Source organism: Bombina bombina, chromosome 3, assembly GCF_027579735.1.
Source record: "Bombina bombina isolate aBomBom1 chromosome 3, aBomBom1.pri, whole genome shotgun sequence".
In the NCBI taxonomy this organism is placed as follows: Eukaryota; Metazoa; Chordata; class Amphibia; order Anura; family Bombinatoridae; genus Bombina; species Bombina bombina.
In genome coordinates this window covers 586,351,882-586,423,970 of record NC_069501.1, presented here as the reverse complement: position 1 = coordinate 586,423,970, position 72,089 = coordinate 586,351,882, and positions in this window count along the sequence as shown.

The window sequence follows — 72,089 nt, the reverse complement described above, 5'->3', positions numbered from 1 at the left end:
GCTCCTGTTAGTGTAATGAGTCTTTTCATATGCAGAGGAAGGGATGGGCGGTGTCTGCTTTTTCCCACTTGCAGGGGGTATTCCAGCTACCTTTTTAACAGAGCTGAACTGGAAGCTTCTGACTAAGTTTTTAAACAGTTTTATACTGGATTTTTAGATCAGTATCTGTGCATATTATTCTTTATAGTAGTGTCTATTACATGCAGTTATATGAAAATTGGTGTATACTGTCCCTTTAATACCATCAATAATGTAACATTGTAGCCCATCTAATCTAACTATGTGTGAAATTCTCTGAAATGTCTTTCAACTGAAAGAATTGAATTAATGTGCACCATGATACTTTTAGCCTGTCACATTCCTTTCACAATGTAAATATGGTAGTAACACAATATAACAGATGACTTCTATTGATTTATTGTTTTAAGAAACTGTTATCAAATAAGCTTGCATTTATGTGGATAGACAAATGACCCCAGTTGAATCATGTATGCAAGATTTACTGTCCCTAAAGCAAGCTGATCCTTTTAATTTTATGATTCTAAAGGGACATGCACGTGTAAAATAAAACCCTCTATGCCATTAGAGTTTATTTATTTTCCATATATTTAGGTTATTTTCCTATATGGTTACATTTACCATACAAACAGTTTTTTTTTTACATTACTATTTCTGATGAATTTAAAAAATATTTTATTGGAGTGGCACATTTCTTGCTAACACATAATTTTTTTGTCTTTGATGGGAATTTCTATCTACAAATGAGAGACACGACAATGGGGGCGAAATTTGCCCTCTCCTATGCCAACCTGTTTATGGGGTGCTGGGAGTTGACCATGGTCTTTGTGGAGGGAAACCCCTTCAAAGACAAAATTTGTCTTCATAGGAGATTTACCGATGACCTCCTTTTTGTGTGGAATGGCCAGAAAAGAGATGCTAAAGGTTTCTTAAAATATTTGAACAGCTTTGAATGGCAGAATAAATTCACCCACGATTGGCATGAAAAGAAAATGTTATTTTTAGACCTCCTAAATTATATAAAAAATTATATAAAAAACCCATTTCTGGCAATTACTCAAACAGTAGTCATCCTAAGCATGTTTTTAGAGGGATAGCAAAGGGACAGTTCTTGCGTATTAAACATAACTGTTCAGAACAGCAAGTCTTTGTGAAGTCATGAATCTTGATAGAACTAACCTTTTAAAAACTGATCAAAAGAAAAGTAATAGGAAGGGTATCCAATTCATCACTAAATATTCTAATCAATATTTTCAAATATGTAAAATTATCAAGAAATACCTATACTTTATTGGGATAAAAGCTAAACAATGTCCTGGATCTAGGCTGTAGATTTGTGTATCCAAAAATCTAACATTTGGCAATTTACTGGCTCCAAGTGCGTCGCCAACAAGGCAACTATCAAGTTTTGGTTAAGTTTTTCAGGAACATATTGATTCAGTAGTCAATGCTTTAAAGCATGTGACTACATTAGGCAAGGACCTAGTTTTTTTCCTATAATACTAATGATACCTCTGAAACCAAGAGGTGTGAAAATTGCTCTACACATTTTGTAATTTTCTTGATAGAGTGTGCTCAGTGCAGAAAACAATCCGTAGGTCTCACTACAAAGGAGGTCCATACACGTATTAGGGAACAGAATGAGGATTCCTGTTCAACACTGGTATATCATTTAATCAATACACATCATGGTATGGTAGATGTCTTTAAATGGAATGATATCAAAGCCATCCATTTACCTATAAGAGGTGGTAACAAATTAACTCTTTTGGAACGACAGGAAGTGTATCAGATATACAAACTAACCACCTTGGTACCGAATGGCTTCAATTCGCAGTTATCTTGTTACTGACAATAATCTCAATAAATCACAATTTCTTTATTAACTTACTAGTGTAGTACAGCGGTCCCACCCCTTGCTCTCTCTCTATCCCCCTTCTCTTTTGCTCTCTCTTCCCCCTCTCTTTTGCACTCTCTCTCCCCCCTCTCTTTTGCTTTCTCTCTCCCCCTCTCTTTTGCTCTCTCTCCCCCTCTTTTGCTGTCTCCCTTCCTCTCTTTTGCTCTCTCTCTCTCCCCATATTTTGCTGTCTCTCTCCCTCTCTTTTGCTCTCTCTCTCCCCCCCCCTCACGTTTGCTCTCTCTCCTCTCATTTGCTCTCTCTTCTCTCTTTTGCTGTCTCTCTCCCTTTCTTTTCCTCTCTCTCCCCCTCTCTTTTGTGCTCTTTCCCCCTCTCTTTTGCACTCTCTCCCCCTCTCTTTTGCACTCTCTGCCCCCCTCTCTTTTGTGCTCTTTCCCCCTCTCTTTTGTGCTCTTTCCCCCTCTCTTTTGCGCTCTCTCCCCCCTCTATTTTGCGCTCTCTCCCCCCTCTCTTTTGTGCACTCTCCCCCCTCTCTTTTGTGCACTCTCCCCCCTCTTGTTTGTGCACTCTCCCCCCACTCTTTTGTGCTCTCTCCACCCTCTCTTTTGTGCTCTCTCTCCCCCTCTCTTTTGCTGTCTCTCTCCCCCCTCTCTTTTGCTGTCTCTCTCCCCCTCTCTTTTGTTGTCTCTCTCTCCTACTCTCTTTTGCTGTGTCTCTCCCCCACTCTTTTGCTTTCTCACTCCCCTTGATCTTTTGCTGTCTCTCTCCCTCCTTTTTTTTGCTGTCTCTATCCCTCCTCTCTTTTGCTGTCTCTCTCCCCCTCTCATTTGCTGTCTCTCCCCCCCTCTCTTTTGCTCTCTCTCTCCCCCCTCTTTTGCTGTCTCTCTCCCCCCTCTCTTTTGCTGTCTCTCTCCCCCCTCTCTTTTGCTGTCTCTCTCCCCCCTCACTTTTGTGCCATCTCCCCCCTCTGAATTAATGTGCACCATGATACTTTTAGCCTGTCACATTCCTTTCACAATGTAAATATGGTAGTAACACAATATAACTGATGACTTCTATTGATTTATTGTTTTAAGAAACTGTTATCAAATAAGCTTGCATTTATGTGGATAGACAAATGACCCCAGTTGAATCATGTATGCAAGATTTACTGTCCCTAAAGCAAGCTGATCCTTTTAATTTTATGATTCTAAAGGGACATGCACGTGTAAAATAAAACCCTCTATGCCATTAGAGTTTATTTATTTTCCATATATTTAGGTTATTTTCCTATATGGTTACATTTACCATACAAACAGTTTTTTTTTTACATTACTATTTCTGATGAATTTAAAAAATATTTTATTGGAGTGGCACATTTCTTGCTAACACATAATTTTTTTGTCTTTGATGGGAATTTCTATCTACAAATGAGAGACACGACAATGGGGGCGAAATTTGCCCTCTCCTATGCCAACCTGTTTATGGGGTGCTGGGAGTTGACCATGCTCTTTGTGGAGGGAAACCCCTTCAAAGACAAAATTTGTCTTCATAGGAGATTTACAGATGACCTCCTTTTTGTGTGGAATGGCCAGAAAAGAGATGCTAAAGGTTTCTTAAAATATTTGAACTGCTTTGAATAGCAGAATAAATTCACCCACAATTGGCATGAAAAGAAAATGTTATTTTTAGACCTCCTAAATTATATAAAAAATTATATAAAAAAACAATTTCTGGCAATTACTCAAACAGTAGTCATCCTAAGCATGTTTTTAGAGGGATAGCAAAGGGACAGTTCTTGCGTATTAAACATAACTGTTCAGAACAGCAAGTCTTTGTGAAGTCATGAATCTTGATAGAACTAACCTTTTAAAAACTGATCAAAAGAAAAGTAATAGGAAGGGTATCCAATTCATCACTAAATATTCTAATCAATATTTTCAAATATGTAAAATTATCAAGAAATACCTATACTTTATAGGGATAAAAAGCTAAACAATGTCCTGGATCTAGGCTGTAGATTTGTGTATCCAAAAATCTAACATTGGGCAATTTACTGGCTCCAAGTGCGTCGCCAACAAGGCAACTATCAAGTTTTGGTTAAGTTTTTCAGGAACATATTGATTCAGTAGTCAATGCTTTAAAGCATGTGACTACATTAGGCAAGGACCTAGTTTTTTTCCTATAATACTAATGATACCTCTGAAACCAAGAGGTGTGAAAATTGCTCTACACATTTTGTAATTTTCTTGATAGAGTGTGCTCAGTGCAGAAAACAATCCGTAGGTCTCACTACAAAGGAGGTCCATACACGTATTAGGGAACAGAATGAGGATTCCTGTTCAACACTGGTATATCATTTAATCAATACACATCATGGTATGGTAGATGTCTTTAAATGGAATGATATCAAAGCCATCCATTTACCTATAAGAGGTGGTAACAAATTAACTCTTTTGGAACGACAGGAAGTGTATCAGATATACAAGCTAACCACCTTGGTACCGAATGGCTTCAATTCGCAGTTATCTTGTTACTGACAATAATCTCAATAAATCACAATTTCTTTATTAACTTACTAGTGCAGTACAGCAGTCCCACCCCTTGCTCTCTCTCTATCCCCCCTCTCTTTTGCTCTTTCTTTCACCCCTCTCTTTTGCTCTCTCTTTCTCCCCTCTTTTGCTCTCTCCCCTCTCTTTTACTCTCTCTCTCCCCCCTCTCTTTTACTCTCTCTCTCCCCCTCTCTTTTGCTCTCTCTCTCCCCCTCTCTTTTGCTCTCTCTCTGCTCCTCTCTTTTGCTCTCTCCCTCCTCCCCTCTTTTGCTCTCTCTTCCCCCTCTCTTTTGCACTCTCTCTCCCCCCTCTCTTTTGCTTTCTCTCTCCCCCTCTCTTTTGCTCTCTCTCCCCCTCTTTTGCTGTCTCTCTTCCTCTCTTTTGCTCTATCTCTCTCCCCATATTTTGCTGTCTCTCTCCCTCTCTTTTGCTCTCTCTCTCCCCCCCCTCACGTTTGCTCTCTCTCCTCTCATTTGCTCTCTCTTCTCTCTTTTGCTGTCTCTCTCCTTTTCTTTTCCTCTCTCTCCCCCTCTCTTTTGCGCTCTCTCCCCCTCTCTTTTGTGCTCTCTCCCCCTCTCTTTTGCACTCTCTCCCCCTCTCTTTTGCACTCTCTGCCCCCCTCTCTTTTGTGCTCTTTCCCCCTCTCTTTTGTGCTCTTTCCCCCTCTCTTTTGCGCTCTCTCCCCCCTCTATTTTGCGCTCTCTCCCCCCTCTCTTTTTTGCACTCTCCCCCCCTCTCTTTTGTGCACTCTCCCCCCTCTTGTTTGTGCACTCTCCCCCCACTCTTTTGTGCTCTCTCCACCCTCTCTTTTGTGCTCTCTCTCCCCCTCTCTTTTGCTGTCTCTCTCCCCCCTCTCTTTTGCTGTCTCTCTCCCCCTCTCTTTTGTTGTCTCTCTCTCCTACTCTCTTTTGCTGTCTCTCTCCCCCACTCTTTTGCTTTCTCACTCCCCTTGATCTTTTGCTGTCTCTCTCCCTCCTTTTTTTTGCTGTCTCTATCCCTCCTCTCTTTTGCTGTCTCTCTCCCCCTCTGTTTTGCTGTCTCTCCCCCCCCTCTCTTTTGCTGTCTCTCTCCCCCCTCTCTTTTGCTGTCTCTCTCCCCCCCTCTCTTTTGTGCCATCTCCCCCCTCTCTTTTGCTGTCTCTCTCCCCCTCTCTTTTGCTGTCTCTCTCCCCCCTCTCTTTTGCCGTCTCTCTGCCTCCTCTCTTTTTCTGTCTCTCTCCCACTCTCTTTTGCTGTCTCTCTCCCCCCTCTCTTTTGCTGTCTCTCTCACCTCTCTCTTTTGCTGTCTCTCTCACCTCTCTCTTTTGCTGTCTCTCTCCCCCCTCTCTTTTGCTGTCTCTCTCCCCCTCTCTTTTGCTGTCTCTCTCCCCCTCTCTCTTTTGCTGTCTCTCTCTCCCTCTCGCTATCCCCCCTCTTCTGCTCTCTCTATCCCACCTCTTTAGAGCTCTCTGACTCTTAGCAGACGACTCCGTCATCTGTCCCAGCCCGGCCCCACCCATGCCACGCCCGATCACGTCCACATTGCATCCGCCTGGCCACGCCCCACACCGCGCCCGCCGGCCACGCCCACTCCACCACACAACGCCAGGTTAGTTGGAAGGCCAGGTGTTTTTGTCTATACTGCGCATGACAGCTTCGGACAAACACACTTGGCCTTTTATTATATAGGATATTAGGGTGACAGCAAACTATAGATGTATCATTAACAACTGTGTCGCTTGTACCCATACTATGCTGTTACTTTATGTTGTAAAGTATCAATAATCATCCAAGCCTTAGTTTCCATATACATTGTGGTGTTAAATATCTATTTCCGTGTACAACTATTTTTATTTAGAGTACAATGTTTTTTTTTTATTATTAAAACACACCCTCTTGTGCTAGATAATAGGATCTATGATTAAGGCCTTTGTAGCCAAACCGCGTTAGATTGTGTTTCTCCCGGCAACTCCACCTATGGCTAACTTGCTTTACTTTTACAAGATAGAATAAAGTGAACATTTCTTTTAATTTATTTGAACTGTAGATCTTTTTTGTTTCTTTTTTTCTAAACACTACAAGCCACTATATTGTAAAAAGTCTCCATGCAGAAAAAAAATGCATTTAAAACTGTAATTGTAGTAGCAAAATCTGCATAGTTTTGTAGTCCAGGGACTTATTCCTTGAAACTAATAAGTTTTTTTTTAAATTATTATTATTTTGCATTCTATTTATAGGCTTTTGGTATACACTGTTTTATTTTCTAGAAGTGCTTGATTTTCTTAAATGATCCTTAAATTAAACATTTGAAGAATGCATAAAATGTTTTATTATTAAAAGTGAAACATTATTGCAATATACATTCGTTATTTATTTTGCTCCCTTTTGCTGCAAAATGTATCTGAAATTTGTACTTGTTCCACTTTCTTCCAGGGAGGCTTGTGTTAATAGTTTTAGCTAATTTACCTCTGAGCTTTTGTTTATCCCCCTCCTAACTCACCTTATCTGTAGTCATTTGATAATTTAAGGTGGATTATCAGTTTTGCAGCAACAATCATGATAGGAAAAGCATTATATGTAATAGTAGTGGTCATACTAGGTTGCTTAGGTGTGAAAATTGTGTATAAATAAATATATATTTATATTTAGCTATTATATGGAGAGTAGAAAGGAATATATCTTTAATTGTCTAAATATTTGCTAAATAAAGTTTTACTGAGTAACTAAGCCGAATCTGTGCTTAACCACTTTAAGGGAAGAAAAGCAGGAAGGCTATCCCAGTCTTTTCCTTTAACTACACAATTGCAAACAGAATTCATGCTATATCTGAATATTAGTTTATTATTGCAAACCTGTAAATTGAAGGGAACTGTACAAAATAATAATATTGGAAAATGTATTCAGAGGTGCAGACCCTAAAAGGCTCAATTCAATTGTAGATAAAGAAAGAAAATACAAGGATCAATAGTCATTATATATAAAAAGATAGGGATTTCAGCACACTCAAACAACCAATAAATATCCAAATGGAAGAATCTATTTATATTTATAATGTTGCACGTGTAAAACTCAAAAGAGGCAGTGAATAATACTTACAGACCACCATGTATATAAACAAAATAAATGTATTAAATACAAAAATAAGAAGGAAAAAAATTAATAGCGAAACAATTATTAAATCAATATTTATTTTCTATGAGAGACGTCTCTTAAAGGGACACTGAACCCAATTTTTTTTCTTTTGTGATTTAGATAGAGCATGCAATTTTAAGCAACTTTGTCATTTACTCCTATTTTCAAATTTTCCTCATTATCTTGGTATCTTTATTTGAAATGCAAGAATATAAGCTTAGATGCCGGCCCATTTTTGGTGAACAACCTGGGTTGTTCTTGCTGATTGGTGGATAAATTCATCCACCAATGAACAAGTGCTTTCCAGTGTTCTGAACCAAACAAATAGCTTAGATGCCTTCTTTTTCAAATAACGATAGCAATAAAACAAAGAAAAATTGATAATAGGAGTAAATTAGAAAGTTGCTTAAAATTGCTTGCTCTATCTGAATCACAAAAGAAAAAAATTGCGTTCAGTGTCCCTTTAACAAGTAGAAGAGCTAGCTAGTATATTAGTTTAGAAAAGAGGAAACCTACAACACCTCCATCAGAGGGCAACCCCAAAGGCTAAAATGAGGGATATGTTGCCATGAAATACAAATGAGGATCTATGTAGTAACCGCAAAATCGAAACATATATAGTTAAAGTGAATGTAAATGCAACAGTATTGCTTATCACCATATTAGTAATCGCTACAAATTAGGGGGACTTTAATTCATCGTTTTGTTTTTGTGTACCTGCAAAATACAAAAATATACCTTTTTATCTAATTTTCTGACACGCGATTCCTCCGCCCGCCATGTTGTACCTCTTTTTGCCAATAATTGACAACAGCGATTGCCAATCCGGTTTTCCACCCTGTGGCGTTCAACCCCTTTTATGTAACGTCATGCGCTTCTTCTGCACATGCATTAGCATAAAATACCCAGCTTCAGAAGGGATGCGCGTCCATGAGACGCGCATGCTCTATTAGACTCATATACAAATTCTAAGAATGAACACTTGCAAGTATCGATGCCGACGTAACACGCACTTTGAAATTTGCTAATATTCTAATCGCCTTATATTTATATCGATCGCATCTACAGAGAGGTTATTTTTTTATTAACTATACGATGTTGCGCCTTGAGGATATCGGATATTAGCGCATGTGCACTGTAAGTATATCCTATTTTCACGCTTGCGCACAGTATTTTGGTTAGTAAACGCATGCGCAGATAAAGTACCAACGGCATGCGCATAGTAAGGGCTCCACGGGTGCGCGCTTTAGAGATACGTATAGAGCGGGTGGGACTGCTCTATACGTCACACTCTGAAAAACACAGAAGTGCCGGATGGGAGGAGTTCGACCTGAAAACGGAGCAAAGTTAGTATTTAAAATAAATTAAAAATTATTTATATTTTTTAAAAAAAGTTTGGCGGTTTGACTAAGGATGTATTATAGAAGTATTAGGAGCCTTGAGTAATTGTAAAATTTACATTCACTTTAATTCATAACAATTTAAAACACGTGTAAAGATGCAAGACTTAGGCCTAGATTTAGAGTTGGGCGGTAGCCGTGAAAACCAGCGTTAGAGGCTCCTAACGCTGGTTTTGGGCTACCGCCGGTATTTAGAGTCAGTCAGGAAAGGGTCTAACGCTCACTTTCCAGCCACGACTTTTCCATACCGCAGATCCCCTTACGTCAATTGCGTATCCTATCTTTTCAATGGGATCTTTCTAACGCCGGTATTTAGAGTCGTGGCTGAAGTGAGCGTTAGAAATCTAACGACAAAACTCCAGCCGCAGAAAAAAGTCAGTAGTTAAGAGCTTTCTGGGCTAACGCCGGTTCATAAAGCTCTTAACTACTGTGCTCTAAAGTACACTAACACCCATAAACTACCTATGTACCCCTAAACCGAGGTCCCCCCACATCGCCGCCACTATATTTAAATTTTTTAACCCCTAATCTTCCGCTCCGTACACTGCCGCCAACTACGTTATCCCTATATACCCCTAATCTGCTGCCCCTAACACCGCCGACCCCTATATTATATTTATTAACCCCTAATCTGCCGCCCCCGCTATCGCTGACCCCTGCATATTATTATTAACCCCTAATCTGCCGCTCCGTACACCACCGCCACCTACATTATAGCTATGTACCCCTAATCTGCTGCCCCTAACACCGCCGACCCCTATATTTATTAACCCCTAATCTGCCCCCCTCAACGTCGCCTCCACCTGCCTACACTTATTAACCCCTAATCTGCCGAGCGGACCACACCGCTACTATAATAAAGTTATTAACCCCTAATCCGCCTCACTCCCGCCTCAATAACCCTATAATAAATAGTATTAACCCCTAATCTGCCCTCCCTAACATCGCCGACACCTAACTTCAATTATTAACCCCTAATCTGCCGACCGAATCTCGCCGCTACTGTAATAAATGGATTAACCCCTAAAGCTAAGTCTAACCCTAACACTAACACCCCCCTAAGTTAAATATAATTTAAATCTAACGAAATAAATTAACTCTTATTAAATAAATTATTCCTATTTAAAGCTAAATACTTACCTATAAAATAAACCCTAATATAGCTACAATATAAATTATAATTATATTGTAGCTATTTTAGGATTTATATTTATTTTACAGGTAACTTTGTATTTATTTTAACCAGGTACAATAGCTATTAAATAGTTAATAACTATTTAATAGCTAAAATAGTTAAAATAATTACAAAATTACCTGTAAAATAAATCCTAACCTAAGTTAAAATTAAACCTAACACTACACTATCAATAAATTAATTAAATACAATTCCTACAAATAAATACAATTAAATAAACTAACTAAAGTACAAAAAATAAAAAAGAACTAAGTTACAAAAAATAAAAAAATATTTACAAACATTAGAAAAAAATTACAACAATTTTAAACTAATTACACCTACTCTAAGCCCCCTAATAAAATAACAAAGACCCCCAAAATAAAAAAAATGCCCTACCCTATTCTAAATTACAAAAGTTCAAAGCTCTTTTACCTTACCAGCCCTTAAAAGGACCTTTTGTGGGGCATGCCCCAAAGAATTCAGCTCTTTTGCCTGTAAAAAAAAACATACAATACCCCCCCCAACATTACAACCCACCACCCACATACCCCTAATCTAACCCAAACCCCCCTTAAATAAACCTAACACTAAGCCCCTGAAGATCTTCCTACCTTGTCTTCACCATGCCAGGTATCACCAATCGTTCCAGGCTCTGGAATCTTCATCCAAGCCCAAGCGGGGGCTAGACATCCATCATCCGGCGGCTGAAGAGGTCCAGAAGAGGCTCCAAAGTCTTTATCCTATCCGGTAAGAAGAGGCGATCCGGACCGGCAACCATCTTGATCCAAGGTTTTTGTTAGGTTTTTTTTCAGCTCAAACAGCCCTATTGTTTTCTATGGGGGAATCGTGCACGAACACGTTTTTGAAGCTGGCCGCGTCCGTAAGCACCGCTGGTATTGAGAGTTGCAGTGGCGGTAAATATGCTATACGCTCCTTTTTTGGAGCCTAATGCAGCCATTCTGTGAACTCTAAATACCAGCGGTATTTAAAAGGTGCGGTCAGAAAAAAGCATGCGTAGCTAACGCACCGCTTTGGCCGCAGAACTCTAAATCTAGGCGTATGTTTCTAAAGAGGAAACTTACAACACCTCCATCAGAGGACAACCCCACAAATTCATATCAAGGATATATTGCCATGATATTTAAATGAGGATCCATGTAATGACCTCTGAAGCTAAGTGGTATTTAGTAATAATTCATACATATCTAAAACACATGTGAGAATAAATTGCACATTCACAGATTTATTATTGAGATAACTAAACACAACACCTTAATCAGAGGACAACCCCAACATAAAGGGTATAGTTGTCATGATATAAACACAAAAGAATCTATATGGTAGTTATAAATATGTCATTAAAGAGAAAGACCAGAGCTATAATTGAGGAATGGAAACAACCCAGAAACAATGTTTCTAAAATTGAAATCCCTATCTTTTTGTATATAAGGACTATTGATCCTTGTATTTTCTTTCTTTATCTAAAATTGAATTAGTTTATGATTGGTTAGCAAGGTTTTTTTTTGTTCTGGGGACATGAAATCCAAATTTTTTATTTAGCGATTCAGAAAGTGCATGCAATTTTAAACAACTCTCCAATTTACTTAAATGATCTAATTTGCTTTATTCTTTTGAAATCCTTTGTTGAAGAGCATATCTAAATAGGCGCAGTAGTTGCTGATTGGTAGCTACACATAGATGCCCCTTGTGATTGGCTCACACATGTGCATTGCTATTTCTTCAACAAAAGATACCTAAAGAATGAAGCAAATTAGGTAATAGAAGTAAATGGGAATGCTGTTTAAAATGTATTCCCTATTTGAATCATAAAAGAAAAATTTTGTGTTTCATGTCCCTTTAATTATTCTCACATCCTGTGACATTCACAGATCAGTAATTGTGCAGCTTTTCCAGCTTTTTTAAAAAAAATTTGGTTTAAATTACCTCTTAATAGAAATGTAAACTCTATGCCCCTCTATGCACTGCATGCAATCTCTAGGATAATGGCTTTTTTTTTTTTGTTTCGTTAAAGGAGCATCAGTGCACTACTGGATGTGGATGTATACCTCTTGTCATTGGTTCACCAGATACCCAGAGAATGACGCACATTTTATTATAGCATTAAACCGGAAAGTTGTTTAAAATTATATGTTCTATCTGAATCATTAAAAGAATAATTGGGCTTCATGTCCCTTTAAATTGTTTGATAAGGTTTGGAAAGGAGTTTTGTGATGCTAGTATCTTTGTTCTGTGTGTCAAGAAGTGAAAAGTTACAAGATAGATAGGGCTCCATTGATTAGAATGGAGCTGAACTTGCAAATCACTAATTAATAACTTTATTAATTCTGCAATATTGCAGACTTGCAGTCAAAATCTGTTTCTATAAATCAAGTGCCATTACTGGTTAATAAAAACTATTATTTATCAGCTACTGTTAAGTGGTTGGTTACACAATTAGGAGGGTGTTGAATACCCTTGCAGAGAAAAGGTCAGTACGGAAACTGCAATTTCATAAATAGATTAGTATATTTATATAGACTTTCATATATTCATTGTCTCCATTGCTGTTTTTATATTTCAGACTCAATCACTGCTGCTTAAATCAAAACGTTAAACAAAGAGTATCTTTGGAATTATTACAAATTAAAAATGAGTTTGTTTATGAATGTTTGTATGGTAAATGTATTGATGTGTTTCTCACTTAGGCCACTAGATGTCACTAAATCACTGTTCATTTAGGAATATAAACATTTAAACCTAATAAGCTGGGCAATAACTGTTCTTTTGTGTAAAAAAGTATTTGCCTATTCGAGTTTCTATTAATTTTTCATTAAACAAATAACATAGTCATACAAATATTTCTCCAGCTAAATTTTTGAGCAGTATAACCTACTTGAGCTATCTAATACCCCTGTTTTATTTGATGGCGTTTATCTGGACAATCAGGTAACAGACTCTTACTCTATAGTGAAGTACTAACCAAGTATATTTTAAGTTAACAAGAATATTTTGACAGTTTGAGTGGAAAAATGTAAAGATTTGTGTTTCAGTTTTTCATCAAACAAGCAGTGAAACCAATAATTTTTCTGAAACATCTGTGAACTGTATCCACAACTTCCTGAATGCTGAACTAGCCAGAAAACAAGTAGGAGATCTGCACTCTGGTAGTGAGAAAAATTAATCTCGCTACTAGAGTGCAATCTCTTCCTTGTTTTGTTACAATAATGTTCCTGCTTTTTTGTACTTCATTGAGAACATTAACTCTGGCATTAACAATAGCATTGAAGCAAGTTTTCTTTTATACCAGATATGTTAAATGATTTTTTTTAAGGGACGCTAAAGTCAAAATTAAACTTTCATGACTCAGGTAGAACATTCAATTTTAAGAGACATTACAATATACTTTCTTTATTAAATTTTGCATAGTATTTTTAAATGTACACTTTATGACACACCAGCTCTACTGAGCATGTGCAAGGGTTCACAGTGTATATGTACTATATATAAGTCTGTGATTGGCTCATGACTTTCACATGATACAGGGGCTGCCAAATTGAAGTTAGTTCATTTTTAAATTTGTCCAAAAAAAATCTAGTGCTGATTTAAAATTCAGAGCATTGTCTTTTTATTATGTATTTTTGATTATGCAAATCTACTGTATGTATTAGTCATTAATTTCAGTGTAATGCACATCAATAAAATTGTTAAGAATATTTCAAGCTAGAACTTACTCTATATGTCAGGCACTCTAATGCTTACACTACTACTGTTAGAATGTGTTGGCAAATTTAGAGCATTCCCGTATGAGTTCTGACACATAAATAATAAATAAGAAAGAAAATAAAAATATTAAAGGGACATTACAGCCAAAATTGGAATGCACACAGGTAAATTTCACTTTTAAATATAATTGCTTTTGTAATATACATTAATTACCAAAACTCCTTCTAATAAACGCTATAGCTGTTTCAAGAGTGTATTTAAGTATGCACCGAGCATCAACATTTTAAACAAAGCACTTGCTTAGAGAGACTAAGGTGCTTGTACCCTCTGTTAATTGCTGACATGATACAAGCCCCACTGGCACTCTGAACGGCTGCAGTATTTAAAAAGCTGGTGCATTGAGCATATCTAGCTATGCTTCACATGTGCATGCAGAGAAAAAATGTTAACACTAAAACAAAGATAACTTCTACTAGAAGCAGTTTTGCCAATATATAATATAATTTATAGCGCTGCGGAAACTGTTGGCGCTCTACAAATAACCGATAATAAAAATAATAATCATATATGAAATTATTAAAAGATGTAATTCATTTATTACATTTTGACTGGAATGTCCCTTTAATGGTCATGAAACACAAAATTATTTTTTTCATGATTCAGATCAAGCACATGAGTTTAAAAACATTTCCAGTTTACTGGAGCATGCACGCATCAAGAGCACAATTTGGCAGCAGTTTTGCAAGAAAATGTTTAACTATGTTCTATATTTGGTTGAGCACTAGATGGCAGCAGTGTTGCCATGTAGTCCTCCAGACACACGCATGCTCCCCACCTAGGTATGCTCTTCAACAAAGAACACCATGAAAAATCAGCAAATTTGATAATAGAATTAAATTAAATTACTTTCAGACTAGGACTACATTATTGCCCATTCCAACAAACAACAATTTACTAAACACATGATGCTATTAGAAAATGCATGCTCCAGCCAATATTCTACACGTGGAATATTATCACTTTGCTATGAATTACTATCTAGTACTTGGTAGCCACAAAGACCCTTGTATGTTGGCAAATGGAAATTGCATCTAAATATCTCTCTTCCTGGTACCACCATAAAAAGTTTATATCTATGTATAAAACCTCTAAATTGGTAGTTGTAAACAACAATAAACTTTTTATGGTGTAATATCTAACTCCACAGTGCCTGCATCACAATTTTCCCTCATGCACCAATAGGTGCTGAAGAGAATGTGTGGAAAATGGAACTATTTTACATATCTGGTGGGAGTGCCCTTTGCTGCAACCATTTTAAGAAGCTGTCATTACCCCTAAATTCCTGGTGGTCTAGTGGACCTGCATCACCGGGAGAATCCAGGAATGCCGGTGATATCTCCATGCCCATGCGTAGTGACATCAAAAAACCCTAAAAGCTATAAATGGAAGGCAGATGCATACGACTTAAGGAACCAGGATGGGCATACATATTTAAACCTCTCAATCTCAGCTCTTATAAATTGTAGAAACCCCCAAGACTCACCATTTAAAAAAAAAAATCTCCTGTATCTTTGAGGGTATAATGTTAAAGCACAGATTTATAAAAAAAAAATCCCCACTCTTCCCTGCACTGCTCATATAACCCTTTCTTTTTAACATTAAGAAGCCCCTCTTTAAATAATGCCCCTATATATGTTTTATAGTTCAATTATCACTCTGGTAATAATGATAACATGCTGTGAATAAATGTGCATTTATTCAAGTAAATGCTCATTGGAGCCCTGATGTGCACATCAAAGTTATATGACTATACCCAAAGGCCCTAATTTATATGAGGATAACCCCTTCCTGTTTTTACAGAGTTTAGAGGAAAAAACACACACACACAATTTGTTACAACCTTGTTTATTAAAGTTTTAGTATAAATATATATTTTTTTGTTCTCACTTTTCATGATATATACATAAAAAATGGTATAGTGTGAATCTGCTGGGTCTGATAAAAAATCGATATATTGAGTTTATAATTCTATATATGGAAATCAATTAGGATGTAATACAATTACACCTGGTAGACAGGTAATGCCAGAATAAGTATGAGGAACATGGATTTGATTGGATAATGGACATTTTAAATAAGACTCCAGGTGAGGGGGACCTTATGCCTGATGTATTGGCGCAGAGACGCAGAGAAACGCTCTTTATTTGTTCACCTCGTAAAAAACATATACTGCAATTTTTGCTGTTTTTAAATATCAGTTTTTATTATTATATGTTGTATACTTTTATTTTAAAAAATTTGGCTTATTTTTTGGAATCGACTTTGGAGTCAATTATATCTGTCAAATCCTGCAGGAAGGATGTTGCCAGAGTTTAGTGAACTGGGGCACTAAAACATCGCAATATGCGATTTTAGCACATTTTTGTGCACACAAGTCTGTGAGTATAATTTATTCACTTTGTACATCACGAGAAAGACTGTACAAGTTGGCTGCACTAGGAAGCGCCCTTTGTTTTGTTTGTGTTAGAATTCGATTGGAGTTGGATATATGGAAGGAGCTGCTTAATACCACCGGAGTGCAGTTAGCTGGGACACTGCAATATCTCAGCTGGTGGATTTAGATGTTATTTATGCCAAGTTATATTGTGAGTATAACATCTTTGTCTATATTGTCACAAGTCAGTACTTGTGTCAGTAGGAGGCACCCTTCTTTTTTTTCTGTATTTTCATAAATGTAAAAAGCTATCCCTACACAATACAATCCAGCAGGTAAAATGGTCTATTGGCAACACATTAGAGAGAAAAAAAGATCAGAGTACACTGTCCCTTTAACATTATGAAAATAAAGGCATCACATTAATTTCATTACAAAAAATAGTAATTCATGTAAACAAGTTTTACTTTTAAGATCCTACCTAAATTGTTAGAGATTTCCATTTGTTTATATAACAAGTGCACACTCACTGATCAGTAGTTTTATCCACTTTTTTACAGTTGTGTAATGTGCTTCAGGTTAGGGTGCATGATACAAAGCAGGAACTTTACATATTTGCTGTGGCTGCATTGCTCTATATTATTCATGAGTTTTTATTTTTTAAATCTATTTTGTGCAACTGTAAAACTGTGTACAAAATGCAAACATGTAAAGCTTGTGCTTTGTGTCATGCTCTCTAATCTATAGCACATTATAAAAAATAGGAAATATTATTGATCTGTGAGTGTCCAGAGCTTCTGTCACAGGCTGTGAGAATACCTGAGCTCCAAGATGGCTGCCCCAGAACAAAGAGGCGGAGCTTCAGTATCTGGGACCTTTAAGCTATTATTACAGGAAAACTGATTTGAATAAACTGCAGGAACAGGATATAATGCAATAACACAGTGAGTAGTAACCCTTCTAAGGTAGTTGTGCCAAGAAGTTTAATGTCCCTTTAACATATATGACTTAACACACACATGCACTCTAATAGACAGTCAATCCCTTCCCAGTCATATACCTTATCGATTTAGCCCTTCCCCAAAACCTTTTTATTTTTTATTTTTAACCTTTTGTTTCACATTTATTATACTTAGTATAGGGCACTATATAAAGGTATCAGGTGCATTAAAATGTTTATGTTAAACATTTCAACCAACAAGTTAACAACTTGATATACCTGTGTTTTTGTTTGTGTGAGGCTGAACTGAGTAATCTAGGTCATAGTGTTTTCTTTTGTAAGACACTTCTGTATTTTCTTTCAGTACCAAGGAGAGCTCTTAAAAAATACCTCTGCTGTTTTCCTAGCATATTTGTAACACTTTGAATGTGCAGAGTATTTTATTTCAAAATAACAGCATTGTATATGTTGTTTTATAATCTTAGACTTATTTTGGACATCACTAGGAGTAGGAATTTAGGATGGAAAAGCTGTATTTGCAGAAAATTATATGTCCTAAACCAGTGATGAATCACTCATGAAGTTATTAATCATTTTTTGTTTAAATATTATTTACAAATAAATATATACTGTTCCTATAAATGAACAATTCTTTAGTAAGATATCCAGTATTTATTTGCTTCATACAAGACACATTTTCAGTATGGTCATGATATATATATATATATAACAAAATAGAGCAGTAAGTCCAGCACTTTCTTAGGTAACCCTTCACTGGGTATAGCTTATTATAGGTTTACCTTTGCAGTGCACGTTTGCCTGGGAGGCCTGCCATACTCCCATATATAATTCCAAAAGTAGACAATGGCAACAGCACTTTTCTTTAAAACACTTCTTCTTATTTAAGCAACATTAGGATAAAAACATAGTGACGTTTCGAGCCTCTTGGACCCTTCCTCATGCTATAGATTAAGAACAAACATCTCCCTTATATACACCTGTGTGTAGGGTGTGGCTTGATTAATTGCAAGATTTTACCTGAGCATAGCTCATGTTGGTATCCCCAACCGGTAAGGTTCTAACTAAACTTTTCAACTTTATTTTTTAACATTTATTTCTCAATACTTACATGTATATTTGTGTAGTTTGGCATATATGTTTTTTTACATTATATTTCAAATAGACACATGTCCACAGTTATTATACACAGGAATTTAAAAACAATTATAACAACAAATGCAGATCATAATCCTTGTTTAATCCATTCGGATACAGAGTTTTCAGATTTTTTATCCACCATAGTTCTTTCTTTTTAAGTAGCAACTCTCTTTTGCCTCCTCTCCTTGGTTTAGGAATATGGTCTATGACCTGAAACCTTAACTGGCTAACAGTATGCCCTATTAAACAAGGATTATGATCTGCATTTGTTTTTATAATTTTTTTTATGCATACACAAACACATACATACCCACCCACACACACATACACACACACACACACAGTTTCCTTAAGGGATTAAATGCCATATCCTCCTCTGTGGGAAGAATTATCATAACTTAACTATTTACATCCTCAAGTTTAATGTAAACTTTTAACTTCATTTCTAACATAGAAATAAACACACATACAACTTCTTGGTTATAAAACCCGTAGGTCACGTTTATTGTGGCAACACAGGAACCAAACGACCAGCACGAATAAACAGGGACCAGGGGGCGGCAATCAGGTACTAGCTAATGCGTAGTAACCCATGCTAACAAGATGGGCAGTACCAGGGCGCAGGAGAGGAAGCAGAGTGTAGCTCAATACTGGAAAGGCTTAGGGAGTTCTCGGCTTCGAATCACATGGGCAGGGAACACCCCAGACATGCGTCTGAGGACTTCACCCCTGGCTGGAAGTAGCCGTCACTCTACCTCGATCACATCCTGCCCCCGCACACTGTCCACCCACCACGAGATCGCCCACATATTCAGGGCCACTCTTGCCGCCACCCAAAACTCACACAAATAGTAGTAGGGACTGTCTTAGGTCTTCAATAAACAGGTCCATGCCATGGTCCAAAAGATGTACCCTGTCGCCTTGGTAGAGGCTCCGGTCAGCTGCCATAATGGTTTTGTGCTCCACAACAAAGCCCCTAAGCTCAAACATCATTTTCCTCACATCCCTGTTGAGCTTTTTTCTGACCTGAAAAGCGGCCCTATGGCTGGCCATATGATGCCATGTCAACCTGGGAATAATATTTGACCATCCCATTCTTACACCAGGCATCCAAGCTTTGAAGGTGTGTAGGTCCAACTGGATCACCAAACTCAAATCCCGTCCGGGAATTGAGCCAAGATCATTTCCACCTAAGTGGAGGATCAAAATGTGGAGTTTCTCCCAACGTTTCATGGCATCTTGCAGCAATCCAGGCAGATCTGCCCAGCAAAGGCCTCTTTTTCCTAACCACCTAACAACCACCCTAGATGACGAGAACCCCAGTTGTTGTCCTCCAGGTCGAGTAAATGCTCGGATGGCTGCCCAGTGCATGAACGAGTGCCCCACAATCCAGACATGGAGCGGACCACTGCTAGGCCCTGCAAAAGAAACAAGTGTTAAGTCCATACCACAACAGTGAAAACATTACAACAGAAACACACCATAATACTTAGTGGGATAAAAGGGGTCTCACATAATTGATATCTCCTAGATTTCCACCTCCCCAATGCCATGAGACAGTCAGCAGACCAACCTAACGCCGCCGCTGTCATAGCAGCTCCAACCCTAAATAAGTGAGGAGCTATGGTATTGGGATTTAACCCTGCCTTTTCTGCAGCCCATTCCAGGACCCTCCGGAATTGGAATCTTGTAAGAGGGGTACCGTCCTGGTGAATTAAAAACCTATGCAAACCCACTGGATGCACATCCGAGAAGGCCTTCAACAGGATGTAAGGGCAACTGGCAGAACCCCAATTCACAGGGAGCGACAGGCAAGTACCCCTACTCTCCTTATCCACTTTGGATCTGGGAATAAATAGCAATACCCCATTGTCGGCGAATCGAACATGTTCGGATAACACACCTCCCACTTTTGCCATCTTAGACTGTGGTACCAATTCCCCAACTCGAAGGGCACCATGAAATGCCATGGCGAACGCAGCGGAAAAAAGTTGAAGCTCATATTCCTAGGAACAGACGTCAGGTAGAACCTGAAGCAAAAGGAGTAACCGATCAGCAGTTATGGGTTCCCGAATGTCAGGTCGCCGCACTTGCGACCTCCCCCAGCCCTGAAGAATTTGGCAAACCAAAAACGTCTTGAAAGAGTCTGTCAGAGCGAACAATTTGCAGAAAAAGGATACCGCTGCTAACCGCGCTGTCACCGCCCCCTTTTTCACCTGCTTAGTTCTAAGCTCCGCAAACCATCGCAGCAACCCTTCTTGCTCACCTGGGCAGGAAGGAAATCCCTGAACAATGCAGAAGAAAACACATTCTTTCCAATACCTCACATAAGACTTCCAAGTGGAAGGTGCCAGGGACACCTTCAGTAGAGGAATAAGAGACTGCCCTCCAGTGCCACCTGCCAAAGGAAAGGAGGACAGGGAACACCATGAGTTGCAGCGTTATGAGCAAACTTCCTAAAATGTTCTCACTGGAACGGGAAAGCTCATCAGCTATAATATTAGCAACCCCAAGGACATGCCTAGCCTGAAACTCAATGTTCCGCTTAAGGCACCCCAAGACCAGAATCCTAAGATATCTAACCACTGCTGGGGATGAAGATGAGAGTCCATTGATGGCAAAGACCACACTCATATTGTCCGTCCAAACAAACACGGAACTGTTTTTAAGTTCATCTCCCCAGATCTCCAACGCCACCAGAATGGGGAAGAGCTCCAGGAGGCACATGTTCCTGGTAAGACCCTTAACAGTCCATTCGACCGACCACGGCTCAGCGCTCCACTTACCATCTAGGTAAGCTCCGTAGCCGAAGGACCCCGCAGCATCCGTAAAAAGGTGGATGGACTGCACGGACACCAAATGCAAACCCCATTGAATTCCCTAAGGAACTGATCCCAAACCTGGAGATCATCCTTCATGTCTTTGCTAACCTTAATTCTAGCTGTAGGGGAGGTCACCCCTGGCAACAATCGCTCCATTCTTTTTAAAAAATTCTCCCCATAGGGATGACTGCGAAGTTGAGCAGACACAACAGGGATTGCTGCTCTTTTAACATGCAAAAAACCTCTGAAGCCATTCTTCTCACTTCCTCAAGTATCTTCCAGACTTTATCTGCCGGGAGTCTGCATTCCTCGGCTACAGAGTCAATTTCTATCCCTAAGAATGTAAGACATGTACAAGGGCCCTCAGGTTTGTTCTCTGCCAAGGGAACACCAAAATTAGTCATTAACAGTCTCATGGTGTGCAGAAGTAACTCACATTCTCTGGAGCCCTGTCTGCCCACCAATAAAAAAACATCCAGATAGTGAGCAATTCTATCCTCCCCCGCCACTTCGGCGACAGCCCAATGTAAGAAGGAGCTGAAAACCTCAAAATAGGCGCAGGAAATTGAACACCCCATGGGTAAACAACGGTCAACAAAGTACAAAAAAACAGCCCATGAGATAAAAAGAAGATGGGTGAATCAGCAACAGCCGGAAGGCAAACTCTATATCAAGTTTTGCCAGCAAGGCACCTTGACCCGACCTCCGAACCACCTTTAGGGGATCATCAAAGGAATGATAATGAACCGTGCTCAATTCCTGTGGGATGGCGTCATTGACTGACTTGCCTTTTGGGTAGGAAAGGTGTTGAATCATCCTGAACTTCCCTGGGTCTTTCTTTGGCATGACCCCTAAAGGAGAAATAACCAATCCCGGTATCGGCTTTACCTTAAATGGTCCGCCGAACCGTCTTAGTTTTAAGATGTTCATGCAGATCATAAGATGACCAGGATCGTGTATCGCCGTGGAGTGTCACCTTGCAGTTAGCAGGTCCACGCGCCTCACTGACTCTGGATCTGGGTTGGGATGCCCTATCAGACTTCTCAGAGGTAACAGGTTCTGAAGATCTTTGCAACCCCTTCCTAGCAGCCTTTCTTTCCTCAGTCAACCACCTAAGCATTTTGTACATTCGCTTATGACCGTTAGCATTTAAACATAACTCCTTGTCATTCTCTGACCCAGAATCATCCGAGGATGATGTGAAATGCCTGAAACCCACTGAAACTGAGGACTCACCGGTTTGCAACCCCATCCTAGGGGGTATCGCCTCCGTGCCCGAAGTCGATGGACGCTCAATCCTCCGACACCATGGAATCTGCACCGCTCTCTGTTCCTCTCTCCATGCCAAATCCGGAATCGCCAGTAGTTGCCATGTCGATATCCTGAGAAACAGAATGCAAGAGAGGAGTACCAGGCAGGGGAAGTTCAGCTCTCCCCTTCCCCCTGCTTGCATACTGCTTTTCCCCCCCTCAGGCACTCTGGGACCACATGGGCACTTACCATGCCCCTCTCCAACATTCACACTATGCTCTTCCTCAGAAAAATCCTCAATATCCTCACTAAAGTGTACTGTCTTAGGGGCCTGGCCAGGGGCCTTCTTGCGACTTCTAGTTGGCGCTAATTCCATATCTAGACTATGAAATTGTGATGAGGTACCCTGCCTAGCAGCCGACCTAGTAAATATTTTCCTAGTAGTGGGCGGCACCACGGCTGCGCATTGAGGCCTACTATGTCTATCATCACATTCCACCCCATCCATGCTGCCATCATCCGTGGCAATCGCCACGCCCGTGGAATCAGAATCCACATTATCACCTTCCATGCTACTCATACTGGGCCTCATAGGTGTCACAGCACCTTTATTTTTGCCCGCTGAGGCCTTAGCCCCTGACCACAAGCTAGCGGTTTTATTAGCCCCCTTATCCTGATCACCTAAACCAAGTTCGGTTCCATATTGCCTCTTATAACTTGCATATTGCCCCTCTGCCACTCCATTGCCCCCTTTTGCAACTGCCTTAAGCCCCCGAGCACTCTGAGCACCTTTAGCCCCTATCACCCCTGTAGGCCTAACCCCTGGATCCAAAGTTCCCCCCCGTGGCACTCCTTTCTTACCTGCAGAGCCGCGTGGGAAACTCGATGCACTCCTCTTCATGGCCGGGCGTCGAATGGAGGAACCAGAAATTACGTCACCAGAAGTACCGCCGCTGGAGGACCCGAGACCGGAAGTCAACGCAGGGAAGGACGAAGCCACCGGAGGAGCCTGCGCAACACCGATCGCTGGACTATGGACCACATGGGATTCACCCAGACCCCCAGACATCGCCGACGCCAGCATTTGGAAGAGGGACACTGCCGCCACAATGGATTCTTGGAACAAGGCCGCAGAAGGCCCAGGTAAGGCCACAGCACTCCCACTATACCCACCAACTATAGAAGAGACAGGGCCACAAGGGACTGGGATTGACCTGGGGAGGGCCAGGAAAAACCACAGACGGACCGGGGGACAAATTAGAAGGGCCGGCCACCGCATCGCCAAGAGAAAGTCTGACATAGACCGCATGGCCCACAGGAACAGATGCCACATCTGAGGGGCCTACATTGATTCCCCATCCACCCTCCTGGTTAATGGCCTCTAACAGGGCCTGATCAGAGATCTCAGGCACAGTCGTAGTACTACCACCCTCACTGGGCTCACCCTGGGGAGAGACATGGGAAGGAGAAAACAAAGGGGTTCGACCCAGCATTAAGGGGATGGTGCGAGACATTCCTCAGCTTCATCACTCTCCTCTATGACATCTCTCTGTAGGTTCCTCCCTAGCCTCCATGATTCGCTTTGGAGGTACTTTAGATCTCCTTGAATGCTTCATGTGAAAACTTTGAAGAAACCAGCAGAAAGAGGACTTGTACTTCCTGTACAGGGCTTAAAAAGGTAAGCTAGAACCCCTCCTCTCTATCTGCAACATTGTTTCACAAACACAAAACAGAACACTCCCTCTCCTCCGTCTTGGCCTTAACCCTTTTGTGCATTACAGGCAATTTGCCTTACATTTCCTTTAATTTTTTAACATCTTAGATATTTATTTGTGTTTCTTGCTTAACCTTTTTTGCATTCAGGGGTTTCACCGACAGAAGCGAGACTATGCATTACTTCTGCATACCTCAGGCAACCATTACAGAGCTGAAACCCTTTGATTCATACAGGGTATGTTGCTGTTGTTAAGGGGTTAACATTCTCACCCTCATAAGCACAAAGAGTGACACTGTTTTTTTAAGGTCAATGTGTTATAAGAAATTGGTTCAGTTTGGAGCTCTAAGTAGGGATATATCTGGACCATAATACTGAGTTTGGGAAAAGTTGATTGCAAAAAAAGTTGACCAGAACACTAAATATGAAAGGTGTGTGAGGAGGTACAGATGATGGAGATTTTCTGTTACCTATTCCTACCTTTATAGTTTAACCCCTTTCACCCTGCTTCCCCTCTCTCCTTGCACTAAGTAGAGCACTATAATGACAGTAGATTTAGCACATCTGGCACATTCGAGGGTACCACAGTAATGAATGGGGGTGCAATATACATTTTAGAACCACCACTAGATGTAATGGGTCAGAAAAAAAGCTACATGGTGGTCCCTGAACCTGGTGAAAACTATATTACTTTAAAGGATATATCTAATTCATTTGTAAACAAATCAGTGTGGCTTGGAGTTTCTTCTTGATTCACCTATATTGTCCTTTTATACCTGATTTAGGGCTAGATTACAAGTGGAGCGCTATTTAGCACTCCCACTCAAGTGTAAACAGCGATATACTGTAAAATATTCTAAATAATCTGTAGAATATATCTATATTTTTTACAGTTTGTTTAATAGTTTTTAATATATATATATATATATATATATATATATATATATATATTTTCTATGTAACCTTTCAATGATGTGCCTTAAGATTACTAGGTTTTCATGTGCGCTAACCCGACCACGTTAAAATCTTAGGGTCAGATTACAAGTGGAACACTATTTAGGGCTAATGCTAGAGTGCTAATTGCGCTTGAAGTTACATTTTTTGTGCTGGTATTGCAAGTTGAAAGGAAAAAGTTTGCCCTCTTGCACTAACCCAACGTGCAAAAAGCTTACTTTGAGCGCAATTAGACTATCGCTCAAACAATAACCTCTTCCCCCATAGAAGTCGAAACCTACTCGCGTGCAAACCAAATTGCATGTTCTCATATGCGCATACCCAATTACATTATTCACACATACCCGACATGAAATATAAATATTTCACATTCCAATGTTCTTCACATAGCAGAATATGTTCTATTTATTCATAAACACATTTCTACATATATCTGATAGTATTTTTGTACAATATATATCTATACCTATATATGTAGATGATTATATATAGGTATAGATATATACAGATATATATAGGAATGTCTCTTTAAAAATACAAAGAACATATCCTGCTATGTGCAGAACACTAGAATGCATAATATTTACAGTACATACACACTATAATACTTTATTAAATACTAGTCCTAAAGCCCGTTCACATGGGCCATTTTTTGCAGTACAGTGGTCCCACCCCTTGCTCTCTCTTTCCCCCTCTGTTTTGTGCTCTCTCCCCCTCTCTTTTGTGCTCTCTCCCACTCTCTTTTGCGCTCTCTCCCCCTCTCTTTTGCACCCTCTCCCCCTCTCTTTTGCACCCTCTCCCCCTCTCTTTTGTGCTCTCTCCCACTCTTTTGCGCTCTCTCCCCCTCTCTTTTGCGTTCTCTCTCTCTTTTGTGCTCTCTCTCCCCCCTCTTTTGCGCGCTCTCTCTCCCCCTCTCTTTTGCGCTCTCTCTCTTCCCCTCTCTTTTGGGTTCTCTCCCCTTCTCTTTTGCACTCTCTCCCCTCTCTTTTGCACCCTCTCCCTCCCCTCTCTTTTGAGCTCTCTATCTCCCCCTCTCTTTTGCTCTCTCTCCCCCCTCTCTTTTGCTCTCTCTCCCCCTCTCTTTTGCGCTCTCTCCACCTCTCTTTTGCGCTCTCTCCACCTCTCTTTTGCGTTCTCTCTCTCCCCCTCTATTTTGCGTTCTCTCTCTCCCCCTCTCTTTTGCGCTCTCTATCTCCCCCTCTCTTTTGCGCTTTCTCTCTCCCCCCTCTCTTTTGCTCTCTCTCTCCCCCCTCTCTTTTGCTCTCTCTCCCCCTCTCTTTTGCGCTCTCTCACCCTCTCTTTTGCCCTCCCTTGCCCTCTCTTTTGCACTCTCTCTCAATCCACCTTTCTTTTGCTCTCTCTCTCCCCCTCTCTTTTGCTCCCTCTCTTTTGCTTTCTCTCCCCCCTTTCTTTTGCTCTCTCTCCCCCTCTCTTTTATGCTCTCTCTCTCCCCCCTCTCTTTTGCTCTCTCTCTCCCCCCTCTTTTGCGTTCTCTCTCTCCCCCCTCTTTTGCGCTCTCTCTATCTCCCCCTCTCTTTTGCGCTCTCTCTCTCCCCCCTCTCTTTTGCGCTCTCTCTCCCCCTCTCTTTTGAGCTCTCTACCCCCTCTCTTTTGCTCTGTCTCTCTCTCCTTTTTTTGCTCTCTCTCTTCCCCCCTCTCTTTTGCTCTGTCTCTCTCTCTCCCCCCTCTCTCTCCCCCTCTCTTTTGCTCTCTCTCCCCCTCTCTTTTACTCTCTCTCCCCCTCTCTTTTTCTCTCTTCCCTCTTCTCTTTTGCTCTCTCTCTCCTCCCTCTCTTTTGCTCTCTCTCCCCCTCTCTTTTTCTCTCTTTCCCCCTCTCTATTGCTCTCTCCCCCTTCTCTTTTGCTCTCTCTCCCCCCTCTCTTTTTCTCTCTCTTCCCTCTATTTTCCTCTTTCCCCTCTCTTTTGTTCTTTCCCCTCTATTTTGCTCTCTCTCCCCCTCTCTTCTGCACTTTCCCCTCTCTTCTGCTCTTCCCCCTCTCTTTAGCTCTTTCCTATCTCTTGTCTCTCTGTCTCTCCCCTTCTCTTTCTATTTCTCTCCCCTCTCTTGTGCCGACCACACCCGGCCACGCCCCTGCCAAGTCCGGCCACGCCCCGACCAAACAAGGCCACGCCCATCCACACCCACTTTCGGAGTTTCGCCGCAAACAGCATGTCAGGTAAGGTCAGGTGTGTTTGTCCTCGTGCTGTCTCTACTGCGCATGACAGCTTCGGACAAAAACACTTGGCCTTTTATATTATAGGATGAATATCGCATAAATATGCTTCTTCATGTTTTCACCTGCTTAACTGCAAAGGACTACAATGCACTTCTATATATATATACAGTTACCTATAGACATGTTTGTGTATGTATCAAAATGTTAAAGCCTTTTTTTTTCTAACGCCTGAGACCTCATATCTATGAGCCCTTACAACTCATAGATCGCGAAAACCTGAGCTCAAACCTTTGCACTCCATTTGTAAACCTGATGTGCAATAACCATATTTTCCATTCCTATATTTCTAAATATTCAATACTATTCATGTAAAATACATAAGAATATATATATAAGTATAGGTGTATATATATATATATATATATATATATATATATATATATACAGTATATATATATATATATATATATAGACATATGTATTTAAGAATAAAAAGGACATTATCCAGTAAGTGAAGAGCATTGAAATGTAAAATATGTATAGTAAATATACAGTGAAACACATAAATACATATTTACATCTGTACACACATATAAACATATCTATCTGTCATACATACAGTATGTATATATATATATATATATATATATATATATATATATATATATATATATACAGTGGATATAAAAAGTCTACACACCCCTGTTAAAATGGCAGGTTTCTGTGATGTAAAAAAATGAGAAAAAGATAAATCATTTCAGAACTTTTTTCACCTTTAATGTGACCTATAAACTGTACAACTCGATTGATAAACAAACTGAAATCTTTTAGGTGAAGGGAAGTAAAAATAAAAAAATAAAAATGATATGGTCGCATAAGTGTGCACATCCTTAAACTTTGTTAAAGCACCTTTTGATTTTATTACAGCACTCAGTCTTTTGGGTTATGAGTCTATCAGCATGGCACATCTTGACTTGGCAAGATTTGCCCACTCTTCTTTGTAAAAACACTGCAAATCTGTCAGATTGCGAGGGCATCTCCTGTGTACAGCCCTCTTCAGATCACCCCACAGATTTTCAATTGGATTCAGGTATGGGCTCTGGCTGGGCCATTCCAAAACTTTAATCTTCTTCTGGTGAAGCCATTCCTTTGTTGATTTGGATGTATGCTTTGGGTCGTTGTCATGCTGAAAGATGAAGTTCCTCTTCAAGTTCAGCTTTCTAGCAGAAGCCTGAAGGTTTTGTGCCAGTATTGACTGGTATTTGGAACTGTTTATAATTCCCTCTACCTTGAATAAGGCCCCAGTTCCAGCTGAAGAAAAACAGCTCCAAAGCATGATGCTGCCGCCACCATGCTTCACTGTGGGTATGGTGTTCTTTTGGTGATATGCAGTGTTGTTTTTGCGCCAAACATATCTTTTGGAATTATTGCCAAAAAGTTCAACCTTGGTTTCATCAGACCATAACACCTTTTCTCACATGCTTTTGGGAGACTTCAAATGTGTTTTTGCTCAATTTAGCTGGGCTTGGATGTTTTTCTTCGTAAGAAAAGGCTTCCGTCTTGCCATCTACCCCAAAGCCCAAACATATCAAGAATACCGGAGATTGTTGTCACATGTACCACATAGCCAGTACTTACCAGATATTCCTGCAGCTCCTTTAATGTTGCTGTAGGCCTCTTGGTAGCCTCCCAGACCAGTGTTCTTCTCGTCTTTTCATCAATTTTGGAGGGACATCCAGTTCTTGGTAATGTCATTGTTGTGCCATATGTTCTCCACTTGATGATGACTGTCTTCACTATGTTCCATGGTTTATCTAATGCCTTGGAAATTCTTTTGTACCCTTCTCCTGACTGATACCTTTTAACAATGAGATCCCTCTGATGCTTTGGAAGCTCTCTGCGGACCATGGCTTTTGTGTAGGACGCGACTAAGAAAATGTCTGGAAAGAGCTACTAGAACAGCTTAACTTTATTCAGGGTTAATCAGAGGCACTTTAAATTATGGCAGGTGTGTGATGACTCTTATTTAACATGGTTTTGAATGTGATTGCTTAATTCTGAACACAGCTACATCCCCAGTTATAAGATATAATTTAGAAGTGTGAATGTTTGTATGTATCTCTGCATGCCTTTTTTTCTAACATCTGAGACCTTATACCTTTGAGCCCTTATTACTTTTAAATGCAATATGTTTTTTAAATATGTTTTATTAGGCAGTGTTATTTTGAGTGTAACTGTACTGCTAAATGTATTTTACATATTTTTTGTTCAACTTTTTTTCTTGCATAACAGTTAAACAGAGCTCTGAAGTCTTGATAACCTGATGCGCATTAAATTAAATTGCACTCAAGCAAATGCGTTTACTTTCAACAAATATTATGCGTGCTACTGCCGATGCACGTAAAGCGCTACGCTATACCCTTATCACTCGCTCGCAACAGTTAGCATGCCACTCGTAATCTAGCTCTTCATTTTCTATTTTTCTCTAAAGCAATTGTCATATTCTTCTTAAGAGAATGGCATCTATTTATCAAGCCATCAACCGCAAATATGATGGAATTCCGCAGCGTATTTGTGGCGAGCCTGATTCCCCTTAGTTATCAAACCCTACAGACCGGCAAAAGTAGAATTTTGTGACGTAACATACGATCTGCCGGACTCAGTCCGACACAGATCGATGCTTACATCATTACAGATGTTCCTAATGCAAATTCGGCACAATCTGACTACTTTTGCTAGTTATCAAATTTCTACCAGGTACGCCCGCCACTATTCTGGCACAGCGTACTTGGTTTTCAATCTGCTGCCCTGGAGGCGGTGGATACCAACGGAAACAATGGGTGTCTGAAAGCAGCGAAAGCTCATGTTCGCTGCTGCCCGATATCCCATTGATTCCTATGGTAACGTTTACGCCTAACACCCTAACATGTACCCCGAGTCCAAACACCCCTAATCTGCCGCCCCCTACACCGCCGCCACCTACATTATACTTATTAACCCCTAATCTGCCCCCCCTACTCCGCCGCCACTTACATTATACTATTAACCCCTAATCTGCCGCCCCGACACTGCTGCCACCTACATTATACTTATTAACCCCTAATCTGCCGCCCCTACACCGCCGCCACCTACATTGTACTTATTAACCCCTAATCTGCCGCCCCGCCACCGCCGCCACCTACATAAAGTTATTAATTCCTAATCTGCCCTCCCTACACCGCCGCCACCTACATTATACTTATTAACCCCTAATCTGCCACTCCCTACACCGCCTCCACTATATTAAATTTATTAACCCTTAAACCTAAGTCTAACCCTAACACCCCCTAACTAAAATATAATTTAAATAAATCTAAATAAATATTCCTATCATTAAATAAATTATTCCTATTTAAAACTAAATACTTACCTATAAAATAAACCCTTAGCTAGCTACAATATAACTAATAGTTACATTGTAGCTAGCTTAGGGTTTATTTTTATTTTACAGGCAAGTTTGTATTTATTTTAACTAGGTACAATAGTTATTAAATAGTTATTAACTATTTAATAACTTCCTAGTTAAAATAAATACAAATATACCTGTAAAATAAAACCTAACCTAAGTTACAATTACACCTAACACTACACTATACAATTAAATACAATTATCTAAAGTACAAAAAAACAAACACTAAATTACAGAAAATAATAAACAAATTACAAGATTTTTAAACTAATTACACCTAATCTAATCCGCCTAACAAAATAAAAAAGCCCCCCAAAATAAAAAAAGCCCTACCCTATACTAAATTACAAATAGCCCTTAAAAGGGCTTTTTGCGGGGCATTGCCCCAAAGTAATCAGCTCTTTTACCTGTAAAGAAAAATTACAAACCCCCCCAACATTAAAACCCACCACCCACACAACCAACCCTACTCTAAAACCCACCCAATACCCCCTTAAAAAAACCTAACACTAACCCCTTGAAGATCACCTTACCATGAGAAGTCTTCACCCAACCGGGCCGAAGTCCTCAACGAACCCGGCAGAAGTGGCCCTCCAGATGGGCAGAAGTGGTCCTCCAGACGGGCAGAAGTCTTCATCCAGATGGCATCTTCTATCTTCATCCATCCGGCGCGGAGCGGGTCCATCTTCAAGACATCCGACACAGAGCATCCTCTTCTGACAACGTCTTCTTGTTGAATGAAGGTACCTTTAAGTGACGTCATCCAAGATGGCGTCCCTTCAATTTCATTTGGCTGATAGAATTCTATCAGCCAATCGGAATTAAGGTCGAAAAAATTCTATTGGCTGATGCAATCAGCCAATAGGATTTAAGTTCAATCCTATTGGCTGATCCAATCAGCCAATAGGATTGAGCTCGCATTCTAATGGCTGATTGGAACACTGCAATGCCCCGCAAAAGGCCCTTTTAAGAGCTATTTGTAATTTAGTGTAGGGTAGGGCTTTTTTTATTTTGGGGGGGCTTTTTTATTTTGTTAGGGGGATTAGATTAGGTGTAATTAGTTTAAAAATCTTGTAATTTGTAATTTTCTGTAATTTAGTGTTTGTTTGTTTTTTGTACTTTAGATAATTTTATTTAATTGTATTTAGTTTAGGGAATTTATTTAATTATAGTGTAGTGTTAGGTGTAATTGTAACTTAGGTTAGGTTTTATTTTACAGGTATATTTGTATTTATTTTAACTAGGAAGTTATTAAATAGTTAATAACTATTTAATAACTATTGTACCTTGTTAAAATAAATACAAAGTTGCCTGTAAAATAAAAATAAACCCTAAGCTAGCTACAATGTAACTATTAGTTATATTGTAGCTATCTTAGGGTTTATTTTATAGGTAAGTATTTAGTTTTAAATAGGAATAATTTATTTAATGATATGAATATTAATTTAGATTTATTTAAATTATATTTAAGTTAGTGGGTGTTAGGGTTAGGTTTAGGGGTTAATAAATTTAATATAGTGGTGGCGGTGTAGGGGAGGCAGATTAGGGGTTAATAAATATAATGTAGGTGGCGGTGGTGTAGGGGGTTGCAGATTAGGGGTTAATAAGTATAATGTAGGTAGCGGCGGTGTAGGGGTGGCGGATTAGGGGTTAACAAGTATAATGTAGGTGGCGGCGGTGTAGGGGGCAGCAGATTAGGGGTTAATAAGTATAATGTAGGGGGCGGCAGATTAGGGGTTAATAAGTATAATGTAGGTGGTGGCGTTGTAGGGGCGGCAGATTAGGGGTTAATAAGTATAATGTAGGTGGTGGCGTTGTATGGGGCGGGAGATTAGGGGTTAATAAGTATAATGTATGTGGTGGCGGTGTAGGGGGCGGCAGATTAGGGGTTAATAAGTATAATGTAGGTGGCGGTGGGCTCCGTGAGCGGCGGTTTAGGGGTTAAACACTTTATTTAGTTGTGGCGGGGTCCGTGAGCAGCGGTTTAGGGTTTAATACATTTATTAGAGTTGTGGAGGGCTCCGGGAGCGGCGGTATAGGGGGTAAACAGTATAGTGTGGGTGTTTAGTGACAGTATACCAATAAAGCTGGGAAAAAGCCAAAGAGCAGCGAGATCAATGACTGTTAGTTAACAACAGTCCGCTGCTCATCGCCCCGTACTTGGTGCGCGGCATTTTGACAGCTTTTTTGATAATTTTGGAGAACGTATCCAGGTCCGCGGCAGCGATGTTAGGAGATCTTAGGCGAGCGTATTGGTGCCGTCGAATGCAAGTAAGTTGACGACTTGATAAGTAGATGCCAATGTGTATTTTGTAATTACGCATAACAGCTATTTCTTTCATTTCACCTGCACATTCCACAATATATCTATACAATTTTACAGTCTAACACCTCTCTCTTTCTGTCTCTCATCCTGTTTAGTAAGTTAATGTTTCCTTGCATCCCCCTAGCTAATCTCTCTTCCAAGCTGGACATATTAAAAGTATTTTAAGGCTATTGAAGGTTGCTGTGTAAAATTTTATTTTCAGTTTAGACTTGAAGCTGGGCAGTGGGGATAATTATAATCAATTGGGCAAACAGTGGGCAACCTGTAAAATGTTTTAATCTCTGCACTGCACCAGACATTTTTTTCTTCATCTCCCGCTCTTCTTGCTGAGCCTTCCTCTTTACACTACAAATATCCACTTATCCGTCCATAGACTTCAATTATATCTTTCTTCAGAGTCAGGAGGTGCTTTTTCACACATATTGAATGTTTTCACCAGATATGAGCGTTAATATTACATTTCTGTTACATACTTGGTGCACTTTCCGATTAAAGATGTGCAAAGCAATAATAGCCCTATTTGTTAAAGGGACATAAAGAGTTTTCTTAAATACACTAAATACATTTGGTCCTTATATGTAAAATGTGTAAATTACATATTTAGAATTGTACTTTTTACTACAAAATAACCCTTAAGTTTACAATGCCTCTAAGGTTTAAATTTTACTTTTATTGTTTCAGCCTCTGTATGTTGCTCGATCACATACTAAATTTAAACTTACAGCACTAGGGAAAAGATATTCCTCAAAGGATGGCAATGTTTTAGTCTTGGGAGCACTTGCACTGCATGACTATTTATTACGCATAGCTAAGCACTAAACACTGACTCAGAAAGACTGTGGGCTAGATTTCAGCCCAGCTGCACAAAGTTATAACACGGCTGGTAAAGAGGCACAAGACTCTTGCTACTTCTATGCAATTACAGTGAAGCTGGTCAACATTGTCTTCACCTGTGTTAGCAACCGTTATTTATGTCTAAGAGAGTTTTTAAAGCCTATTAAAGGGATATGAAACCCAAAAAATTTCTATCATGAATCATTTAGATGCAGTTTTAAACAAAATTCCTAATTTACATCTCTTATTACATTTGTTCTTTTGGAATCTTTTGTTGAAAAGCTCAGGAGCGTGCACGTGTCTTGATCACTATATGGCAGCAGTTTTGCAAGAATGTTATCCATCAGCAATTGCAATGATAGCACATACCTTTGTGGCCCTGTTTTTATGCTTGGAGGCCGATTCATTAAGCTCCGAATGGAGCTTGATGCAGCTGTTTCTGTGCGAGCCTTCAGGCTCGCCGTAAACAGGAGTTAAGAAGCAGCGGTCTTAAGACCGCTGCTCCTTAACTCGTCTGCCACCTCTGAGGTGGCAGACAGCAATCTGCCCGATCACATACGATCGGGTTGATTGACATCCCCTGCTAGTGGCCGATTGGTCACGAATCTGCAGGGGGCAGCATTGCACAAGCAGTTCACCAGAACTGGTTGGCAATGATAAATGCTGACAGCGTATGCTGTCGGCATTTATCGATGTGTGGTGGACATGATTGCTACAGCAGATCTTGTCCGTCTGCACTTTAATAAATTGCCCCCTTGGTCTGAAAATGTCTGAAGTAATATACAAAAAAAAAGAAGGTAGGCTAATTTAATGTGTGTAAATCATTAGTCAACACTTTTAAGCAATGTTTCCTCTAATTTTTTTGAGCACTGTGCGCAAAATCTTTTACCTTTGCAATTTTTGGCCAAGTGACTAACATGTGTGTACACTTTATTCTTGAGTATAACCAAATTTGAAAATGTTGTAAATGTAAAAGCACGCATACTCAAACTAGCACATTACACATTACACACACCCTTTCTTAAACAAACGCTCTCACACATACACACTCACTCACTTTCACACTCATATACACACTTACAGACTCTCCAAAACCTTCTCATACTCCCACTCACATACTAATACTTTCACATAGACACTGACACAAATATTCTCTCATATATACAGACACGCTAAATATTTATAGCAGACACATACTTATTCACACACCCAGAGACTGTCTCTCTCACACATAAAGTCCTGATGATCTAAACCTTGCAATTTAAATCGTGGTTTTTCTCGCCGCCGTCGCAGGGACTGCCCTGGTGGAATTATGGTAAAAAAGGGGAGTCCCTGCGAGTGGCGAGATGTCTTCTATTGAAAGTAATGGAGCTCGCTGGAAAGGGAAACTTTGCACCATTGAGCAAAATTAGCAGTCAGCAGGGGCACCCTTTAAAAATTAAATCACGCAGCCAATATAAATCACATTATGCTGTTTTTTGTCTATAGCATCATACAATTGCCCCTATTTTCATATGCATGTGTTTTTCTATTTGTGTTATAAGTATTTTGAGTGTTTTAAGAAAAGAAAAACTGTGAGATCTGCAGTGCTAAAATCTTTATAGAATTATGCTGGGATTAGAGAGATATTTTCATATACGCCCATGGATTGCCCATGTTCGGCCCATTTTACGAAAAAACAACAATTATGCTTTGTATTTTGTACACATTTCTTGCTTTTTTGTGTGCATCCAGGGTACTTAAAGGGATAGGAAACCCCACAATTTTATTTCATGATTTGGATAGAACATACAATTTTAAACAACTTTCAAATTTACTTCCATTATTAAATTTGCTTCATTCTCCTGTTATCCTTTGCTTAAGGAACATCATTGCACTACTGCCAGCAAGATGAACACATCTAGTAAATGAAGCACTTTTTTCACAAATGGTAGCCCCTAATACACTGTAACTATATAGTATAACGCAGTGGAATTCCTTTGGGCATTCATTAATATCACTGTGCCACATTGTCCCCTTACTTCCTTATGCTACTTTGACACTCGCTTCTCTTGCTACACCACCTTGGCTATTGCTACCACCCAAAGTACCCACGTAGGGTAAATAACAAACTCCTAAACATCCACAAAACCCACTCATACATGGAAACTTCACTCTATGGCCCCTATTTATCAAGGTCTGGCGGACCTGATCCGACAGTGCGGATCAGGTCCGCCAGACCTTGCTGAATACGGCGAGCAATACGCTCGCCATCTTCAGCATTGCACCAGCAGCTCACAAGAGCTGCTGGTGCAACGTCGCCCCCTGCTGACTCGCGGCCAATCGGCCGCCAGCAGGGGGGTGTCAATCAACCCGATCGTACTCGATCGGGTTGATTTCCGGCGATGTCTGTCCGCCTGCTCAGAGCAGGTGGACAGGTTATGGAGCAGCGGTCTTTGTGACCGCTGCTTCATAACTGCTGTTTCTGGCGAGCCTGCAGGCTCACCAGAAACATGGGGCATCAAGCTCCATTCGGAGCTTGATAGATAGGCCCCTATGAGATCATTAGCAAATGGATAAAAAAGTCATACTTCCCCATAGCAAGGCTTCCCTTGTACATCTCCATCTCAAGGAACCTCAACACCCTAAAGAATCCTTACTTGTGGCCCTCATTGAAGTTTCACCATCCATAAGTCTATTTCTTTACCAGGACTTCAAGCATGATGGGTCCCTTATACTCTTCTCAAAAGATACATTTTCTATTTTGTTTGAAACTAGTGAACCTCTATATTTAGCCTTTTTCTAGATATCTAATTTAGAAATAAATAATATTGAAAATGGTTTATTATGGTTCATATTTATTTATCTCCATGCCAAATAAAGAACCTCAGTTAAGTTTTCCTGTCACATAGTAAAACAGTATCCGATCATTGTAGCTTTGAGGTTTTTCATATGTATTTTAATAATTACAATAAAGCAAAGGCTTCATTTATGTATTTGTTTTACCATTCTCATGAACATTTACCCAATCCAGACCTCTATAGAAAATATCTGTATGTCTGCTTAATTTATAAGAAATTGCACAAAATAAGTATAAACGCCATTAAGGCGAAAACAATGGAATCATTTTTTTTTTTTTAATTCCTCTTAAATTTACTAAAATGTAATTGTTTGAAACCATAAAAAGTTTGTTTATGCCTGATAGAGCTGTTGGTAGAGTTTACATTTTCTGAAACAAACTGTATAATGAAACTAGTTTCACAGTAATCATCCCATTGTTGTGCACCATGTCTATTCATTGTTTACAATCAGCTTGTGTAAACAAAGGATAATCATAAAACAAACCGTTAAATTACTTCTTAGATTTCACTTCACTTAATTCATTGTTTCATAATGATTAAGCCATAAAATCCACCAATGCATTTTAATGTACGTTTTACTCTTCACATCAATATATTGTAAATCAAAATAGCCAACTTTATTCAAATTAATGTATAAGTACCCATAAAAGAAAAGTGGTGCCTTTCAGCTCTTGTTTACTTTTCTCCTAACTTACTTTTGTAGACATTTATTTAATGGCCATAGCTGCTAGAAACACACACACATACTATATATATATATTATTTTTCAATGTTTCTGTGTCAGAACTCACTGGTTTGATGATTTAATAAAACGTTAAAAATGGCCTCTTTCAGATTAAACAAAAAAGTTGAATACGTCCGTTTAAGTGAAAAAACAAATGCATTCAGACGCATTAGACAATCCTTAATCCTGAATCAATTAGCCACCATGTTTAGTTTCACCTTAACCATGTAGATTTTGATTCTCTATAGGTCTGTAGTAACCCCCTCAAAAGCCCTACTGAAATGCCTTTTTTATGTTTCATTTGAAGTATAAGAAACCAAGACATCCCCATTATTACATATACGTATATATATATAGTGGCTAAATTGACTGAAATTATAGCACTTCCTATGGATTGAAATGCCACAGAAAAGAAAAACCATAAAGTACCTAAATTAAATATGAAGCTTTTGCATGGCAAATGCTAACAAATTAAATTAATTGAAGTCGGGGTGTTCTATTCCAATCTATTTGTGCAGTGACTGTATGAATTTTGTTGCACTGTTCTTAGTGATCTAATTTGCTTTGCTATATTGGTAACTTTTGTTGAAAAGCATACCTAGGTAGGCTCAGGAGCAGCAATGCACTACTGTACGCTAGCTGCTGATTGGTGGCTGCACATATATGCCTCTTTTAATTGGCTCACCAGATGTGTTCTGCTATCTCCCAGTAGTGCTTTGATCAGAAATAAAAAAATCAAGTATGACTTCAATGTATAATGTTAAATTGAGTTAATATGAAGTTATTTATACCATTGAGGTTAGCAAGAGATTAAAAGTTTCTGAGTTACTGTGAGATCATATTCATCTATAAAACATAAATAGCATATTACCCTAGAAAATATGTGCTATAGCTTTTGTATATCCTAAATATTCTGATTATACTTTTGTGGATGAATTTGAAGAACTTTCATCAACCCTATTTCTTTCATAAGATATGGTGAATCCACAGCTTAAGTAATTACTGTTGGGAATATCACCCCTGCCCAGCAGGAGGAGACAAAGAGAACCACAGTTAAACTGCTAAGTATCACTCCCTTACCCACAACCCCCAGTCATTCTCTTTGCCTTCGGTACATGGAGGAGGTGAAGTTTAGGTGTCTGAAGAAAATGTTTGATTTAATCTACAAGCAAGTTTTAGGGTATAGCCGTATTCCATGTCATTCCTTGCAGTCGGGTAGTGGTGGCTTTAAAGCAGTTAGGAACTTGTAAAGAGGTACTTACTGCGTTTTCCTAACAATTGCTGCCCTAGGTTAGAAAGCCAGAATTGACTACTCTGTTCTTTCTTTTTCAAAGGTCTCTGTGAAGAACTGTGTCTTCTCATACCTTGTAACTGTCTACGTGCCGGACAGCGGAGCAGGTAAGTGCTTTTTCTTCCAGTTGGAGACAATGCACTTAACAAATTAAAAGACACTGTTTTTTTATTGTGACATAGATAAGGGTTATACTGGGACACTAAGCAGGCACTGTAGCATGTGTGGGACTAACATTTAAACTCTTTTAAAAAGAAAGGGTAAAATGTTTGTATTAGGATTTGTTTTCCGACACATATTTACTTGATAATACAATACAAGTTTAAACTGAAAGTAAGGCTGAATTTTCTATTTCCCTTTTGCTTTAAAATAAAACGATGCAACATTTTAAACTGTTTGAAAAAATGGATATTTCTGGTACTTAGTGTACCAGGAAGTGGTGCCTCTCTGTCGCAGCAGTAATTTGAGCTTGGCAGTTGCGGTCACATAACCAGCTTTACTTCATAAGTTTATTTGATGTTTATTAAAAGTTTTTTCTTAACTTTTCTCACATAATTTTCCCTGGGGATCGATCCTAATTTGGGATAAAATTTAAAGTGTATTTTTTCCTTGGTTTATTTTAATTGAATATTAAAATCTTTGAAACTTATATGTACAAGTTTATTTACTGTTTCACAAAATGTCTGATATGGAACAAAAGCATGCTCTCATGAATTCATGCTTATTATGTTTAGATGCACAAATTGCAGCTCCTATGCAATTTTGTTCTTCATGTGTCAAGAAAACCTTGAAAAATAAAGGTAAAGTTTTTGAGCCTAATGTCTCTCATGATGATGCTGTTAAAATAATACCTCAGCTTTCTCCTGCTACGTCCCAAGCCTCCATTGCGTCACATGCAGTGCCTGTGGTTCCTCTATAACTCCTAGTGGAGTTTATTTAAAAGCAGAAATTCCTGTCCAGGTATCTTCAGCGGTATCTGCGGCATTAGCTGCTATTCCCAGATTACAGGGAAAACGCAAGAGGAAATCTAGAAATTCAGAAAGTAAGGTGCCTCTCCTCAGTTCTGCTTCCCAAGTTGCCCTTTCTCATAAGTCTGATGAGGAAGATACATCAGGACTTTCTGAGGGTGAGATCTCAGATTCGGACAGTATAATTCCTTCTTCTGAGACTGAGGTGGTAACCTTCAGATTTAAGCTTGAACACCTTTGTGTATTGTTAAAGGAGGTTTTAGCTACTTTAGATGACTCCGATACTCCTGTCATTGTCACTCCTAAGAAATCTAGTAAAAACTTAATAGTTTCTTTGATGAACCTTCCACTATGGAGGTTTTTCCTGTGCCAGACCGTGCTATGGAAATTACCTGACAGGAATGGGCGAAACCAGGCGTGTCTATTTCCGCCACTCCAATTTTTAAGAAAATGTTTCCTATCGAGGACTCCATTAAAGACAGTTGGTATACTGTACCCAAAGTTGAAGGGGCCATTTCTACTCTGGCTAAGAGAACCACTATTCCTATTGAGGATAGCTGCTATTTTAAGGATCCAATGGACAAGAAGCTAGAGGCTTATTTGAAAAAGATTTATGTTCATCAAGGTCTCCAATGGCAACATGCGATATGTATTGCCACTTTGACTAGTGCGACATCTTATTGGTTCGACATCTTGTCTGATTCTCTTCAAGTAGAGACTTCCTTGGATGAAATTCAAGATAGGATTAAAGCTCTGAAATTGGCCAATTCTTTTATTGCAGATGCCATTTTACAAGTTGTTAGACTAGGAGCTAAAAGTTCTTGTTTCGCTCTCCTATCCTAGGGCGTTATGGTTGAAATCCTGGTCTGCAGACGTTTCATCTAAAGTCAAGCTTCTGGTGATTCCTTACAAGGGCAAAACCTTGTTTGGACCCGGTTTGGCAGAAATTATCTGTGATATTACGTGTGGGAAAAGGGTCTTTTCTACCTCAAGATAAGAAGAATAGGCCTAAAGGGTGTCAGAGTAATTTTCATTCCTTTCATAACTTCAGAGGAAAGCCTTCCCCTTCTTCTTCCAAGTAGGAACAATCCAAGTCTTCTTGGAAACCCAAACAGTCTTGGAACAAGGGGAAACAATCAAAGAAACCTGCAGCTGATTCCAAATCAGCATGAAGGGTTTGCCCCCAATCAGGTGGGGACAGACTTTCTCAGTCCTCTCAAGCCTGCATATGAGATGTCCCACATCCCTGGACTGTAGACATAGTATCCCAGGGTTACAAGTTGGAATTCAAGACTTTTCCTCCCAGAGGCAGATACCTTCTCTCAAGATTATCTGCAGACCAGATAAAGAGAGAGGTGTTCTTGAAATGTATACAACATCTTTCTTCCCTGGGAGTGATAGTTCCAGTTCCAGTACAGGAACAGGGTCTCGGGTTCTACTCCAACCTATTTGTGGTTTCCAAAAAATAGGGAACTTTCCGTTCTATTCTAGACTTGAAGTGTCTAAACTTATTTCTCAAAGTTCCATCCTTCAAGATGGAGACTATACGCTCCATTCTTCCTTTAGTACAAGAGGGTCAGGGTCAGCCATAGAACTAAAGGATGCATATCTTCATGTTCTTATTCACAGGGACCATCACAGATTCCTGAGATTTGCCTTTCTGGACAAACATTTCCAGTTTGTGGCCCTTCCATTTGGTCTAGCCACGACTCCCAGAATTTTTTCAAAGGTTCTGGGGGCTCTTTTGGCAGTGATCCGTTCTTGTGGAATTGCTGTGGCACCCTACCTGGATAACATATTGGTTCAGAAGCCATCTTTTCAACAATCAAAATCTCACACAGAGATATTGTTGTCTTTTCTTCGTTCCCACGGATGGAATGTGAATCTGGAAAAAGCTCCCTTTCCCCTGCTACAAGAGTAGTGTTCTTAGGGACCATAATAGATTCTCTATTGATGAAGGTTTTTCTGACAGAGGTCAGGAAAAACAAAATAATTTCCTCTTGCCTCTCTCTACAGGCTACTGCTCATCCTTCAGTGGCTCAATGTATGGAGTTAATCAGTCTGATGGTGGCTTCCATGGACATCATTCCTTTTGCTAAATTCCATTTAAGTGCTCTCCAGTTGTGCATGCTCAGACAATGGAATGGTGACCATGCAGATCTATCTCAGAGAATAGAGTAGAATACTTAGATCAGTCATCAAGGGAACCTCTCCCGTGGTGATTTTCTCAGGAACATCTGTCTCAGGGCACATGCTTTCTGAGACCTTCCTGGGTGATTGTGACCACGGACGCCAGCCTGCTGGGCTGGGGAGCAGTCTGGAACTCATTAAAAGCTCAGGGCCTTTGGACTCGGGAGGAGTCTGCTCTTTCCATTAACATCTTGGAGTTGAGGGTGATTTACAATGCTCTATTGGCTTGGCCTCATTTGTCCTCAGCCCAGTTTATCAAGTTCCAGTCAGACAACATGACCTCTGTGGCTTACATCAATCACCAGGGAGAACTCAGAGTTCCTAAGCCATGAAGGAGGTTACTCGGATTCCTCAGTGGGCAGAGAACCACAATTGCTGTTTATCTGCCATCCAAATTCCAGGAGTAGACAACTGGGAAGCGGATTTTCTGAGCAGACAGATTTTTCAGCAAATGTCAAGCTTCCAAGGTACGGTTCAAGGTCAAGAGATCCGCAGGCCGTTCTGATAGATGTTATGGCACTTCCTTGGATTTTCAGGTTGGCATACCTGTTTCCTCCATTTTCTCTCCTTCCACAAGTCATTACTCGTATCAAACAGGAGGGCGTTGGTGATTCTAATAGCCCCTGCATGGCCTTGCAGGATCTGGTTTGTAGACCCAGTGCAGATGTCACGTCTCCCACCTTGGAGACTATCTCTGAGGAAGGACCTCCTGATTAAGGATCCCTTCCTTTATCCAAATCTCGTTTCTCTGAAGCTGACTGTTTGGAGATTGAATGCTTAATTCTATCTAAGCATGGTTTTTCTGAGTCGGTCATTGAGACAATGATTCAGGCTCGCAAGCCTGTTACTAGAAAGATTTACCATAAGATATGGCGTAAATATCTTTATTGGTGTGAATCCAAGGGCTACTCTTGGAGTAGAATTAGAATTCCTAGAATTGTATCTTTTCTTCTGGAAGGCCTGGAGAAGGGATTGTCAGTCAGTACCCTTAAGGGTCAGATTTCTGCTTTATCAGTTTTACTACATAAACGTTTGGTAGATGTGCCAGATGTGCAATCTTTTTGTCAGGCCTTGGTCAAAATCAGGCCTGTCTTTAAGTCTGTTGCTCCTCCTTGGAGCCTTTACCTTGTTCTTTAAGCTTTACAGTTGGCTCCATTTGAGCCGTTGCATTCCATAGACATTAAGTTTTTATCTTGGAAGGTTTTGTTTCTTGATGCTATCTCTTCTGCTCGAAGAGTCTCGGAACTCTCAGCTCTGCAGTGTGATTCCTCTTATCTTATTTTTAATGCCGATAAGGCGGTTCTTCATACTAAGTTAGGTTTCCTTCCTAAGGTTGCTTCTAATAGAAATAGCAATCAGGAAATTGTTGTCCCCTCTCTGTGTCCTAATGCTTCTTTATCCAAAGAATGTTTATTACAGAATTTGAATGTTGTATGTGCTCTTAAATTCTACCTACAGGCGACTAAGGATTTTCGCCAGTCCTCTGCCCTTTTTGTCTGTTTCTCTGGGAAACGTAAAGGTCAGAAAGCTACTGCTACTAGTTTTTCTTTTTGGTTACGAAGTATAATTCGTTTGGCTTATGAGACTGCTGGACAGCAGCCTCCTGAGAGAATTACGGCTCATTCCACAAGAGCAGTTTCCTTTTCTTGGGCTTTCAAAAATGAAGCTTACGTGTAACAAATTTGCAAGGCTGCAACTTGGTCTTCTCTACATACTTTTTCCAAATTTAGAAATTTGATACTTTTGCCTTGGCTGAGGCTTCTTTTGGGAGAAAGGTTCTTCAAGTGGTGGTGCCTTTTGTTTAGGACTGCCTTGCTGGCCAGGAGTGATATTAGATAGAAACAGAAAAACAGCGCCTCATGGTGTAGATAACTCCAATACGTGGTTTAGCACAGTGACAGTGAACAGATGAAAATATACTCACAAGTATATTGGCACTCTTATTGAAAGAAGTGCGAATAGACAGGCTGACGTTTCCAGCAGTCAGTACGCTGAGATACAGATGATGCAATGTATCGTAGATGCAGCCGTGGACTCTCCTCTGTCGACAACCAGGACTCCTCTGTTAGCAAACAGTTAAATGCGAGTGGCTTCTAATTGACACAGATAGCTCCGTAAATGCTATCAATAGTTAGCCGTGCATAGGAAACAATTGTGGTTCCCTCCAGGAGACAAGGACAAAAGGCTAAAATAGCATCTGAATAAAAAGCATCTGAATAAAAAACAATTGGTGTTTATTTCTGAGCTTAAAACGCGTTTCTCGGCCGTAAGCTCCTGGCCGTTTCATCAGGTTAATTACAAACAGTGTCTAATGACAGATTTAAAAAGGGTAACAACAAATACGATTGGTCTAGACATAACAAATGGTAACAATTGAAACAAAACAGATACATTGTGAGAAGTTACATGTCTCACTGTTGGAACGATTTGCCGTGATGTAACAGCTTCCTACAAAGACTTTCTAAAATAACCTATCTATATCGGTTCAACCTTAAATTTCATAGAAAAAAATATTTATGTATATGCATTTAAAAACTTTGTAAAAAACTCTATAATAAACATTGATCTCAAATAGTAAAAAAGCATGTTTTGTTTAGTAGAGGGAATAATAACTTTAAAGCCGATTTGGCTAAAAAAAGATATAGACCATCAGGCAAAAAAAAACTTCCAGTCTTTTTCTAGTGGAGAGGTCTTTGACATTCCTTGATTTTTTAATTGCAATTCCGTTTTTGTGGTCTATGTTTTGGAATGTATCTGCGGGGTTCAGTATGTAGGTTGCACCTCTAGAAGAGCAAAGACACGTTGGGGTGAACATTGGCGCAATTGCAAAAATTTTAAAAATAAAAAAATAAAACACAGTATTCCAGAACATTGCCTGACCAAACACGATGGCAATCCAGATATTTTTAAATTTTATCCAATAGATTACATTCCTCCTTCTACAGATTACAACAGACTCATTCAACTCAGACAACGTGAGACCTTTTGGATACATAAACTCAATACTTTGTTTCCATCTGGTCTCAATTCTAATTTAGATCTGGCTGCCTTCAATTAAAGGAATTTTTTTTTATCCTTTTTGTTTTTCTTCAATGGTCTTGGGACATTTTCTGTTTCTCAGCTATCATGTATCATTATTATACATAGATTGTTTTTTTGCAAATGAATTCCCTGTTCCCTTTTTCTTTTTTCTTTTTATATATACATTTTCACAACATTTCAGTTTGTATATATATTTTTTTCGATATTTATATATCTATCATATATTTACTAATAGTGTGGATCCTCTATTTATAACTATTTGTCAATGCATTACCAGTGGCATCACTAGGGGGGTGCGGGCCGCACCAGGGTGACACCCTCCAGGGGGTGACACCACTAAAAAAAAAAAAAAAAAAATTTTTAATTTTATTGAAATTCAAAGAAATACAATGTAGAGATGCATAGATATTTTTATTAGAGGGTGCAGCATTTGTGAACATTAGTGGGACTGGGGAAGTTGTAGACACTTTTTTTTGCCCCTTGAGCCAGCTCTGCAATTTCCACAAATAGTTTTTCTGGCTGCTTTTGCTTGTTTGTACTTTGCCCCTCCCGTGCCAGATTTCACTATGAATGTTGTGGGCATGCCGTGGGGCTTGCAAAGTTTCGCTGTTAGCCTAAACCTGCCTGCCTATCTGTGCTCACTGCTCAGTGACGTGTGGAGCAGTGGAGTCACTCACTGCTGTGCTTTCTCTCTAAACGGGAACTGGAAAATCATGAGGGGGATGCCTGGCACCTGACCGCATGACTGTCTAACACTGTCTCTAAAGTGAAGGAGCCACGTATGATGCCCACCATACCGGTACAGTTACGGTACACTAAGTGCACACTGAAGAGGTAGGAGGGGGTGGGCAGAGAGCAGAGGTGCTTGGCCATAAGAAGCGGTAGGCACGCGGCCCGGGACTGTGCACTGACAGACTTGGAACAGAGTCAGAGAGCAGAATTTTCATACTTTGCTCGCCTAAACCTTTTCTTTAGTGATTTATTTTTAGAGTGTTCTGTTTATCTTTCATTTGATGCTCTGCTGAGCCAGGGAGCAGCTCTAGGCATGAGCTTTATAATTAATGCAGTGTAGTTTACATATTTTGTATGTGTGTGTGTGTCTGAGTGCTTTTGTGTATGTGTGTGTGCCTGAGTGTTTTTGTGTGTGTGTGTGTGTGTCTGAGTGTTTTTGTGTGTGTGTGTGTGTGTCTGAGTGTTTTTGTGTGTGTGTCTGAGTGATTTTGTGTGTGTGTCTGAGTGTTTCTGTGTGTGTGCCTGAGTGTTTTTGTCTGTGTGTGTGTGTCTAAGTGTTTGTGTGTGTGCCTGAGTGTTTTTGTGTTTGTGTGTGTGCCCGAGTGTTTTTGTGTGTGTGTGTGTGTGTATCTGAGAGCTTTTGTGTGTGTGTCTGAGTGTTTCTGTGTGTGTGCCTGAGTGTTTTTGTGTGTGTGTGTCTGGGTGCTTTTCTGTGTGTGTGCCTGAGTGTTTTGTGTGTGTGTGTCTTGTGTGTGTGTGTCTAAGTGTTTGTGTGTGTGCCTGAGTGTTTTTGTGTGTGTGTGTGTCTAAGTGTTTGTGTGTGCCTGAGTGTTCTTGTGTGTGTCAGAGTGTCTTTGTGTGTGTCTGAGTGTGTTTCTAAGTGTGTTGGAGTGTTTGTATGTGTGTGTGTCTGTATTTTAGTGTTTGTGTGTGTCTGCTTTCTGGGGGGAGGGGGGGTGACACCATAATTTACCGCACCGGGTGACACCAACCCTAGTGACGCCACTGTGCATTACTAACACCATATGCAGAGGTTTTTTAAGCGTTGCTTCTACCAATGACAATAGAGATATATATTTATTCATCCACGGAGGGAGATTTCCTATCGATCTTAAGGATACACTGTTGCATATACTAAATCAAACATTAGACATTCCCCTGTTATCATACTAAATACACAAATTTTGCAGAGGTCTTTTTAGCGTTGCTTCCACTAATGACAATAGATATATATTTATTTATCTATCCATGGAGGGAGATTTCCTATCAATCTAAAGGATACACGGTTGCACATACCAAATCAAACATTACACATTTCCTATGTTATCATACTAAATACATACATTTTTCCCTATGTAATCATACTAAATACATTAATTTTTTCCACTAGAATTATTTTCAATCAATAATAATTCAAGTGATCTATCGTTACTTATGTAAGACTGATAGATTCTAACTAACAATTAGTAACATTCATCTTATTCACTAGTTTATACATCATATTCAACACTTATCGTTTTTGTGTATTATCATAACAACAGCCAAAATTATCATTTTTTCCAATTTTTGCTTCACTGCTTTTGTTAGAAATTATAGTTTGGGATTTGATTACCCAAATAAATATCTCTACAACTATTTTCTTTAGAACAATGCATCAGAACATTTAGCGAATTCTTAGTCTGAATTCTCAACCAGCTCATACCGGTCTATATCTTTTTTTAGCCAAATCGGCTTTAAACTTATTATTCCCTCTACTAAACAAAACATGTTTTTTTACTATTTGAGATCAATGTTTATTATAGAGTTTTTTTTACAAAGTTTTTAAATGCATATACATAAATATTTTTTTCTATGAAATTTAAGGTTGAACCGATATAGATAGGTTATTTTAGAAAGTCTTTGTAGGAAGCTGTTACATCACGGCAAATCGTTCCAACAGTGAGACATGTAACTTCTCACAATGTATCTGTTTTGTTTCAATTGTTACCATTTGTCTATGTCTAAACCAATCATATTTGTTGTTACCCTTTTTAAATCTGTCATTAGACACTGTTTGTAATTAACCTGATGAAACGGCCAGGAGCTTACGGCCGAGAAATGCGTTTTACGCTCAGAAATAAACACCAATTGTTTTTTATTCAGATGCTTTTTATTCAGATACTGTTTTAGCCTTTTGTCCTTGTCTCCTGGAGGGAACCACAATTGTTTCCTATGCACGGCTAACTATTGATAGCATTTACGGAGCTATCTGTGTCAATTAGAAGCCACTCGCATTGAACTGTTTGCTAACAGAGGAGTCCTGGCTGTCGACGGAGGAGAGTCCATGGCTGCATCTACGATACATTGTATCATCTGTATCTCAGCGTACTGACTGCTCGAAACGTCAGCCTGTCTATTCGCACTTCTTTCAATAAGAGTGCCAATATACTTGTGAGTATATTTTCATCTGTTCACTGTCACTGTGTTATACCACATATTGGAGTTATCTACACCATGAGGCGCTGTTTTTCTGTTTCTATCTTGTAGATTTTCTGACCGACCATTCAGTTTCACGACAAGCAGCCTCGCTATACCGTTTCACCAGAGACGGACCCATATTGTTGGACACTATAAACTATCTCCTTCACCTATTTTTCATTACCAATATTTTTTTTTATTTCTGATGTATGGGTTAAGGAATTATTACACTGTGTTTTTGTGTATTAGTTTTTGATTTATATTTATTCCTTCATTTTCCATACTGTATTGCTTTTTCACTTGTGTTATCCTCACACATTTTTTCACTTGCATATATATATATTATGCTTTTTTGTATGAACACCTCTGATATTTTATTTCCTTAGTAGTACACTTCTGTTTTTGGTTATTGCAAAACACTAGATTACATGATACTGTTTCATACTATATTTGTGCACAGCATTTTTTCCACACATTCACATCCTATAGATAGTCTTTTAATAGGATCATATTTTAGGCCTCCATACACTTTTTTTCTCACTTCTATTTGAAAAGGTTTTTGCACAAATATTTCATTTACTTATTTTGGCGCACTCTATTGCTATACTTTAAGTATAGTCTTTTTTCACAGGAGTGATATTTCCAACAGTAATTACTCAAGCCTTGGACTCACCATATCCGGAAATAAATACATTTATCAGGTAAGCATACATTTTGGGTTTTTTGCAATACACTGTGCTCTAATGTTTAAATATTTCTGTTCAGTTACTTAGTTCCTATTTATGATTATGTATATATGATGAGTAGGTGACTGTACTAAAATATCTTAAAATGATGACCTTGTTTGGGTCTTGCCAAGTCATATCCCTTGAGGCACATTGTGCAATGGATCCAGATGTGGCTTCCCACCATTACACTCAGGGAGACTAATACACAAAGAACAACATTTGGATACAAGAGCTTGTACAGGCAACAAATGTTTGGGGTTGCTATGTCTCGTTTAGAGAGGGAATGCCTGGTTGACACTTTGAACTAGGTTACTAATGGTGCGCTAACTGTTGCGCTTGAGCAATATTGGATTTTCAGGTCTTTTTGTGTGCAATGGAAATAGCGTGTGTATTATGAGTTGAAATTAAGCGCGTTTACTAAAGCACAATTGATATTTATGTGTATTGAGTTAGCGCAACATAAGAACTCTAGTTAACTGTTACCCGAGACATAAACATTATAGTTACACCCATAATAACACTGTCTGATATAAATTATTAAAAAATAAAATTGCTTTTAAAAGTTATAAAGGCTCAAAGATATGAAAAGAAAAAGCCTTGCAAAGGGATTTAACATAGAGATACATACACATGTTTAAATATGTAACTGTGTATGTACAGTAAATATAAAAAAACACATATGTTATAAGGGTTTTTAAATAGATATTTGTATTTATATAGATATGTATATACATAAATAATTAAATAGAATTCCAGTAAGGATTTGCACAGTCCCACAAATATCACAGCTGCTAGGGTGTGCTTAAAGTAGTATCATAGTTAACCATCCGAAAAGTAAGGGCACTCACTGGACTTGGTTAAAATAAAACTTAGCATTTATTCTACAAACATAAAAATGACATAAATGTCCAGTGAATGCCTATATATATATATATATATATATATATATATATATATATATATATATATATATGTATATACATTTAGCTATACATAATTTTATATATATATATATATATATATATATAGACCGCACTCATAGGACTTAAATTTCACCACATCTGTGGTATTTTAATACACAGTAACGTTTCGGGGTTTCCCCCTTTATCAAACATGATGTGATAAAATTTAAGTCCTATGAGTGCGGTCTCTCTCTTTTGCCTACATTTCACTTATATGTACTGCACCTAGGCATTATTGGAAAACGTGAGTGCTTGGTGACCAGGATTTTGTTATATATATATATATATATTTAAGAATAAATAGAACATATTCTTCTATGTGAAGAAAATTGGAATGTGAAATATTAATTTATCATGTTGTGTTTAGCACTTTTAAATAAAAGGGGTCGGGTTAGTGCGAGAGTATTGAAACAGAACCTTGCAGACCGCAGCATACATTGTGCATACAAGTGTTCTAGTCTGGCTTTTTATACTGTGCTGAATCCAGGAGAGTTTGGACATTATTATTATTATCAGTTATTTGTAGAGCGCCAGCAGATTCCGCAGCGCTATAAACAAGTACAACAAAACAATTATATGGATCAAGTACAATAAAACAATTATATGGATCAAATCGGTAGACGGCCCTGCCAAGAGTTGCACTGTTGTAGTCAGTTCTTAAGAAGGTGATCTACAAACAGCTGGACTCTTAGGATTACATTCTAAGGGGGTTCAGGGGATAGCGATGGAGGAGAGGAACTGGTATAAAGAAAGGTTAGTGTAGGTTGTATGCATCCCTGAACAGTAAAGTCTTTAGGGAGTGCTTGAAGCTTTCAAAACTAGTAGAGAGTCTTGTGGAGTGAGGCAGAGAGTTCCACAAGATGGGAGCCAGTCTGAGATATAGGGGGAGCAGTGCAGTTGAGGGCTTTGTATGTCAGAGTAAGAATTTTGTGTTTGATCCTAGAGGCAAGAGGAAGCCAGTGAAGGGATTGGCAGAGAGGTGCAGCAGATGAAGAGCGATGTGTAAGGAAGATGAGCCTGGCAGAGGCATTCATTATGGATTGTAAAGGAGCTAGGCGGCAGGTGGGGAGACCAGAGAGGACAGAGTTGCAGTAAACGAGGCGGGAAAGGATGAGAGAGTGGATTAAAATCTTAGTTGTGTCTTGTGTAAGGAAGTGTCTCATTTTAGAGATGTTTTTAAGGTGGTAGCGGCAGGCTTTAGCCAAGGTCTGAATGTGAGGAGTGAAAGAAAGATCTGAGTCAAATGTGACCCCGAGACATCAGGCATGCAGGGTAGGGGTAATGATGGAGTTGTCGACAGTTATAGAGAGATTGGGGGTGGAGATTTTGGAAGAAGGGGGGAAAATAAGGAGCTCAGTTTTGGAGAGATTTAGCTTGAGGTAGTGAGAGGACATCCAGGAAGAGATGTGAGAAAGACAGTTAGTGACAAGGAAGGAGATAGGTCTGGTGCAGAGAAGTAGATTTGGGTGTCGTCGGCATACAAATGATATTGGAAACCGTGGGACTTTATTATGGAACCTAGTGATGATGTGTAGATTGAGAAGAGAAGGGGACCGATGACAGAGCCTTGCGGTACTCCGACAGAAAGTGGTGACGGGGCAGAGGAGGCCCCAGAGAAGGCTACACTAAAGGTATGGTTTGACAGGTAGGAAGATAGCCACGAGAGGGCTGTGTCACAGATGTCGAAGGATTGGAGGGTTTGGAGCAAAAGAGGGTGGTCAACAGTGTCAAAGGTTGCAGACAGATCAAGGAGGATAAGCAGAGAAAAGTAGTGGCAAGTAGGTCGTTGGTAACTAGGGATAGGTGAATGTGTTTATATCCGAATTCGAATGTTAGAACGAATGTTATTGTAGAAATTCAATTTACATGATAGAATGTTGATAAGAATGAATATTCTTAAAAATTAAATTTTCGAATGTTGTTTACAGTTTTCGAATGTCACATTCGAATTCGAATGTCACATTCGAATTCGAATGTTACATTCGAATGTCACATTCTAATTCGAATATTACATTTATAAAACACAATTGTAGACTAGAAACACTATTTTGAATTTCACATTCGAATCGAATGTCACATTCGAATCGAATGTCACATTCGAATCGAATGTCACATTCGAATATTACATTTATAAAACACAGTATTAGACTAGAAATACTATTTTGAATGTGAATGTCACATTCAAATCGAATATCACATTCAAATCGAATATCACATTTGAAGCACAGTATTAGACTAGAAATACTATTTCAAATTTGAATGTGACATTCGAATTCGAATGCAGCATTCAAATTCGAATGTAGCATTCAAATTTGAATATTACATTTATTAAACACAGTTGTAGACTAGAAATACTATTTCAAATTTGAATGTCACATTTGAATTTGAATGTCACATTCAAATTCGAATATTACATTTCGAAATTGAATGAATACATAGCTAAACATTCTATTATTCAAACAAATATTTTTGAATTTTATTGAAAAATTTGAAAACGAAAATTCGAAAATAGAATGTTAGAATGCTATATAAACACTCAAAATTCGATTCGAATGAATGAATGTATCAAAATTTGTTTTAAATTTAAAAATTTTAGAAACATTCGCCCATCCCTATTGGTAACCTTAACAATTGCTGTCTCTGCGGAATGATGTGGACGAAATCCAGATTGCAGTGGGACAAGGAGGGAGTTTGATGTAAGGAACTGGGATAGGCGTTCATATACTAGTTTTTCAAGAAGCTTTGAGGCAAGAGGGAGTAGGGAAATAGGGAGCTAGTTGGATGGGGAGGTAGAATCAAGGGAAGGTTTTTTGAGGATAGGTGTGACTAGTGCATGTTTCAGAGATGAGGGAAATATACCGGTGCTGAGGGAGAGGTTGAAAATGTGTGTGAGTATAGGGGTAATGGTAGCAGAGAGGGAGGGGAGTAGCTGTGAGGGGATAAGGTCAAGGGGACAGGTAGTGAGGTGAGGGCGCTGTATAAGTGCCAACACTTCTTCCTCAGTAACAGGGAAGAATGAGCTAAGTTTAAGATTATGTGGGTTGTGGTTGATTGAGAGCATTTGAGGGGTTGAAAGAATGGAATTATGTTGAGAGCTGATTTCGTTTCTGATGGAGTGGATTTTGTAAATGAAGTGGCTGGCAAAGTCTTGAGCTGACAGAGAAGTTGTATTAGGAGGTGGGGGAGGGCGGAGAAGAGTATTGAAAGTGGAAAAAAGACGTTTTGGGTTTGAAGAAAGATTAGAGATAAGAGTAGAGAAGTAGTGTTGCTTATGGAGATTAAGGGCAGAATAGTATGAGTTCAAGATGAATTTGTAATGAAGAAAATCAGCTGAACTCAGAGATTTTCTCCAGTGCTGCTCGGCAGTATGGGAACATCTGCGTAGGTATCGTGTCAGAGGAGTAAGCCAGGGCTGAGCATGAGCGTGTGATTTCCGAGCTATGTATGGTAAGAGGGGCCAGATTGTCAAGGATGGATGTAAGGGTGGAATTATAGTGGCAGATAGATTGGTCAGGGCAGGAAAAGGAGGAGAAGGATGAGAGGAGAGGTTCGAGGGAATTAGCAAGCTGTTGCTGATCTAATGACATAATGCTTCTGTGAAGTTTGGTGTGAGGAATAGAAGGAGGGAGAGTTTAAGGGAGGGATGATATGTTGCAAGTAAGGAGATGGTGGTCAGAAAGAGGAAAGGAAGAGTTTGTGAAGTTTGAGAGAGTGCATCAATAGCTAAAGATCAGGTCAAGGGAGTGACTGTCTGTGTGAGTGGGAGAATCAGTCCCTTGTGACAAACCGAAAGAGGAAGTGAGTTGCAGAAGTTGTTTTGCAGATGAGGCAGTGGGATTGTCAAGAGGGATGTTGAAGTCGCCAAGAATGAGGGCAGGGGTGTCTGAAGAAAGGAAATAAGGTAGCCAAGCAGCCAAGTGATCTATAAATTGAGTTGAGGAGCCAGGGGGTCGGTATATGACTGCAACATGTATAGAGAGAGGAGAGAATAAGCAAATCATGTGAGTTTCGAATGAGGAAAATGTGAGAGAAGAGATGGGATGTATTTGTTGAAAGGTGCAATGAGAGGAAAGTAAAATACCTACACCACCTCCTTGTCTATTATCAGACCTAGGAGTGTGGCTGAAGTGGAGACCCCCATGAGACAGAGCAGCAGTGGATGCTGTGTCTAGAGGAGAGAGCTAGGTTTCTGTTAGGGCCAGAAGGTTGAGGGAGCAAGAGATAAAGAGGTCATGTATAAAAGTGAGCTTGTTGCAAACAGAGCGAGAGTTCCATATTGCGCAAGTGAAAGGGGTAGTGGATTTTGATGCAAGAGGAATGTGAGTAAGGTTGGCAGAGTTTTGTTTTCTGAGTCTATGGGACTGTACACATGGATGTGCACGGCTAGGCAGTTGTTCGGGACCAGGATTAGAAGAGATGTCACCAGAAGTTAGTAAAAGCAAGAGGGAGGTGACATGAGATGAGATACAGATTTGCAGTAATGAGACTGTTTTTGAGACGAGGTGCAGGGGGTAGAGAGAGTGTTTAGGAATAGGTAAAGTTCATGAGTACGAAAGTAAGGTGAGTTTAAGAGAGATGGGCTAATGAACAGTTCAGGTGGAGAGGGAGAATGAGTAATTGAATAACATATTTTGTTATAGAGAAAATAGGTAGCAAAAAGGAATTTGAATATATTGAGCATTTTTACAAAAGTGGGAACCAATTAATCACATGACACAGTATTACAGTAGCAGTTGCATAAGGAAACAATGAGGTACATAAAACATAATATTACAGAAGTACTTGTCTTGCCCCTTGCCCAATGCTTGTTCAATTCTTGTATAATTATATTGTTAATGCCTCACTTATAAAATGTTCACTTCAAAAATGTGAACATATGTTGTTGTAGCAATGCACAACCCAGTGCAATGCACAGTGCAAGCTGATGTTAAAACATATAGGCAGGGAAGTCAGCTGTGTCCAGTAAATTACTTGATTAACAAATCAGAGACAAATGAAGGGCCAATTTGAAAGTTAGATTATGGTCTGGTCAGGGTGAGTTAAGTAAACAGACAATAAAATTTGGAGGAGGTTAAAACTATGGCATAACACAGCTATACATTTTAGAACAATAGCAAGTAATGATAAGTATTGAACATCACATGGCAATTAACAAAACATTCGGCTAGATTACAAGTTATGTCGGTAAAAACTTGCGTTGCTAACAAGCCTTTTTTTCCAGCGCACACTTTAAACAACGCTGGTATTACAAGTTTTCTGAATGGCTGCATTAGCCTCAGAAAAGTGAGCGTTGAGCAAATTTAGCGCCACTTCTACCTGTAATACCAGCGTTGCTTACGGTAGCGGTAAGCTGGCAAAACGTGCTTGTGCACGATTTCCCCATAGGATACAATGGGCTGATTCGGCTGAAAAAAACCTAACACCTGCAAAAAATGAGGGTTCAGCTCTTAACGCAGCCCCATTGTTTCCTATGGGAAAATACTTTTAATGTCTACACCTAACACCCTAACATGAACCCCGAGTCTAAACACCCCAAATCTTACACTTATTAACCTCTAATCTGCCGCCTTCAACATTGTCGACACCTGCATTATACTATTAACCCCTAATCTGCCGCTCCGGACACCGCCACCACCTACATTATCCCTATGAACCCCTAATCTGCTGCCCCTAACATCGCCGACACCTATATTATATTTATTAACCCCTAATCTGCCGCCCCCAACATCGCTGCCACCTACCTACAATTATTAACCCCTAATCTGCCGCCCCAACGTCGCCGCTACTATATTAAATGTATTAACCCCTAAACCTAAGTCTAACCCTAACCCTAACACCCCCTAACTTAAATCTATTTTTAATGAATCTAAATAAAATTTCTATTATTAAATAAATTATTCCTATTTAAAACTAAATACTTACCTATAAAATAAACCCTAATATAGCTACAATATAACTAATAGTTACATTGTAACTATTTTAGGATTAAATCAACCAATCAGATTTTTCCTACTTTAATTCCGATTGGCTGATAGAATCCTATCAGCCAATCGGAATTCGAGGGACGCCATCTTGGATGACGTCATTTAAAGGAACCTTCATTCTTCGTTAGGACTTCGATTGAAGAGGATGGCTCTGCGTTGGCTGGATAGAAGATGGCTCCGCTCTGCTCCGGAAGGATGAAGATAGAAGATGCCGCCTGGATGAAGATGTCTGCCAGTCCGGATGTCCTCTTCTGCCCCATCGGTGCCCGGCTGGGTGAACACGGCTCATGGTAGGGTTATCTTCAATGGGGTAGTGTTAGTTTTTTTTAAGGGGGGATCGGGTGGGTTTTAGAGTAGGGGTGTGTGGGTGGTGGGTTGTAATGTCGGGGCGGGGTATTGTATTTCTTTTTTTTGCAGGTAAAAGAGCTGATTACTTTGGGGCAATGCCCTGCAAAAAGCCCTTTTAAAAGAGTTGATTACTTTGTAAATTAGTTTAGGATAGGGAATTTTATTATTTTGGGGGGCTTTGATTTTATTAGGGGGCTTAGATTAGGTGTAATTAGATTAAACTAATTTAGTGTTTGTTTGTTTTTGTAATATAGTTTAGTTTATTTAATTGTATTTTATTTAAAGGGACACTGTACCCAAATTTTTTCTTTTGTGATTTAGATAGAGCATGCAATTTTAAGCAACTTTCTAAATTACTCCTACTATCAAATTTTCTTCATTCTCTTGGTATCTTCATTTGAAAAGCAAGAATGTAAGTTTAGATGCCGGCCCATTTTTGGTTAACAACCTGGGTTGTCCTTGCTGATTGGACAGCACCAATAAACATGTGCTCTCCAGGGTTCTCAAACAACAATTGGCTGTTTTTTTAAAAAAAAAAGATAGCAAGAGAACGAAGAAAAATTGATAATAGGAGTAAATTAGAAAGTTGCTTAAAATTGCATGCTCTATATGAATCAAGAAAGAAAGAAAAAATGGGTTCAGTGTCCCTTTTTAGATAATTGTAGTTAATTTATTTAATTAATTTATTGATAGTGTAGTGTTAGGTGTATTTGTAACTTAGGTTAGGATTTATTTTACAGGTAATTTTGTAATTATTTTAACTAGGTAGCTATTAAATAGTTATTAACTATTTAATAGCTATTGTACCTAGTTAAAATAAATACAAAGTTGCCTGTAAAATAAATATAAATCCTAAAATAGCTACAATGTAACTATTAGTTATATTGTAGCTATATTAGGGTTTATTTTATAGGTAAGTATTTAGTTTTAAATAGGATTAATTTATTTAATTATAGTAATTTTATTTAGATTTATTTAAATTATATTTAACTTAGGGAGGTGTTAGGGTTAGACTTAGGTTTAGGTTTATAATAGTAGCGGCGACGTTGGGAGATCAGGGGTTAATAATTGTAGGTAGGTGGCGTCGATGTTAGGGACGGCAGATTAGGGGTTAATAAAATTTATTATAGTGTTTGCGAGGCGGGAGTGCGGCGGTTTAGGGGTTAATACATTTATTATAGTGGCGCCGATGTCCGGTCGGCAGATTAGGGGTTAATAAGTGTAGGTAGGTGGCAGCAATGTTGGGGGGGCAGATTAGGGGTTAATAAATATAATGTAGGTGTCAGCGATGTTAGGGGCAGCAGATTAGGGGTTCATAGGTGTAATGTAGGTGGCGGCGATGTCTGGTAGGCAGATTAGGGGTTAAAAATTTTTATTTTAGTGTTTGCGATGTGGGGGGGCCTCTGTTTAGGGGTTAATAGGTAGTTTATGGGTGTTAGTGTACTTTGTAGCACTTTAGTTAAGAGCTGTATGTTCCGGCATTAGCCCATAAAACTCTTAACTACTGACTTTTATATGCGGTAGGAGTCTTGGAGGTAGAGGCTGTACCGCTCACTTCTTCCAAGACTTATAATACCAGCATTAGGCAAATCCCATTAAAAAGATAGGATACGCAATTTACGTAAGGGGATTTGCGGTATGGAAAAGTCGCGGAAAAAAAGTGAGCGGTACACCTGTACCTGCCAGACTCATAATAGCAGTGGGCGTTAAAAAGCAGCGTTATGACCACTGTCGGATTAGCGCAAATGAGAATATATACGCAACTGTGTTTGCACGAGAGTGGGGTAATATGTTTTTTTCCACTTTTTTTCTCCATTGACTTCTATGGGGATATACGTGAACGTGCACGTAATATTCTATCTTTCGATTTTTGCGCTAGTCGGGTAATGGTCTATGTTACAGGAAGGGTGGGACAATTTTTCTGGCAGTTTTTATTTAGCTGATGCTGCGGCCTGAAGGACTTTGCTGCCAAAAGCTGCTTGCTAAAAAGGAAAACCTCAAAGCTATAAACTCTGAAAAAAGTATGCAGATATGACATGTTGCAGCTTTGCAAATCTTCTCCAAATATGTAAAATCTTTCAATAGCCCACACTGTTGCAATTGCTCTTGATGAAAGAGCAGTAATGCTCTTAGAAAGGTGACCTTCCAACCTTCAAGAAAGTCTTTAATCCCTTCTTATGAATTAAGAGGTAAACCCTACCTTAGTATCTTTCTGACCCGTAGTAGATTTAGTAGTGAAAAAACAAACTAGAAGTTTGACTAAAATTTATAGTTTGGAGCTTGGAGATAGAGCTTCAAATCATTTACTATAGTCAGATTATGTAATATCTGCTACCTAGAGGTAGCAGGATCTGAACACAATGAAGAAACAGCCATCTCTTGATTTGTATTTTCCTTAGAAGATTTATAGACTTCACCTTGTGAATAGAGAGAAATGTAGAATCACAAGACAAGGATAACAATTTAGAGACTCTTTATTCTAAAGAGATTGCAAAAAAAAGAGTACTATCCCATTTAATAGATTTTAGCAATGCAATTCAAAGGTTAAAGAGAAGAAACGTGTAATATAGAGAAAAGTAAGTTCAGATTCCAGGGTGGAGAAATAGGTTCTATCAGTGGCCTAATTCTAACTAATGCCTGAACAAAAGTCTGAATCTAAGGAAGTTTAGCCAACCTATGAAAAAAGAGATAAAATAGTGAGATAAAATAGTGGTCAAACACTTTATAAGGGCATCCTGGAAACTTAAGGATTCTAGGAATTTTAAAGAATACCAAGAAAACTCTCTGGACAAACACCATTTAAAATATGTCTTCTAATCTTGTATTAAATCTCTTGTGTTACAGACTTTCTGGCCTGCGTCAAAGGTTCATTGAAAGAATGAAATAAATTTCTATGTTCCAAAGCTAGGCTTTCAAACTTCACGCCATTAAAATAGAGATTTCAGATCTTGATAGAAAAGTGAAAAAAAAAAGCTATGGAAAGCAAAAGAACATCTGCACTAAGTCTGTAAGGCTGGAGCAACTTATTTTACTGACGTTGACTCCAGTTTGATCCAAGAAGAGACTATTGGAATAAAAACAAAGGAAACAGGTATGCTAGATGAAAGTCCCATGGACATACCAAGGTGACTAATATATGAACCTTAGAATCTTTTCATATTGCACAAAAGCTTGAAAGTGTGAGATTAAGGCCCCAATGTTCAAAAGTGCTATAAGGCAGCACAATATTCCAAACTCAGTGCCGGACCGGAAGTGCAGGTTTCAAGGGTGGTAGCGGCCATGTTTGTCTCACCAGCTATCAGCTGCCGAGACAAAAATCACCTGAGCAAGTTAGTGTAGGTGTAAATAAACTTAGTACCCCACAACAGTATTTGACGTTTTCCTACACAGAAACTAATTTTAGTTTCAGTGAGCGCACTGCTTGTGCCGTGTAAGCACACTTTGAATAGGGCCCCCCACTCCGCAGTAAAATGATGACGAGCGGAGATATTGTTGATGTGGGTGGTGACGTCATGCTCCTATTGACTTCTATGGGAGCGATATAGCCGCTTGCCTTTATTGCTCGGACAAGACCCATTTTTTATAAAATTCCGACAGTCTGGCTGCGATGCCGACAAGGCAATCAATGCAGTTTCCTGATGGTGAGTCAATGTTTTGAACATCAGGGCCTCTGTGAGAGGCCATTAGAACTATGTCCTGTAAGCCCATCATTAAGTGATCAAAAATATTGTATGGAGAGACCACTCTCATGCATTGATCGATCAAATGCTGGAATGATCCACCTCCCAGTTGTTCACACATGGTATTGTGATTGCCACTAGTGACCTAGAATTCCTCTCTGCCCAAGACAGATTAATAGACACTTCTTGCATGGCCAGTGGACTGCAGTTAACTCCCGTGATAATTTATGTATGCCACTGCCATGATGTTGTCTGACTGGAAACGGATACATTTTTCCTCTTTCAATTGAGGCAAGGGCAAGATTACTCTCAGTCCCAGAATGTCGATTGGTAACCTTGCCTCAAGGTGATACCAATCTTCGAGAAACCCAGACCGCCCCACAGCCTGAGAGATTGGAGTTCGTCAGTACAATAGACCAATACTAACGAAGGAAGGATGTCCCAAGGGACAAAAACTGACTTTGTGTCTTTAAGAAAAAGATTGACTGATGACTAACGAAGGAAGGATGTCCCAAGGGACAAAAACAGACTTTGTGTCCTTAAGAAAAAGATTGACTGATGGAGAAATCTAAAAAAATCTGTGTGCCAAATGCAGATAATTCATTAACTACTGATATAGCATAGCCATTATAAGAGTCTCGAGTGAAGAGGGGGCTAATGAAACTGCAAATGAAGCAGCACCCAACAGACCCACCACCTCCAGGCAGTTACCATTATAGGAAGAGACACCCCCTTCTGAATCGTAATAATATGAAGTTCCATCAGGAAAAAGATGCATAAGGATTGAATCTATTACGTAGTTGTGAGCTGCTGGTGCAACGCCATCCCCTGCAGATTTGCGGCCAATCGGCCGCCAGCAGGGATGTGTCAATCAACCCTATCTTACTCGATCGGGTTGACTTTCAGCGATGTGTGTCCGGCTGCTCAGAGCAGGCGGACAGGGTTATGGAGCAGCGGTCTTTAGACCGCTGCTTCATAACTGCTGTTTCTGACAAGTCTGCAGGCTCGCCAGAAACACTGGGCCCTCAAGCTTCATCTGGAGCTTGATAATTGGGCCCCTCTGTCTCCTTAGATGACAACAAAATTAATCAGGGGCACAGCTAGATATTTTGGGGCTCCTTAATAAACCATTGATTGGGTCCCCTCCTCCCTTTAACCTGTGCAGTTTTTGACTAAGTGACTAAGTAATGTATGCACACTTTATTCTTGAGTGTAGTCTGACTTGAAAATGAAACATACACACAAACAGCAAAACTCACACATCACACAGACACTCAGATATACACTCACACAGACACCTACAGAAACACTCATTCACAACCTCAGAAAAAAACACACAAACACAGACCCAGAGACACTCACATAAAAAATCACATACTTGCTGCTGCCAGCCACTCAGAGAAAAAATCACATACACTCATAAACACACACACTCACACAGAGAATCACTCACACATACAGACACCCACCAAAACACAAAGACCCAGAGACACTCACAGAAAAACTCACATACACTCATAAACACACACACTCACAAAGACACAGAGAAACACTCAGAAACACTCTCAAACCCACAGAAACACTGTCGGAATTTTATAAAAAATGGGTCTTGTCCGAGCAATAAAGGCAAGCGGCTATATCGCTCCCATAGAAGTCAATAGGAGCATGACGTCACCACCCACATCAACAATATCTCCGCTCGTCATCATTTTACTGCGGAGTGGGGGGCCCTATTCAAAGTGTGCTTACACGGCACAAGCAGTGCGCTCACTGAAACTAAAATTAGTTTCTGTGTAGGAAAACGTCAAATACTGTTGTGGGGTACTAAGTTTATTTACACCTACACTAACTTGCTCAGGTGATTTTTGTCTTCTGTTGCGCAAAGCTGTTAACTACAACTCTCTGAGCGCGGAAATGGATTGTTGCATAAAAGGCGAATGCGTGCTCGCAATCGCAATTTTTCAAGACTTGGAATACCTGCGCAAAGGAAATTGATTGCGAAAAGACCACATCACGCACGGAAAACTCATAATGCAGTACTTGTAATCTTGCCCTATAAGTGGACCGGTATTTAACTCCACTAGAAGTAAGCTTTTTGCGCACATTGGATAGTGCTCGTTTTACAAATTGAAAGTAAAATGTTTTCACTCACGTGCTAACCTGATGCACACAAAAAGTCGAACTTTGAATATCGCAAATGCATTAACGTATACCACTACAGAATTCAATGGAGAAAATAAAATGGAAAAAAACTAACACTCTATTTGCGCAGTAACCCCACTTGAAAATATAAATATTTCACATTCCAATGTTCTTTACATAGCAGAATATGTTCTATTTATTTATAAATACATATTTCTACATATATCTGATGGTATTTTGTTACAATATATATCTATACCTATATATATATATATATAGACGATTATGTATAGGTATAGATGTATACAGATATATAGGAATATCTACAGTATATAAAAATACATAGAACATGTTCTGCTATGTGAAGAACATTGTAATGTGAAATATTTACAGTAAATACACAGTATAACACTTTATTAAATATGAATATTGCTTAAATATGCTTTTTCATGTTTTCATCTACTTAACTGAAAAGGGCTCCGATGCACTTATATATACTGTATATATATATATATATATATATATATATATATATATATGTGTGTGTAAATATGTATTTATGTGTTTATATGTGTATATATGTATTTAGAGACATATAAATACATAAATACATATGTACACACATATAAATAAATAAATATATATATATAAATATATATATATATATATTAATCCAAAAAGATGCACTCCATATAACAAAAAGCCACAGCTGCCAGGGTGCTATATAATGAATCCAAATAGTGTCACATAGATAAGCACTCACTGGACTTAAATATTGGGGGCCGAATGGAGCTTGATGCCCCTGTTTCCGCGCAAGCCTTCAGGCTCGCCGGTAACAGCAGTTATGAAGAAGCAGTCTAAAGACCGCTGCTCCATAACTGGTCCGCCTGCTCTGAGGCTGCGTACATCAATCCGCCCGATCCTATAAGATCGGGCTGATTGACATCCCCTGATTGGCCGCAAATCTGCAGGGGGCGACATTGCACAAGCAGTTCTGGTAAACTGCTTGTGCAATGATAAATGCCGCCAGCACTGAGCGGATCATGTCGGAAAAACTGATGATTAATTAGCCCCTAAAACTTCACATTTATTTTTCACAGTTTAAAAGCAGAGCACAACATTTCGGAACAACATAGGACCCCTTGTCAAATGCAAAAACATCCCAGACAAATCTTACCTGGTAAGATTTGTTTGGGATGTTTTTGCATGTCACAAAGAGACCTATGTGGTTCCGAAACGTTGTGCTCTGCTTTTAAACTGTGAAAAATAAATGTGAAGTTTTATATTCAAGTCCAGTGAGTGCTTATCTCTGAGACACTATATATACTCTATATATTGTATATATATATATACATACATACATACAGATGTAACATTTGTGTGCAATATTGTTTTGTAAAAATATTATAAGATAGTGTTATTACGTGTGTAACTGTAATTTTTAATGTATTTGTCATGTGTTTTGTGACATTTTTTTTGTTCTGCAAAAGTTATCCAGAGCTCTGAGGTTGCAGTAATCGTTCTAGCGTAAATCACGATTGCTTGTAATATGAGCGCTGCATCCGATGCACACAAACTGCAATGATAAACCCGATATCGCTTGCGTGTAACTGTTAGCACGCCACTCGTAATCTGGCCCTAATGGGATATGAAACCCCAAATTTTTTGACAGACTATACAATTTTAAACAAGTTTCCAATTTTCTACTTTTATCAAATTTGTTTCATTCTCTTGGTATTCTTAATCTTTATTGAAGGAGTGGCAGTGAACTACTGAGAGCTAGCTGAACACATCAGGTGAGCCAATGACAAGAGGGATATATGTGCAGCCACCAATCAACAGCTAGCTCCTTGTAGTGCATTGCCGCTCGTGTGCCTACCTAGGTATGCTTTTCAAGAATGGATACCAATAGAAGTAAATTGGAAAGATGTTTAAAATTGCATGCACTGTCTGCTTCACAAAAGAAAAAAAATGGGTTTCATGTCCCTTTAACTTCTGTACAACAGGAACAAATACACTTCTACACTGTCAAAAAAAAGGGTACGGTTGGGGTCCGTTTGTGAACACTTAGGGTACAACTGTTGTGGTTGCATCCTCAATGGATCATAATTACACCTTAAGGAACTAATATGTACCATTTAGCGGTAAATAAGGTACAAATATGTTTCCAACTGTCAAAGGGTCCATGTCTGTACCATTTAATCCCCCCAAAAAGGTACAATCACTTGTGTGACTAAAAGGTTGAGGGGGATGGGTGGTTTAAGGCTGCCAAACCCTGCAAGTCCATATCATTTGCACACCTCAACTATTCATATTCACATAACTGGCAGTCACCCAAAATGAATGCACCATACATGTTGTACAGCAAAATAATTATGTTCAATCGTTGTTGGTAATATGCAAGAAGCGGGCAAAGCAAAAAATACTTAATAACCCATATATTCAATGATACTGTGTTGCTGGTTCTAAATAGCAAACAAGCACCTAACATTTTAATATTTATATTTAGAGCATCAATATGTTAACTCTTAAACATAAAGCAAATGTATTAGCTAAAATTACAAAGAATTTTTTTTTGATTTAAACTCTATAAAATAAACAAGAGCTGTTAAGGAAACAGTTTTAAAAAAAAAATTGTAACCGTTCCCCAGTCACATACATGGACATTGTGTAACACGCCATAGCGCCATCTGTTGGTAGCAGGTTCATCACCAAAATGTGTACTGGGGAAATAGACTCATTTGCATATATTTTGCATAGAGTGACGAATCAATGTAGGGTTGGGAGTTTTATCGTTTATCCCTCCCCCCGAATTCCCCTTCTTTTCGTTAGAGTTATATTTTATTATTATGTTGTTTTCTATATGTTTTCTATATATTTATGTTTTATGTGGCATGTCACCCTAAATTATATGGGGTGTTTTTAGAGTCTAGTACAGAGTGATATAAAATACATTGAGTAATTCATTTTGGAACTGGTTGTTTAGCCTGGGTCTTTCAAGTGATTCTGTAGCAGTCTTTGTATTTGTTTTATGGCTACAGTATCCAAACTTTTTTAATATTGCAGTGTGGCTATTGTAATACTATCTGAAAAAGTACACATTAAATGAATGCATATTTGAATGCTATATAATACATTTAATGGAGCAGCATTTGTAAAATGCTGTGTTGAGTACAAATTTGCCATCATGAGGTACAAAGGACTTGTCACTGGGGCAGTACCCTTAAAAGGCCAGCTTTGCACCATTTTTTAAGGGTGCAATATGGTACCATAGCACTGAGGTCCAATCTAGTTCCCAAAGATACATATATGCCTTTGAAAGGTACAATCTGCAAGGGTACCAATTTGTACCCATGTTAAAGGGTACAGCGGGTATACCTTTGAGGGTACTGCCCCAGTGACAAGCTGTTGTACCCCTAAAGGTACAATTTTTGCACATTTTTTCTGACAGTGTACTCATCAGTACCAAGCAGACTTTTTCACAAGTACATTTTATTTTCTTACATTAAGTAGTGTATTTATGGAATACCTGTAGTTTTCCCATCTTGCCTTATATGCATTAACATTGTTTACTTCATATTGGATACTAGACAAGTTTTTTCTTTTATCTGCCAAAATATAGGTTTTAGACTTTCACAGTATTGGGTGTTTATTTTGTACCTTTTTTTACATTAATAAAAAGCACATTGTAAATGCTTTACTAATAGACATTTCTTTGTCACATCCTCTTGCTGCCTGAGAAAGCTGTGATATTTTGCAATTAATATTCCAAACTGTGTGTGCCAGATGCTGCATTAATGGCATATTTGCCATAATAAAACACACCTGCTTAGCTTAATATGGGCAGGTGAATAAATGCATTATGTCCTTTTTTCTCAAAATGGGCAAATATGTCTTTAAGCTTTCTTTAGACAGTTTATTATTATTATTTTTTCCTTTCTGTGGTTGACTTATGTTTCAAATATTGATTTATACATCTGATCAGTATACATTAGACATAATTATATGAACATATAAACAATCATGTAGTTATGGATTTCTATTTGAAAAGGTACTATTTTTAAATTTACACCTATACACTGAATATTATAATTATGTTGCAGTAATGTTCAAACAACATTTCTGTATATATATATATATATATATATATATATATATATATATATATATATATATATATATATATATCAGGCTAATAGAAAAAGTATCCTATTCTCTACCTGTAAAGCTTAGAAAAAACATTAAACATGCAAGGTATTCAACCAGTTTCTATTTTTTTGTTACACTGGTTGTTATGCTATAAAATACATGCAGGCATTTTCTTAGGACATATAAAATTAGCTAGGAAAAATGGGGTGGATATTGGGAAAAATGTGAACGGGCACTCATTTTTCTAGTTAACAAAGTGATTACAATTTTACCAACACTTCTGATATTGGATTTTTGGAAAGGCAACCGGAGCAATCAATAATAGATGCCGATTCACAAACAATGGAACCAATACGCGAAAAAGCATTTTAAATGCACCAAAAGTTTAAAAAAGTAACATGGCAGATTTGCGTCCTTTTCACATTACATCATGTTTCCATCGACTTCACAGCCAATTACCTCAACCAAATTACCAAAATGCAACTTTGTTGCACATTATACAGGTTTACCTCAGAGATGTTGTGGGTTCGGTTCCAGACTACCACAATAAAGCAAATATATCAATAAAGAGAGTCACACAAATTATTGTGTTTCCCAGTGCATATAAAAGTTATATTTACACTATACTGTAGTCTATTAAGTGTGCAACAGCATTATGTATAAAAACACAATGTACATACCTTAAAGGGACAGTCAAGTCCAAAAAAAACTTTCATGATTCAAATAGGGAATGTAATTTTAAGTTTCCAATTTACTTTTATCACCAATTTTGCTTTGTTCTCATGGTATTCTTAGTTAAAAGCTAAACCTAGGAGGTTCATATGCTAATTTCTTAGACCTTGAAGGCCGCCTCTAATCTAAATGCATTTTGATAGTTTTTCACCACTAGAGGGCATTAGTTCATGTGTTTCATATAGATTACATTGAGCTCATGCACGTGAATTTACCATGGATTCAGCTCTGATTGGCTAAAATGCAAGTATGTCAAAAGAAATTAAATAAGGGGGCAGTCTGTTGAGGCTTAGATACAAGGTAATAACAGAGGTAAAACGTGTATATTTATAACTGTGTTGGTTATGCAAAAATGGAGAATTGGTAATTAAGGGATTATCTATCTTTTAAAACAACAGAAATTCTGGTGTTGACTGTCCCTTTAATTACAAAATACTTTATTGATAAAAAAATGCTAACCATCATCTGAGCCTTCAGTAAGGCATAATCTTTTTGCTGGTGGTGTGTACAGGTGTGTATTCAGGTATATTTATGTGTTTATATGTGTACAGGTAGCCCTCAGTTTACGCCGGGGTTAGGTTCCAGAAGAAATGGTTGTAAATCGAAACCGTTGTAAATTGAAACCTAGTTTATAATGTAAGTCAATGGGAAGTGAGGGAGATAGGTTCCAGACCCCTCTCAAAATTGTCATAAGTAACACCTAATACATTATTTTTAAAGCTTTGAAATGAAGACTTTAAATGCTAAACAGCATTATAAGCCTAATAAAATAATCACAAAACACAGAATATAAAATTAAACTAAGTTAAATGAACAAAAACATTTGCTAAACAGCATCATAAACCTAATAAAATAATCACACAACACAGATTTCACTTGCATTTTTATGCAAACAGTTCTTTCTATGCATTCCAATCTGGACTGATTTATAGACAGGAAGATCTTGTTCCTTTGAAATCTGCTCGATAGCTCAGGTTTGGTTAAATTGATTAATTTCAGCTTGCTTGGCTTTGCGGCAACACAAGCGGACAGCTCCACCTACTGGCTATTTTAATAAATGCACTGCTTCTCAATGCTTTTCAATAGCAGTCTCATGACTGGAAAAAAAGGTTGTTATTCTGAAACGGTGTAAATTGAACCGTTGTAAAACGAGGGCCACCTGTATATATGTTGTAAAAATGCTGCCGATAGACTTACTTGACACATGGTTGGCACAAACCTTTAATTTGTAAAAAGAGCAATATCTGCAAAGTGCAATAAAGCAAAGCGCAATAAAACGAGGTATACCTGTAAAAAACACAATACACAGCCTCCATTTTAGAATTGAGGCAGGCAGCAGAAGCTGCAGAAGATCAACACAGAGAGCAGAGGCAGGCAAATATAATTTAAAAAATATTAAATAAATATGTCAGGGACAGCGTTTGCAGCAGGCACTAAAGAACCATTAGCTGTGTCAAACACAGGTACTATGATTGCAATGCTATAGTCATGAAAAAACGTTGCATGTTCCATAGACTTCAATGAGTGGGGGCAAAAAGCAATGACACCAGACGCAGTCACAGGAATAAAAAATGGCATAGATACTGAATATATATTCACCCTAAGGAGACAAAAAAAATGATATTTTAAATACAACTTTTATACACATAAATACAATACACACACCACTCACGCACACACAAAACAATATAAAAAATTAAAGGAGCACATACAATACTTTACACTTACTAACATCAATTAATACAATAATAATTATTTTGGTGAATTGAGGCCAAGGGATGACCATAATATACAAATAGACACTAAACTCTCAATAAAATCTGTATGCAGGTTCATACTAAACAGCCTCAATCCACAGTAACACACTTCTGAACCAAAATGACATGTCCCACTAATACATTACCCAACACATGTTACACTCAAAGATAAAGAAATACAAGGTGGACAGGATAATGCACAGGATAATGCACATTCTCTTATGTTACACTTGGGCCTACAAGACGAATGGTAAAAACTTCACATTCACAATATGAAACCATTTCACTCAACCATTTATAAGGTTAACCATTAAAAACCGTTATGCCGTTCTATTCTGTCATAATTACACTGGGCTTTAAAGCCGTTATGACGGAATAGAACGTCATAGCCAACAGCTGTCCTGAAGCCTACTGTGCTTCTCAGATTTGATCACGGTCTGGAGGGTGTTCCTGGGATTATAGGGAAGCCCCCCAGACCCGATCCAATAATTGAAAACTCGCGAACGTGTGCACGATTGCGTGATTTCAATTTGTCTACATCGGAACAGTTGTTCCGATATAGACACTTTAACCCCATCAGGAAAGGGTTAAAGGGACATTAAGTTATTAACACTGAATAAATGCTAGATAGAATGGTGCGTTAAAAGAAAAGATAGCTGGAACAATTTTCTCTAGAATTATTACTGGGACTTTAGAGATCTGGTTAACTTTTGCACAACAAGTTGAACAAAACACATCAAAAATACATCACAAAATACAGTCACACTCGAAATAACACCATCTAATAAAAAATATTACAAAAAAAACATTGTACACAAAAGTTATAAGGTCTCAAATATATGAGGTCTAGGCAGGCAAAGGGCTTTAGCATAGACATACATAAAGATGGATCTGTATGTTATATGTCTATATATGTGTACATATGTATTTATATGTGACTGTATATTTATTTACAGACATTTATACACATATAAATACATATGTATACATATATAGACTTATAACATATATATATATATATATATATATATATATATATATATATATATATATATATATATATATATATATATATATATATAAGTACATTGAGCCCTTTGTAGTTAAAGGGACACAAAACCCAACATTTTTCTTTTGTGATTCAGATAAAGTATGCATTTTTATACAACTTTCTAAATTACTCCTATTATCTATCTGAATCTTGAAAAAAAATTGAGTTGTGTCCCTTTAAGTAGATGAAAACATGTAAAAGCATATTTATGCAATATTCATATTAATATTAAAGGGCCACTAAACCCAAAATCTTTCTTTTATGATTCAGATAGAGAATAGAAATTTAAACAACATTACAATTTACTTCTATTATTTATTTGCTAAATTTTTTAGATATCTTTAGTTGAAGAAAAAGCAATGCACATGGTGAGCCAATCACACACGAGGCTTCTATGTGCAGCAACCAATCAGCAGCTCTGAGCATATCTAGATATGCTTTTCAGCAAAGAATATCAAGATAATAAAACAAATTAGATAATATGAGTAAATTAGAAAGATTTTTAAAATTGCATTCTCTTTCTAAATCATGAAAAAAAAAGTGTGGGTGTCATGTCCCTTTAAGGGCTTATATTATATTTGCCGCCCCTTGTGGATTTTATATATTTTCTATTCAGAAGGGGCTTCTTTCATCTGGGGATGTGCTACAAATTTTTATTTTTTTTAATTATTAGAATTGAGAATACAAAATCATTGCTTTCCAACTTTGGAGCAAAATATTTTCGTTAATATTGCTAAGATTTATGTGCTACTTTACCTAACCCAATTTGGCCATGGACTAGGGCACTTAGAATTTAGAGGGGCATAACATTTTGTTGGGTAGTTTGTGTCATAATTTCTTCCCACACCAATGTTATTCAACTGTATTATTTATAAATGATCATTAAACTCTTGTAGTCTAGTAAGGAGTGAATACTACTTCATATGATCTAATAAATTAAAGGGACAGCCAACTCAAATTTTGTTATTGTTTAAAAAGATAGATAATCCCTTTATTACACATTCCCCAGTTTTGCACAACCAACATGGTTATATTAACCCTTTTCGGTTCTTTAAATATTTAATTGGTGCGGCCAGCAGGTTTTATTTAATTTCCGTGCCAATTTTTTGAATTACACAGCTAAATAGAAAGTCACTGCTAGATGTCGCTATTTAGCTGGGAAAGCACAAAGTCGGAATATATCCGACATTTGAGCGCATATGCTAAAACCCTTTGTCGGATATATTCCGACAAAGGACCGCAAAGGGTTAATATAATTTTAACATCTGTGATTACCTCTTTTGACAGCCCCCTGATCACATGACTTTTTATTAATTATCTATTGACTTGCATTTTAGCTGTTTTGTGCAGAACCCATGGGCGTGAGCACAATCTTATCTGCATGGCCCACATGAACTAGCAGTCTCTTGTTGTGAAAAGCAAATGAAAAGCATGTGATAAGAGGCTGTCTATAGTAGCTTAGAAACAGGCAGAAATTTAGAGGTTTGAATGTTATAAAGTATATTAATATAACAATGTTGGTTGTGCAAAGCTGGGGAATGGCTAATAAAGGCTTAATTTATCTTTTTAAACAATAACAATTTTAGTGTTGACTGTTCCTTTAAAGCATGTTATTGCACTATTGCTTAAATATAACTATGTATATAACCCCTGCAAAGGGATTAAATTTATAGTTAAACTCAGCTCCAGAGCAGCAATGCACTATTGGGAGCTAGCTAAACACATCAGGTAAGCCAATGAGAAGAAGCATTTGTGTGAAGCAGCCAATTATTAGCTAGCTCCCAAGAGTGAATTGGTGCTGTTCAGGATATGTACATTATTTTCAACAAAGGACATTAAAAGAAAGAAGTGAATTAAAAGTGTCTTAAAATAACATGTTCTATCTATATCATGAAAGTTCAATTCTGACTTTACTGTCCCTTTACAATTGTTAAGTTTGGGTGCAGCATATTTTTCAGTGCCTAGGGCAGCATAAAAAACTTTTGTGCAATAGGTTTGGTTGGCATGTGTGCCATAAGCTGGCTTACGATTTCAGTTATTTTCTTAATTTAGGTGGCACTGGTGATTTATTTATGAACCATTTTTTTTAAAACATATTCAGCAGCAATGTAGTTTAATAAGAATCAGCAGCAAAAATGGTTAAACTGGGGTGTTGAATCAGAAGTTAGCTGAGCCAATTGCAGCACAATACCTATGTACCACTGTATACCAGTATATATAAACATAATAAAAATATCAAACAATTTAGAAGACAGACTGTCTGACAAACTGTAAATTAATTTATTTCATTGTTTAACGCCTCATCCCTTTAATCTGTACAATATTTTTTGTTAAGACCTAATTAATAAAAACCTAGTCCCTTACAAGCTTTCTGCTCTGGACACATTTTTCTCTGTTGCTCCTTTTTTTCTTCTTCCAAATGAACAGCTAATTGACT